This window comes from Gracilinanus agilis, chromosome 1, assembly GCF_016433145.1.
Source record: "Gracilinanus agilis isolate LMUSP501 chromosome 1, AgileGrace, whole genome shotgun sequence".
NCBI classification, from domain to species: Eukaryota; Metazoa; Chordata; class Mammalia; order Didelphimorphia; family Didelphidae; genus Gracilinanus; species Gracilinanus agilis.
In genome coordinates, this window is record NC_058130.1 from 557,062,120 (window position 1) to 557,120,680 (window position 58,561).

Consider the following 58,561-nt stretch of genomic DNA (forward strand, 5'->3'; position numbering starts at 1 on the left):
ACTTATTTATAGAAATAATGATTCATTTAAAACTGATTCCAAAACTCAGTGGCCTCCAAAATAATTCATCTGGCAGGATTTCAAATAAATTCAGTTTCATGCAAGGCCCTGTACTAGGTGCTGGGGATACACAAATTTTAATAAAACAGTGCTTACTTCCTGAAGCTTTCAGTGTCATAGGAACTGGCTTATAATATAAAGAAACCCCCGATCTCTATAGAAGACTAAACTGGAATGCCATTATGTCTTCTTAAAATTCAGACTAGGGGGCAACAGATGCTCATCAAAAGATAAATTAAGGTATTTTGATGCTATTTATAAAAAGGCATAAAATGTAAAATCACTCTTTCCTTTCCTCTTGCTAACTCTTGTATCAATAACCTGAACAGGCAGTGTTAGGCATCGACACTTCTTAGTTTGTGAGGTTGTTCAAGGTGAAAGAAAAAAAAATGAGTGAGAGTTAAAATAACTAACTAAAGTGAAACCTACCTGGCCCAGTGCAGATTTCCCCCCCCCCCAGATGATGGAAAAATATTTACATTATGAAATGAGCTGAAATCCAATGGGAACCCCTTGTTATTATTAGATTTCCTCTTGAGAAGCATTTGCAAATTAAAACATTACTTGCTATTTTCGTATTTTGCTTTTTTTAAAGAAGAAAAAAAGCCCTTCCTGAAAATAGTTTTATAGAAAAACAGATCCATCTCATACACTAGTTCATTTTCTTGTTTGCCAAGCTAAAACAATCTCTTTTTATCTCTGTATTTGTTTGTTTGCGGAGGGTAGTTTTTCTCCCCCGAAGACAGAGGAAGCTTTTCATAAACTAAGCAGGGAAGTGCAGCATCAAATACATCTTATGTGCCTATTGAGCCTCTTTCTTTTTCCTGCTCAGACTGTGCTCAGAGCTCCTCACAGTGGTGAGATCTGGGAAGCCAGCCAGAGAGGAAAAGTTCACCTGAGGAGTTTGGGGATATACAGGTGAGCTGTTAGGGAGGGCACTTTCCCTGGGACTGAAGCAGGCACCCTAGTGGGTTTCTGTTGATAGAAATCATGTACTTTTTTCTTTTAAAATTTTTATTTTTATTGGTTTCTCTTGTTTTTATATACTTTTATTTCCAAATATGTCCTCTCCACTCTCTACCTGACAAACCATCCTTGTAACAAGGGAAAATCAGCAAAACCAATTATCTCATCACCTATGTCTGATGGTATAGGCAATGTTCTGTACCCAGAGTCCTCTACTTTTGTTAAAAGGAGAGGGAGGAGCATTTTTTCCACTCTATTCAGGGCCAATACTTGGCCACTAGAATTGTACAGTGCTCATTTTCATTTATTATTCTTTCTCATTAGGCTGTTAGCTATGTTGTTTTACTTTTTTTGTGTGTGTGCTTTCTTTTTCCAGAACTGTTGGAATATATTTCCCACACTTTTCTTATTTATATTTGTCTGTTTGTTTGGTTTTTTTAAACCCTTACTTTATGTCTTAGAATCAATACTGTATTTTGGTTCCAAGACAGAAGCGGTTAAAGACTAGGCAATAGTGGTTAAGTGATTTGCCCAGGGTCTCACACCTAGGAATTGTCTGAGGTCAAATATAAACCCAGGACCTCCTGTCCTCTAGACCTGGCTCTCAATTTACTAAGCCAAGTAGGTTCCCCATATATGTTATTTCCTGTGGCAAATGTGATATTCCATTCATTTAGCACAGATTGTTTAGCCATTCCTCAGTTAACAGAAATCTGCTTTGCTTCCAGTTCTTTATAACCACTACTTACTTATTTTATGAGTCACACGAGCAGCACCAGAACAGCAATGGTCTAAGGGAGTTACCCCAATTCCAAAAAAGGCTCTAAATCTCCCATTTTTTTGTGCCCCACACTGTTGTCAGGTTAATGTATCCTTTCTTTTCTTTATGACTGGTTCTAGAAAATTTTTATTGAGTATTTAGAAGATCAGACAAGACTTTCAGAGTTTACCATGCCCTTTAGAGATATATTTCCAGATTTTAGGCAAAAGAAAGTCATTGCAGACGCCAGTGGTCTGGTCTATTAGTGTAATAAAGAAGAAATCTTAGAGGTTGGGTATCATAATCATTTTATAAATTGAGGAAATATAGGCCCAGAGAGGGGACAAGATTAGGGGACTAGGTAGATCATGTTAGAGGTCAGATTGGAACCCAGGTCCTCTAACTTTAAACCCTACATCCCATTACCCTATAATGCCTCCTTTCAGAATTTCGTTATTGTTGTTTAGTCCTGTCCAACTCTTCATGAATCCATTTGCAGTTTTCTTAGCAAAGATACTGGAGTAGTTCGTTATTTCCTTCTGCAGCACATTCTACAAATGAGGAAACTGAGGCAAACAGGGTCACACAGCTGGTAAGTGTTTGAGATCAGATTTGAACTCAAGTCTTCCTGATTCCAGGTACGCAGAAGCTCCATTCACAGAGCCACCTGGCTGCCCTTAGAGAGATATATTCTTCAGCCTTTCTTTAAAGAGAACAATCTTCTTAACATAAAATATATCATTTTTGAAAAACGGTTGCATTTGTGAAAACAATGGAGATAGGTCCTCTCTGAATAATTCACTTTTCTTGATGGATCTGAGTTAGGCCTTTCAACTTACCTCAATACTGATCTTATAGATGGAAGAAGAAAAATGAAAGGCAGAACTTTTGTATGGAAAATGTTATAATTGCAAAACTATGCCATAGCCTGAGCAGTAATGTACAGAAAAAAGATAGAGCAATAATTATAGAGTAGTACTTGGAAGGCTTTAGTATGGCAAATGTGTGCACATGGCTCCCTCTTGTGCTATCTTTTTTGTACTACAAGCCTCCAATAAAGAGTAAAAATTTAGATTTGCAGGGCTAAATTATGTTTGGAAAATGTTTTAGCTGATATTGCAATGGAAGCAGTTTTTTAAAATATAAATTTTACTATGTTCATTACATTTTAGAGAGTCTTTATTTATGAACCATTATTCACGTATATTAATACATAGTTATTTAGGTAATTCACAACTTCAGTAACTCAGTGACAAAGGGGTAAGAAAAAATAGAGTAATATGGCCAGAATCATAATTAAATATTCAGTGATTCTTCACTTACTAGATCAACAACAATAGGAACACCATTGTTTTATTGCATATAATTAGGATATGGTGAAATCTCAGTTGCTATTTCCAGAGGTCAAAAGAATCTTTTCACAAATGGGGAAATTGAGGTCAGGAGATATCAGCCAGAGAGTTAATGTGTGAATTAGATTTCAAATCTGAGACCCACCCACCCTCCCAGTACCACTATATTTTTTCCAACTCGGGACATCAGATAGAGGATAAACTAGTTTTTCAATGCACTTCTAAATCAACAGAGTGGCTTATTATTTACATTGGCAACAATTTATGAGTCTTTAAAGGATCCCCAAACTGTTTTTGTCCATCAATTGTTGAGAGAGGGGGTGAGGTGGCTAAAAACTAATTTCAGAATAAGTTGAATTAATGAACTTGGCATATGATTAATTGAATTTTGTAGTTCTACATGAGGTTCTGTAACTTTTGTGAAAACAAAAAAAGTTAAAGTTAAAAAAAAGTTAAAATAAAGAAAAAAGTTAAAGAGAGATCAATACAAAAGGAGCCTAGGATGGGCAAAATAGGAAGACAGAATGAGGTGACTTCCAAGATCTGACGACTAAATTATAAGACATATAGCTTACTAGAGGTTGTAACTTCTTAGAAAAGGAGTAAGATTATACTTTCCCTGGAAAACTTAGTTCTTAATATTTCTTTTATTTTATTTTTCCTTTTCTCTTTCTAAAATGTCCTCTGTGCTGCCTTTGGTACTGTATTACTCAGGGGTATTTATTCTATGTTATAAATAAAAATTAATCTGGAGGCTTATTACTAGATTTATAAGCATTTATTAGTAAAGAGAGAGAAATACACACACACACACGCACAGAGTGATAGGTCTCATCCTTTTTAACTTTAGGGATAGAGCTGATTCTTCATTTAGTTGGCTCAGGCTTGCCAAAGATTACCAGATAAAATAAGAGCAGAGAGCCAGTGAAGAGAGCCAGTATTAGAGTGGAAGTAAAAAAAGGCTACTTTCCTTCTTGATTTCAATTTTTAAATACTCTAGCTCCTCCCTCCATGGTGACATTGCAGTGGCTCTGGCACATTGAAGCTGGGGATGCCCATGTTGACGGAGGTGGGGGAGACCCAGGTATCACCCTTAGGACACAACATATGACTGTGACTTCTATGTCCCATCACTAGGGTGCTTTGGATCCAAGTCTCCTAAATAATTTACTTCACACAATCCTCCCCTCTGATTCTTTGGGAGAGCAGCATGTTAAGTTTCCCCACTCTTGGTTCTCCAGGGGATTAACATATAGGTCTCCCCAGTGAATCATTCCACATATGGAGTTTATACATTTAGGATTTTCTCACCAGGGGGTATAAAAGCAAAAAAAGATATTGTATATTTCATGGAGGGAGTTATAATTTTAGGAATGAAAGAGAGAGGAGAGACAGAAAAATGATCGATAGGCACACTGACAAAGAGCCACTTAAGGGGCATTCCTCTTTGGCATAAGTGTTTATAATCAGGATAAATGGAGGACTCAACCCCACTTCAGTTCAGTTCATTATATCCAAAAGTTCACTCTGAATCTCCTGATGTAGTGTTTGATTTCTGCAAGCATTCTTACACTATCTTCTCCAGAAGATCTGCTTTCTTGGTCCAGGTTATTTGGCGATTATTCTCTTCCTAAAATTATTTTCCAGGACTACAGAAAATTGTTAAACTAAAGCAGAAAGAAGGGACAAAAGTCTGAGGAAAAGGGAAATATGATTCCCTGGTCTAATTTTTACTTCCATCGTAGGGATAGTAAGCCAAAGTTAAAGCCAAACAGAGATACATTTTAATCTCAAATTAAGGCAGAAAACTGGGAAGTCCAATCCCAGGACTTCCTAAATAGTCACTTCCCTGAATCCTCTGAGACAGATCCTCTACCTTAGCATTGATATTCATCAACCCCATAGGAAATTATGGCCTCCTTGATCCTGTGCTCCTTTGCATTAGTAGTCCTGTTTTCTGAAATCAGACACAAATATCAGTTAAAGTTCCATAAAATCTATTCATTCATTCATTCATTCATTCATTCATTTGTTTATTTATTTGTTTGTTTATTTGTTTGTTTGTTTATTAGAACCCTTACCTTCCATCTTGGAGTCAATACTGTGACATTTGTAACAATTTCATCATATATATTTACATAGAAACAAGATTGGGCACCCATATCTCCCAATGTGGCTGTAAGCATATCAAGAACTAGTGGATTTTGTATAATTGTCTTTGTTAAGGAGTAGATCTCATCCTATAGGAAAGAGATAGTCTTGGAAATTTGGGAGTTGACTTGAACTGTATCTTGAGGCAATCTTGCAACTTTAGTGGAGGCATTCCTAACAGAAACTATTACTGTCATCATCCCCAAAATTGGGCAGAATAGTTCATAAAAAACCTCTATATTGCTGATGAGGAGGCTACTGAATTAGGCCTTTGCTTTTTGATTCTTGAATGCCACCAACTACCTAGATTCCTAGCTGTGGACTTGTCTACCCGACCAATAAAATGATCATGCACCCATACTGGTGGGATAATGTAGGCCAATCCACAAGTACCATATCATTCTTGGGGAAAGGCAGAGTAAGCCAAAGAGTTACAGATATAGAATTGTCCAGGGGTCACCAAGCCTCATGGGAAATCTACCTTCAGCTGGGATAATACAGTAACAGTTGTACTTGTAAAATTGTTTTTTCAGCTCCTTAATGGTTTTTTTTTTAATTTTTTATTTTAAACCCTTAACTTCTGTGTATTGACTTATAGGTGGAAGAGTGGTAAGGGTAGGCAATGGGGGTCAAGTGACTTGCCCAGGGTCACACAGCTGGGAAGTGTCTGAGGCTGGATTTGAACCTAGGACCTCCCGTCTCTAGGCCTGGCTCTCAATCCACTGAGCTACCCAGCTGCCCCCTCCTTAATGTTTTTTATTTTAGAAAAAGAAAAAAAATTTATATCCTTCCTCCCCCCTCCATGGCAAAATTTATTTATGTGTCCCATCCTTTGTGTTTTCTAGCTTTGCTTTAGTACAAATAAATGTTGTGGTAGGGAAAAGAATTGTGAGATTGCATTTACTTCACACATCTATTAACTCACACTGCCAGGTGCATAGTAAGTACTATATAAATGTTAGCTATCCTCACTATTATTTATTTTTAATTTTATTTATATACAATTAGACCATCAGTTCTCTGTTCCAAGAGACTATGCCTTTCTTAACACAATTCAAAATAACATTAGCTTTTTTTGATACCACATCATAGTATTTATGAATATTGAGCTACTAAATTCTCAGATTTTTATAGAACAATTTCTGTCTCACCATGCTTCCTCCATCTTGTAGTTGTGACACTAACTACATTTAACTCTATCGAATTTCATCTTATTAGATTTAACTCAATTTTCCAGGCTATAAAGCTTCTTTTATATCCTGACTGTGTCTTCTGATGTGTTAGCTGTCCCTCCTAGATTGGTGTCATCTACAGATTTGACAGGCCTCCAAACTAAGCCCATTAAAATCATTAATAAAAATAAACAATAGCACAGGGTCAAGCACAAATCCCTTAGACAGTCCATTGCAGACCCCCTGCCATGCTGACTTATAACAACAACTACTGGCCATTCAACAAATTATTACTTTATCTAATTTTATTATTGTCTAATCCACATTGCTCTATCTTCTTGAGATAATAAATCAATCAACTCACTCATGGAAACCAACCCCAAAAAGATACCTCATAGAAAATAAGTGTTTGACATGGGAATAGGAAACTCCCATATCTCTTGGGCATCTAAGTACACAGTGGAGACACTAGCAGCATTTACAGGATTCCAGCCAAATTTAAGACAAAAATGCTGTAGCAATATGCTCAGGGAAAACTGAAGGACAAGGGATTGGAAACAACTATCCAAGTACAAAACCAGATGACTTCTGGCCTTAAATCTTTTGCTGGTATCTCTAATGAGCCACTAATGAGAAGTGAAGTAGGTATTGATGAAAACATTTTCCTTTTGCCCCAATGACTTTGAAAATGGATCACAAGAGTGATTAGAAGGTAATTACAATAGATCAGGTGAGAATGAAGGTTATGTTGATAAGAGTGGGAATAGAAAGAATGGAACTCCAGGAAGAATCCAAAGAATTGGATAACGAATTGGAATGAGTATAAGGAGATATGAATGGGGTGATGTATGAAGAAGTAACTGTGAAAACCAGTATTGAGTATTTCAGCCTGGTCTTTGGGAAAATGGAAATAATAGTAATAAGGAAAAGTAAGCTATAAGGTAGGGTAAATTTTGGGATTTTGAGGAAAGATAAGTTCAATGTGGGGTACATTGATTTAGAGATGCCAGCAGGATTTTTGTCAGCAAAACTGCTCCATATTATGGCACGTTTACCAAACTTTAGGCCAGTGATAGGGAACTTTTTAGAGCTCTCATGCTGGGCCCCGCTCCCTCCTTACCAATGACAGGGGAGGGAGGAGGATCTCCCATTGGGCCTGAGTGCTCAGACCACTCCCCTCCAGCTCTGTTGCCTGTGACCCACTCACCTTACCCCAGGCAGGGGAGGGAGGAAGTACTTCCATTGGGCTTCTGGGCGGAGGAGCAGGTGAAGTGAAAAAATAACTTCAGGTAGCATGAAGAGGAAGGCAATAGCTCCACTGAGTCCCTCTGTCTTTCTAGAAACAAACTCTGACAGGTGACAGCGTGCATGCCCAGAGAGAGGGCTCTGCATGCCCTCTGTGGCATGTATGCTATAGGTCTGACACCACTGGTTCTAGGCTAACCACTGCTATTTCCCTAGCATTCTCTTTCCATCAGGAAAATCAGATAACTGGTTTAAGGCCAAACTGGAATTGCAGCTTTTTATCCTGTTGTCTTCTCTTGGCATAATTGTGTATTGTGTTTTAAAATCAAATTTAATTTCTAGAAAGGGGGATCATATTTACCATCCTGTACATATTCAATCTTTACAAATTTCTATCATACAAATATATCGATATAATTACACATTAGTTACTGGTTAGTTTTGTGTTTACTAGCTAGTTTCCTATTTTACTTGATATAGATCTTCCCCTTTTGCCATCTCTTCTTTGGCTGCCAATCATCTCTTATTTTTTCTTTGAAATTCCATCATATCCATCCTGACAATGTAACCCAAACTGCTGCTTAGGGATCATTGATTTTTATATATTGTGAGACTATGCTCAGAGGATAATAAACTGATTTTTTCCATATCCCTGTGTTGTTGATTGTATAAATTTGGTGTAAAACCAACCAATGATTCCTCAGTTTTCATCTCTCTGCTCATATCACATAGCTATAAACTGACGAATCCTGTTGTTTCTTTCTAGAGGAAGCCTGCCCCAATCCCTCTTAATTCTAGTGCTTTCCTTTTCTTATTTCCTGTTTATTCTGAACATATCTTTTTTTGTACACATTCTTGCTTGTTGTCTCCCATATTAAATTGTAAACTCCTTGAATGCAGAGGTTGTCTTTTGCCTCTTTTTGCATCCTTAGTGCTTTCACATAGTAGGTACTTAATAAATGCTTATTGACTGACTTTACAATCTTTCCCATTCATTTCCTCTTCTTCACTTACCCTCCACCCTAATTTGGTCTTTCTTTTCCTCTTGCTCAGATTATTGGAATAGTTTGTGTGGTGGAAGCAATGTTTGTCATGTAGGTAAACGCTAGTTTTTTTCTTCCCTAAAAGTCAACCCCAACCCTAAGACTTGATTAGGACAGTGGACCAAGTGGTTTCCTGGTTGCCTTGGGCATAAAAGGTTACCTCTTGAATGAGTTAGTGCCCTATGTCACGCTAGTCACCACATTTCCACACACCCTTAAAGACAAGATAACTTTAAGTAGATTAGGGTGGGGGCTGAGGGGACTATGTCTATCTGAACCAATGCAGCAGCCTCACTATGTATCCTTTTCATGCTAATGGCTAAATAAATCTCCTTTTGTTAACTTGTCTATAAGTGTTTTATTTCATTCCATTTACAGCTTGAACTAGTTCCAACTTATAACAAGTTGCGAAAATGATTTTCTAATCATATCATGTACTATTCCCACAATAGTACATTAAACTCCAGTGGCTCCCTATTACAGCTAGAGTCAAATATAAATTTTGTTTCTTCATAGTTTGGCCCTTTCTCATGTTTCTTGTCTCCTCATACATTATTCCCATCTGAGAGTATTCTGATGCAGTCATATTGGCTTACTAACTACTCTATCCCCACAATGCTGGATTTCCTATCTCTGTCACCAGCTGCCCGTCATACCTGGAATGTACTCCCTCCTCATCTTCCTTTGTTTTTTTTCTTTAAAATTTAGCACAAACTACTATATGAAGCTTTTTTCTTTATTGCTAGAGCTGCTAAAGGACTAACTCACTTATAAAAGTTTGTATTTATTTTTGTATGAGAGTTGGTGGAGTACAGTGGAATACCTCAAAATCAGGAATACCCCTTAGCCCTATCTGACATATAACTTTGTGATCCTGGGCAAATCACTCAAGCTCTCAGTGTTTAAAGCATATCTCTAAATTGCAGAAAAAGATGCCATCTGCTCTGGTAAAAGAAATTTCCTCATTCTGGAGTTCTCAACACCAATAAAATCACAGGTCCAGTCCTTATCCAGCCAGTCAATCAATAAACATTTATTAAGTGACTACCATGTGCCAGGTATTATACTAAGTACTGAGGATGCAAAGAAAGGCAAAGGACAGTCCTTGCTCTTAGGGAACTCACAATCTAAGGGCAGGGGTGGGGGTGGGGTTGTGGTAGGATCAATGTTTTAATAACCATGGGCAGAAAAAATATGTACATATAGGAAAAAATGGACATAATCAGCAGAGGGAGGGAACTAGAATTCAGGGAGATTGGGAAAGGCTTCTTGTAAAAGTTGAGATTTTAACAGGGTTTTGTAGGAAGCTATGAAAGTCAGAAGGGGAGATGAGGAAGGAGAGGAATTCCAGGTACAGAGGGACAGCCTTTGAAAATGTCTGGAGTCAGGAAATAGAGTATGTTGTTTCAGAAAAACTGAGAGGCCAGGATCCATGGATAGCAAAAAAGAGGAGGAGTGGTATAAGGTATAAGGAGACTAGAAAGGTAGGAAGGGGCCAGGTTATGATTTTGAATAATATCTCTATAATTTATATTTATAATCTTTCATTATATATGCATCATTCATTGCCTTTTCTGTTATAATATAAGCTCCTTCAGGGCAGGCTGTCTCCCTAGTACTTAGCACAATGCCTTGATATACACAATAATAAAAACTTAATAAATACTTGCTTATTGACAGAAAAACAACAGATAAAACATTTATTTAACCAATATTATGTGCCAAACACTGTGCTGGGAATACAAAAATGAACACTGAAAACAAACCCTATCCTCAAGGAGCCTAGGGCAAGGCAATACATAAAAGGGTACTGGAAAGACAGGAGAGGGAAGAGAGAAAAATCCCTTTATCTCTGAACTTCTCTACTTTTTGTGGTAGGTAAGTTCCTCTATGGTAGGTATGACTTAAATTAAATCTAAATTGAAAGTGTTCTCATACTTATGAATAGTGTTCCACAAAATTCAAATGCTTAAGGGCTTACCTAGTGTATGGTAAGGTGCTAGCCATTGGATGAGAAAACAAAAATAACCTCTGCCCTCAAGGGGCACATTCTGCCAAAATGAATAACAGTAATAGCTCATAGCTACCATTAAAGGGCTAGTTAGCTCTTAATGGTTTGCAAAGCCTTTACAATGTTATTGCACTTAGTTACATATTTAAGTGTATCAAGAAGACAGATAAATGTTGTGTAGCAATGTAAGGGGGAGCTGCTGGATGGTACAATGGATAGAAGGCTGGACCTGACTCATATTCTAAAATTCAACCCTGGCCTCAAATACTTAAACCTGGGCAAGTCATTTAAATTTTGCCTCAGTTTCCTCATTTGTAAAATGAACTAGAGAAAGAAATGGCAGCAGTCAAATGATGTTATGAAGTCAGAAAAGATGTAGCAACAAAGTAAGTGTTTAATAAATGTTTTTCATTCATCCTAAATATTGTACAAATTACATATACAAAGTAATTTCAAAAGGAAAAAGGCACTAACAACTTGAGGTGGAAGAAGGGAGGCAGAAGTTAGTGCTTTTAAAGAAGCTTGGGATTCTAAGAGTAGTAGAAAGATGAGGATGCAACGTCTTTTATTTTCTGTTTCCCAAGTGCCTGTAAGGCGCTCTGCACATAGAAGTAAGCAAATGGAATCTTTCAAATAAAAAAGGTTGAGCAAACTATGTACTTAAATGTTGAATGATGGTTTCTAAGGTCCCTTTGCAGTTCTAAATCCACTAATTCAAGAGGATGAAAGGCTTCTGGATCCCAGTAGTGGCCCTCTTGTGTGTAAAGTATATATAGCTAAGTTTTCTATTGGAGACTTAATCCATACAGGGTTGGAAGTGTCCACACTTATAAATGATGCTCCATGAATCTTAGGTTTTAAGCTATGAAAATGGTATGTAAGCATTGACTTTTGGGATGCATTGACACCAAGAATTTTCAAAGGAACAATGACTTATTTAACTTTTTTCACCGAAGTGCGTTGGCTGCAGTGGTCCCACGGGGTCATTATCCTATACAAAGCTCCAAGTCAAACAGAGAAGCCCAGGGTTCTCTCCACTCCTGGAGACCAAACAAGCTCAAGACTTTCCGCCTTCCCCAAGCTGGAAGCACTGCGCAGCTGCCAGCAGATCCAGCAGAGAAAATAGGCATACTGCGCCTGCGCTGGCCACCTCACAGAGCGCTCTGACAACTCTACTAACGCCGCCATCATCGCCGGGTTTGAACCCTCCATCCTGCCGTAGCCAGATTGCTGGCCTGCCATTCGGTCTTTCCTTTTTTCTTTCTTCTGAATCTCCTAGTCCTCGGCTTTAAGATGGAATCCTTTGCAGCAGCAGCAGCGGCGGCAGGAAGAGGGAGTCCCCTTCGAGGGGTCCGAGCCGAGACTGCAGAAATGGCAGCGCAGAAGATTAACGAAGGGCTGGAGCATATAGCCAAAGCAGAGAAATAGTGAGTGAGCCGGCTCCGGAGCTGGGGCATGGGTCGTTCGTTTCCTTGAACCAAGGAGTTGCCCTGAACATGCCATTCCGCCGAGTCGGCGGCAGCCCGTCCGGGGACCCCGAGGCCCCGGACAGCCCCGCGAGCCCTGGCTGAAGGGAAGATTGGGTGTCCGGGAGGGGTTTGTGGTGCACCCTGGGAGTTGTAGTTTCCTTCGTCCATTTCCGCGTTTTCCAGTAGTAGCTACGGAGGTTATCCATAATACTGCAGTGCTTGCTGCTTGTTGGGGGAGGGTGTGGTTTCTGTGTTTGCATTCCCTGTTGCAACTAAACAAACACCCAAATGGGTGCTTACGCAAATAATAAATTCCACTAAGGGTTGTCTAATCTGTCATTTTCCCCATCACATTACAGCAACAACAATAATTAGAATGTATTTACATACTTTTTCATTTTATGTATGATTTCAGGTTTCTATATAGAATGAGCTTTCTGTAATTGCTCAGTGAGAGTTAGCCTCGTATTTAACATCCTCCTACCCTTCCCTGTCCAAATTGCTTTAGAATCTAAGTTTAGATTATCCTAGTCATCTGTCTTTCCTCGATGCCAGTGGTATTGACAACTGTCGTATGAAGGAAAGGAAGTCTTGATGACCGGAATTAAACATGACAGTTATACTTGGCAGAACTTATTATGTGATATTTTGTTAGGAACTCACAGCACAGCTGTTCCTTCCTTCAAAAGCTCTAGAAATCATACCTATTTCATCCATTTCCTCCCTAAAAACTTTTTGTCTATCTAAAGCGGTGGAGGTATTTTCAGACTCACTATTCTCATCTCTCTGTTCATTCTCTTCATTAAAGAAAAATAATTTCGCTATTTCTTGAACACTTGTAAACACATATATTTAAAGTTTTGATAGTTTATATTTTGTTGTCTTCATGATTATACATTTTTAGAAGGCAGGCATCATACCAGTTTAATTTTGTATGGGCTTGATATACTTGGTTATATCAAATGGCAATTCCACTGCCTGATAAAGAAGATAAAAGAGAAGATGGTATACAGAGAACTGAAATTTTCTATTGGATAACCAGGTTATATATCCCATCTAGATAGTAAGTACAGTTTTACTTTCTTGTAGTAGTTAGGGTTGCATGTTTCTGTTTCCAGTAATTTAAGAAGTAATACCTTATCAGTGAAAGATCTTTTTATTTCATTAATTCGATTATGTTTATGATAGGATTCAATGTGACACTTTTCTCATTCCTATCCCCAACTTCCAGGGTGAGTTGGAATGTTTAGCATAACTTGTTACTTAATTTCACTATTACTCTGGATTGTTATTATTATTATTGTTGTTGTTGTTATTTTAACCCTGGCCCTTCTATCTTAGAATCAATAGCTTGTATTGGTTCCAAGACAGAAGAGCAGTAAGGGTAACATTGGGGGTTAAGTGACTTGACCCCTACAGCTAGGAAGTGTCTGAGGTCAGATTTTTAACCCAGTACCTTCCATTTTTAGTTTGGCTCTCAATGCACTGAACCAACCAGCTGCCCCCACTGGATAATTTTTCGACCATCATCTCTTAAGGACATCATTATTTTTGAAGTCCATATTATCCATTTATAGTGCCCCTTTTCTTTGTCATTGCATCTACTAACCTTTAGGATATTCCCTCCTTTTTTTATTCCTTTAGTTCACCATCCCACTCCCTGCTTCTTGTCATCATGACTTCAATGTCTACTTTGATGACTTCATAGTTCTTGAGAAGACCAGTGACTTCATTCATCTTCACATCAGACACACCCACAAATGTATGGCCACACTTTAAATTTCATCATTACATTGAATTATTCTGCTTCTAAGATTTTGAATTTTAATATTTCCTTCTGGAACTTATCCTGGGGTTAAATCCAGGGTCACTAGCTAAGAAGTATGCGAGGCCAAATTTGAACTCAGGTTCTCCCAACTCCAGGCCTGGTGCTTTATCCACTGAGCTACCTAACTGTTCCTCTTCCTGTTCCTATTCCTTTAACACAAAAAAGTGAAAAATAAAAATAATAAACCAGAGGAGACTTGAACAGGTTTGAATCAGGGTGGAAGATTACCCCCTCCCAACCCCCACCCTCCATCCTTAATTCTGGCTCTGTGCCTGTATTTTCTCAAATTTTTAGCCCAAGGTAAAGAATGGGAATCCTAGGACTTGATAGATCTTTTTCTGTCCTCAGTCCTTGATCAGTTCTTTCTCATATGACAAATAGTTGGAAAGTTTTGTCCTTGTCTTTCTTGTCCAGCACTGGCAGCCCATTTTGGGCCCCTTGGATAAACTTCAGTCTCTGGTTCTGTGTGAGGAAAAGCTCATAGTTTTTCCACATTTATGTCTCTGGACAAAAAAGGCTTTTTGCTTTAGTTCATTTACAAATGCTTTTTTTTTAAATGTAGAATGAACTTTTTTCTCATTTTTTTGTGACTAATATCTTGTAGGTGTCTAGTTATTTATAGGTTGTCTCCATTAGAATATGGACTCTTTGAGGGCAGGGACTATTTTTTCCTTTATTTATATATTCACAACTCAGCACAATGATTGAAATACACTAAGTGCTTAATAAATGATTGTTGAGGGGGAAGCTGGGTGTCTCAGTGGATTAAGAACCAGGCCTAGAGATGGGAGGTTCTAGGTTCAAATTTGGCCTCAGCTACTTCCTAGCTGTGTGATCCTGGGCAAGTCACTTAACCTCCATTGCCTAGCCCTAACCGCTCTTCTGCCTTGGAACCAATACACAGTTTTGATTCTAAGATGGAAGGTAAGGGTTTAAAAAAAAAGATTGTTGACCCAACTAACTGACCCACTTACCCTTCAAATGTTGTCTTTCCTAGTGTTGCCTTTTCCTTCCTCTATTACATATATTACATATACATATATATTATAGCATATGTGTTTGCATGCATGTATATAAATACTTCTTCAATAGACAGTAAGTTCTTTCAGATAAGAGACTTTTGACTTATTCTTCTTTTTAAAAAACAGTTAATTTGCTTGTTTGTTACATTAAAATTCCCAGGCTTTCCCATCCTTCCTTCTCTCCCTGTACTAGAGAAAGCATCATTTAACAAAAAGATGTATGTATATATAAAACTATGCTTTGCTTGTTCCTATTTACCAGTTCTTCCTCTGGAGTTAGACATACACAAGCCATTCTTCAAACAATATTTCTGTTACTGAATATAATGTTCTTTTTGTTCTGTCTTTTTCATTCTTATTTTGTCCAGCACCTAGGATAGCTCCTTGAGCATTTTTACACCCTTAGTATTTATTGAAAGAACAAATATTTTGACACTGATACTAACAGAATTAAATTTAAATAATGTGACTAAATTGATCTTTTAAGACCCTTCTACCTCTAAATTTATGATTATGGCTCTTAGATTTCAAATATCTATAACAGCCCCTTATATTTTTCAGTGCAGAAGGAAAATAAACCACCTCAAGTTAGAAAAAATTACTACGTACTACATTATACTCTACCATAGTGAATTAAAATTAGTGACCTAAGTTGCTTCCTGCTTAACTATACTAGCTGGCATTACTTTTCAAAAGGATTTATAAAAGAAATATTATTTGTTAGATCCTGTGTCCCTATTTTTGGTTTGGAAAATTTGATCACTAAAATCAGCAATCTAAAAGATCTAGTAGTCTGATATTCTGCTACTTGCAGTATTTCCTCTCAACTTATCACAAGGTGATGAGTTGGAAAGAATTTTACTATTATCTAGTCCAATTCCCACATTTTACAAGGGTGGAAATTAAGGCAAAAAAAGTGAAATGGCCTATTCCAAATTATGTAGGTAGTAAATGGCAGAAATAGAGGAATTTGATCCCAGGGCCTCTAATTCTGAATTGAATGTTCTTTTTCCTACACCACTGGGAACACCAGTAAAGAAGAATTGGTTGACTAAGATTTTCTTCACATTCTTGCTTTTGGGTCCATTTTGCCTATGAGTCTTCCTCAGCTGTATTTCTAAAGTTATTGCTAATGAACTACCAACATTTAAAAAATCCATGTATATGAGTTTGTAGATCGTATAGTTATAGTTGTGTTTCTTTTAGCAGTTTTGTACTAAGTGATTCATTCTGGTCAGATGAGGTTCCTTTTCTAGGAGTAAGGAGTGGGGATAGGTAGACAGAAATAGTTAGAATGACGGATGAATTAATGGGTGCAGTCCATGACACTATATAAATTATACCAACTTTGGGGTGTATTATTATAGCTTCTTAATGATTGCCATAGTTAGAAGGTGCCTGAGATCTGAAGTCAGGAAGACTTGAGTTCAGACACTTCTTCGCTATGTGAGCTTGGGCAAATCACTTAACCTTTGATTGACTGACAAAAGGGTTCATTGGAAAAGAAACTGGCACAGCCCTCCAGTATCTTTGCCAAGAAAACCCCATTGGTAGTTGTGGTCCATTAGGTCATAACAAGTCATCTATAACTGAACAACAACCATATCTGTACTTTTGTTGATTTTAATTTTATAGTCAGCCAGGCATGTTTTGCACTAAACTATTTTATCACTTTTACAAAATCTTTGGCTTTTCTATGTATCGTTTTTCTATGTGTACTCTTTCATATATTAATTCTCCTTGAAAATGTTGAGTATTCTAATAAGCCAAGCCATGAGAAAAATGTTTTATTTCTTTAATTATGATAAATATCTCACAGCATAATTTCATATAAATCTTTTACTGTTTCTTTGAATTCTTCATATTCATATTTCATACTTCACAATAATAATCAATTGCCCATATATACTCCATTTGTTCAGCAGTGCCACTTTGTTTTCAATTCTCTTCTACTATGAGAAGTTGCCTAGACAAGTAGTGTCTTTCACAGTTGATCATCATTATAGTATTTTGCTTACAATGTACTTGTTCTGATTCTGCTCTCTTCACTTTGCATTAGTTCATATAAGTCTTCTCAGGTTTTTCTGAAACCATCCCCCTTTGTTATTTCTTATAGCACAATAGTAGTATTCCATCACAAAGTTATACCGCAACTTGTTCAGCTATTCCCTAATTTCCAATTCTTTGTGGAGCAAACTTATAAAAGTGCTTACTGCCATGGTTGTAATCACTTCTCAGGTAAGGACATATACACAAATCTTAAATGAAATGTGTGTTGAAAAAAAATTGATAACTCACTTATGATGCTTTGGTATATGCCTGATAGCAGGTTGAATATGCTTGGTAAGCTGTTATAGAACTCTAGCTCTAGGTTTCTGTTTTGTTGGACAAGCTGGATTTCCTATTGCCTTTGAGATTGATGTTGTTGTATGATCTTAGAGTTCTATGAACTGAATGAAAATTTACTTTGCAAAGGACATTGTTTAGAAAATGAAAACACATGAAGGAAAAGTTTTCTTCTTTTCTTTAAAGGAAGTTAAATTATCAACTAGTAGGTTGCTTGATAATTCAAATTTTGTACATTTGGATTGCAGTACTGTGCTGTTGTTCTATAATTGCAAATCCTTTAATAAAGGAGAAAATGAGTCCATTTATTTAATTATCATTGTTGTGGGTTAGAAAGCCCTTTTGTTTTATCTCTGCTATGGTTCAGCTTCTTAAGATTATCATTTTCAGTTAAACTTGCTAATGCATCATGATTCATCTGACTTATAAATAAATGTAGATGATCAGTTGTATTAAAGTTGTCTTCTTTTTCACTTTAGCCTGAAAACTGGTTTTTTAAAATGGAAGCCAGATTATGACAGTGCGGCAACTGAATATGGGAAAGCAGGTAGGAGACTCTAGTCTTTTTAGATCTAGTGCTAAATCTTAAAATAATCATTTGCTTTCATCTAACATGACATTAATACAAATAGATATGTTTCTATTTTTAACAGCAAGACTATTATATGCCTTTGGTATTCCTTCCACTTAAATACTGATAGCCTCCTTCATTGTTGGGAGTTGATCTACCACTTCCTTTCATCTGCATAGTGAGAGGAGTGACACTCAGAAGTAGTTTTTAATAGTTTAAATGTGTTATTCTCTTGTTCCCCCTAGTTTTGTGATAAGTATGGAGATTTAATGTATTACTTATTGTGTAACTTGGATATTATAGACCTTTTCACAGCAAAATAAAATATATCAGTTATTTATTTGATTTTCTTCTCAGATGATTCACATGTTCTCTGGAAACAGATCCAATGGTATATTTGTGAAAGTTAAGACTTTTTTCACTTTGAGCCATATGGATACTTTAGAATCATAAAATTGTAGTTACAGAAGAAACCTCAGAGGTAACATAGTCCAATCCACATCCCCTTGCATCATGCCCAATATGTGATCATCTAGTCTTTCTTTGGAGGCCTGCAGTAATGGGAGCTATGTCCTAAGGCAGGCCATTCTACTTCTATATAACTATAATTGTTAGGAATTCCTTCCTTATATTTACTTCAAATCAGTGTCTCTGTAACTTCTATTCAGTAGTTCTAATTCTGGCTTTTGAGGCCAAGCAGGTTAAATTTAATTCTTCCTCATACTAGTGTTTGGTTTCAAGTCCTGTTACCACTTGGATCACCCTCCTTTTGACACATTCCATATTATCAGGATCTTTCCTAGAACATGGTGCCCAAAATTGGGCATAAGTATTCCATCTGTGAACATTCTATTTCTCCTAATTAGTTAAGCATTTTTTGTAACGATTTCCCTCCTTTTTAAAATATGAAATGAATTTTTGGTTTGATGTGTGTCTTAGAGTTAATTTGTGGTTAAAATTTGGGTTCAGTAAGGAGGTCAATAGATTTGTATGATTTACTATAGTTTTTGGCCCATAGTTTAATTTGTCTTTATTAGGCCATACTTTGTGGTATATAAATTGTCTTTTTTAAGATGAAAAAATCTGCCTCTGAATTAATTAGCTTGTAATGTGATTATTGTTAGCTGTTAAACATCATCACCCCAGCTCAACAAAAGTATGTAGCTGGTAAAAAGTCATCTCTTTTTACTCTTCTGAGTCCTGCTAGTTCTAAGCAGTGATGACGTTCAGCAGCGGTAAGGAGCTGAGAGTATACTGGAGGGAGGTAGTTTGCTATTTAGTCGCTTGCTGAAGGTATAGCACTTCCTGCACTTAGAGTGGGTATTAAGGTTGGAGTTGGAGAAGCAGAAGGAGAAGAATGGGGGAAAGTGAGGCATTGTCTTTGTGTTCCTCTAATTGAGGAGAAGACAGAAGGGCAAGGGAAGAAGAGTATTGTGACAAATAGGGCTATTCGATGCTATTTCCTTCCTTTCTTTTTTCCTCCACCCCAACAGAATTATAGATTTCAAAAAGGTAAGACAATTCTGTCTTCTCTTTTATAATATACTTTTATGTCCTCCCCCCTAAAGCCCTCCCCACAAACTACAAGTCGTCTGTGATTGATCTCAGTAGAGTATTAACACAGAACGTAAGAGGGACTTTTTTTTTTTTTTTTTTACTGAAATAAATCTTCATTTGATGGAATAGATAGGAGGCACTTAGTCAGAGGCTGCTCTGGTATACTTTAGCCACTCTTTGAGGGCAGATTCTTCCAACGCCAGATACTTTCAACTAGTATGAATGAGAGGAAATACATGGAAAATCAGCATTGCTTAATAGCATGTGTACAGCTACAGAGAATTGTACATTCATTTCATCTTGGTTAGAAGCTGGGGAAAATGAAAGTAGAGGTGGGGAGGTTCAGGTAAAACAAACTGTTGAGTTGGCATAACAAATAATTAAACCAGAGTGGTGGTGGTAGGGGGAATAGTGAAGAGAGGAGAGGAGAGGGGAAGGATTGGAGTTATTGGGACATTTTATTTTATTTTTATAATTTAATTTAATTTGTTTATTAAACCCTTACCTTCCACCTTAGAATCAATACTGTGTATTGGTTCGAAGGCAGAAGAGCAGTAAGGGCTAGGCAATGGGGGTCAAGAGATTTGCCCAGGAAGTATCTGAGGCCATATTTGAAGCCTCAGCCTCTCATCATTAGACTTGGCTCTCAATCCACTAAGCTACCCAGCTGCCTCTATCGAAACACTTCATTCAATTATTTATTTACTTATTTTTGTTTGGGCATTTTTATTTAATTAATTGGGTTAGAATATTTTTCCATAGTTATATGATTCATGTTCTTTCCCTCCTCTCCTCCCGTCTCCTTCCTGTAGCCAATGAGCAGTTCCACTGTGTTTTACATGTGTCATTGATCAAGACCTATTTCCATATTATTAATATTTGCACTAGAGTGCTCGTTTAGAGTCTCCATCCCCAATCATATCCCTGTCAAACCATGTGATCAAGCAGTTGTTTTTCTTCTGTGTTTCTACTCCCACAGTTCTTTCTGTGGATATGGATAGCATTCTTTCTCAGAGGTCTATTGGGACATTTTAAACCCTGTGTTTTTCTTGTTTCACAGCTTTATTTTTCACCCTCTTAATATTGTATTTAGACTTGAGACTGCCATTAAAATTCTATAAATACTTGTTCTTTTTAACTACTTAAAGGCTTAATAGTATTACAGTGTGAAATTTTTTCCTGTACATCTTATTAATGCAGTACCCTTAAAAACCAAAGACAATAGGTAGAATTTTCTTTGAACCCTGTTTTAATCCAATATTTTCTTCCTTTATGAAGCATTTTTGTAGTAACATTTCTACTTCAACATTCTTATTTTCATATCAGTCCTCAGTTCTGGTGCCCATTAAGATTAATGGGTATGGGTTACTCAGCAAAGCCTGTGGTTGCTAATACTTGTTTTGATATTCAATTAACCATCCTGATTTGATTCTATCATACTAAGACTATAACTATCCAATCAGTTCTTCAAATAAAATTAAAAAGTAAATAATTAGAAAAGTTACAAGATAATTCTTTAATAGCATAAATCATCAGTATATTATATGGCCATAAAAAATGATGTAGCAGAAGCAAGGAACAAGTAATAAACAGCCTATATATGCTCTATTTGTAGCTATTAAATGTAAAAGAGAGGGAGAAAAGAGAGAGTCCTTAACATACTGAATGGACTCTCGTGGTGAATTTCAAGGAAGACATGAAAGAAAGAATCATAGGATGGTTAGGAATAGATTGTGAGCTTTATTGCTAGATTATATTAGTGGGCGGCAAATAGGTATAATAGAAAGAGGACCTGCTTAAAAGACAGTTTTAAGTCTTCCTTCTGACACTTGCTGCTCATGTGACCTTAGGCAAGAAACTTTAATCAATCAATAAACATTTATTAAGTATCTACTATGTGCCAGGCATTGTGCTAAGTGCTGACAGTGTAAAAAGAAAGAAAAGAGTTCTTGCTCTCAAGGAACTTACAATCTATTGAGAGACAATATATTAAAAAATATTAAAAAGCAGGCTACATATAGGATACAGGGGAAATAATTAGCAGAGGGAAGACATTAGAATTGAGAGGGGTTAAGGAAAACTTCCTGTAAAAGAAGGCATTTTTATTGGGACTTAAAGAAACGTATGTAGGCTTTACCTTTCTGGTTCTTAGTTTCCTCATCTGTAAAATGAGGGAGGTGGACCTGATGACCTCTAAAGGCCCTTTCTGCTCAGCATCTATTATCTTAGGAAATAAAAGAGCCATTACAGTGTTATTTTAATTCTCTTTTTCAAATTTTTTGGAAATAAGCAGTTTCAGTAATACTTTTCCTAATATAATGATTCATTTTGTTTTTTTTTCAAGTGATAAAAATGGAAACAATTTTTTTCTTTATTTCAGCTGTTGCTTTTAAAAATGCCAAACAGTTTGATCAAGCCAAAGATGCCTGTCTGAGAGAAGCTGCTGCACATGAGAATAATCGGGCGTATCTTTTCAACATCATGTAAAATGCTTTTTTAAGGAATTGAATCAATCATTTGGTGAAAATATGCCTTGGTTAACATTTATTATTGTTATTAGTTGTGAATTTGTCAATTAGGAAGGAAAGCATAGCATTGAATTTTCAAATTGTTTATTCTTAATGAGTTCTCAGGAATAAGAATCTATTTTTATTTACAGAATTAATTTGTGAAAAGAATGTCTTCCAGATATTTATTTTTTGTTGATGAGTTTGGTAATGATTGTTCTCATCTCCTTCCTCCCCCATAGAATGGGGTGAAGGAGATATTTATTAGTTAATCATTAAGTATTTTAAAGTACTTATACTATGTGCTAGGTATTTATACTATGCACTGAGAATAACAAAAGTGAGGTTGCTCTGCCCTCAAGGAGCTTACATTCTATTAGAATGGTACAGAAAAATAAATAGCAAGTAAGTAGCCAATACAACTGCCAAACAACTTTTAAAAACATATTTTAATCTAATTTTTCTTTCCTGTTTTGGTACTAAAGCTGATAAACAGGTTGAAGTGAAAAAATTGATCAGAAATACTTAAAACTTATTGAATGAAAATGATTTCTTATTCTATTTCTATTAAAAGGTGCTTTGATTATAATTATTTTTAGTTTTGGTTGATCTTGTTAAATCGATACATACCGGAAATTTTAAAAAATGTGCTAAATTTCTTTAGCACCTTTCTGAAATTTATAGTTTTTAGGAAGTATTTGTTACAGTCAAATTATTTCTCATGTATGTACCATAATTTTAGGGATTAACCTAGTTATGTCACATTTTACTTTGTTCCTGTTAACTTGTAAGGGTCTAAGACACTCATTCATTTCTTTTATTTTTATCCTTAACTCCAAGTCCTTCACATCCCCAGTCTTTTTCATGCAGCCAAGTAAGTTCTTTATACCTAGCTACTTAAAAATTTTGAATGCTTCCTAATGTTCAGGAAGCAAATTTGTATTTACTTTGTATTGACTTAAAATGTTCTTGTTTCTACTTAAAAGGATATTAATTTATAATTGGAATGCATATTTATACTTGTTGCAATATAGTATCAATGTTGTCTTTTCCTATCAAGCATAGAAAAAATTTCAGTCTATATCATTCTCAGATTGGAAAGCAGAAAAACTAAATATTATCTTCCCCTTATAGTAATTTTGAAAGTTATCCAACTGTAGAAGATTAGGAAGCTTGATCTTATATTCAGGTCTTTTAAAAAACACTTTTTACCTCTACTGTGTACCGTTCATCCATTCACTTTATATTGTCTCAGAAGTACAATATAAAAAAGTCAGCATGAACATAATAGAAAAAGGAAGTATGATTGTACCCAGCTGCTTTACTATTATTGAATGAGATAGTTGCATTTACTGAGTAGTAAAAGCCAGAATGTTTTTCCTTTTTTCTTCATTTCATTAAGATCACTTATGAAGAAAATTGTTTTCTCTTTTTTTTTACAGAGCTTATGAACAAGCTGGCATGATGTTGAAGGTCAGTATGGCATAACTGCAATATAAGTAATATGTCTTCTTTATTATAACAAAATATTAAATATCATAGTTATGTTTAGTTTGAAAAGTCACAAGCCAGGAAATGTTACGCATGCTAGAAGAAGGATTTCTTAAATAGTGCCAATTAGAATGTGAATAGAAGTAGGACATTAATATATTTTTTTAAAAATACATTTTTATTTGTTTCATTAAATATTTTCCAATTACATGTAAAAAGATTTTTAATATTTATTAATTTTTTTGACTTCCAGATTTTGCCCTTCCCTCTCCTCCTCCCCTTTCTTTGAGAAGGCAACAATTTGATATAGATTATACATATGAAGAAATGCAAAACACTTCTACATTAGCCATGTTGTAAAAAAAAAAAAAAAGAAAAATAAGATAAAAAATATGCTTCATTCTGCATTTATAGTTCATTAGTTCTCTCTCTGTAGGTGAATAGCATATTTTTTTAAACATTTATTAATATTCATTTTTAATGAATAGCATATTTCATCATGGGTTCTTTGGAATTGTTTTGGATCATTGTCTTGATCAGCGTAGATGTCTTTCACAATTTCTTATTCTTACAATATTGCTCTTACTGTGTATGATATTCTTCTGATCCTGCTTACTTTGCTTTGCATCAGTTCCTACAAGTTTTCCAAGGTTTTTCTGAAGCTGTTCTGCTTATCATTTCTTTATTTCCTTTTAATCGTTTATTTTTTCATTTACACATAGAAACAATTTTTGGCAATTGTTTTCTGACATTTAAGGATTAAAATTTTCTCCCTCACTTTCCTCTCTTCCTCCTTTTCTGAGGTAGCAAATAGTCTGATAGAGGTTATATCAGTGCTTTTATGCAGTATATATTTCTATGTTGTTCATGTGCTGATAATGGTTTAATCTTTCACAGTTGATCATTGTATAATCTTTTATTACTATATACATCGTTCTCCTGATTCTGCTTATTTCACTTTGCATCAGTTCATGTTTTGCCAGATTTTTCTGAAAGCATCCTGTTTGTAATTTCTTATGGTACGATAGTATCCCATCACAATCATATGCCACAACTTGTGAAGTCATTTCCAATTGATAAGCATCCTTTCAAATTCCAATTCATTGCCACCACAAAAAAGAGCTAATGTATATGTTTTTGTAATTATAGGTCCTTTTCTCTTTTCTTTGATTTCTTTGTGATATAGTTATTAGGAGTCTTACTGGGTCAAAGGGTCTACACAGTTTTAAAGTTTTTGGGAAGTAGTTCTAAGTTGTTCTCTAAAATTTTGGACTAGTTCACAATACTACCAACAGTGCATTAATGTGCCAATTTTTCTACTTCCTCTCAAACATTTGTCATTTTCCTCTTCTCTCATGTTTGCTAATCTGATAGGTATCTATGATGGTATCTCAAGAGTTGTTTTAATTTGCATTTCTCTAATCAGTAGTGATTTTTAGTGCATTTTTTTATGTGACTACTGATAGCTTAGATTTCTTTTAAAAATTGCTTGTTCATATCCTTTGGTCATTTATTGAGCAATTGGGAAGTGGCTCTAACTTTTATGCATTTTGCTTAGTTCCCTACATATTTGAGAAATGATACCTTTATTGGAGAAACTTGCTAAAAAATATTTACCTGTTTCCTTTTTTCCTTCTAATTTTGGCAGCATTAGTTTTGTTTGTGTAAAAGCTTTTTAATTTCATGTAATCAAAATTATCCATTTTACTTTAGGGCATTAATAATTCATATCTTAAGAAATTACATTTTAAACGTTAATTTAGGTAATCATGGAGGGGATTAATATTCTCTCAGTTTAGGAGGAAAGAAGTCACTGATTTATATTTTGTGGTAGCTGGCATTGGTGGCATCACAAATCCAGAAAAACATTTTGAAAATTTAAAGAAAAAACTAAATCCAATTATTTCGGTTTTAAATGTTTAAATGTAGGAAGGAAATTGAGACTTTTATTTTAATGTATGTTGATAAAAATATTTTTATAACAGGCTTAATTATTAATTTACTTGTAACTCAGAACACTCATTGTAAAACTTTGTTTTGGGGGGATTAAGCTATAATAAAAATCATTTCCTGGCTGAAACTTGATTTGGAATTGAATTTTGGTGATTCAGACTGATTTAGTAAGAAAATTAGCCCCTCAAGAACTAGTCTTGAAACCTAAGTTTTCCCCTTTACCCTGGACTTCCTTAGAAGTAAATACAAGAAAAACGTATAGATTTCTTTCCTGTCTTGCTATATACCTAAACAGTCTCAAATTGGGCTGTGATTGCTGATATTACAAATCAGTGTCTTGATGCTAAAGCCACCTGCACCTCCATAATCTGTTAGTTTAGTTTGTTTTCTCAGCTGGGTCTATTTTGAAATAGCTAATATGGTTGAATCTTCATCAAAGCTTTCTATTTAAACATTTTTGCTAAATTCTTTAATTTGAATGTTTGAAGGCAGAGATTAGAATGAATAAAAAAAGAAATCCGAGTGGGTTGGCTGACAGATTTAGAAAAAACATTTTGGTATGTATTTGAATTCAATAAACATGTACAATTCTAGGCAACATTATGAGTCCTGAGCTTCATGGTCCTGAATAAAACCTGGTGGCTAAACTTTCCACCCATTTATCATGCAAACCTTTAAGGCATTGCATTGTGGCTAACTTCTAGACAGAGGTATGCAATGGGCCCCATAGCTCTTGTATCCACTTCTGGTTTTAACATTTTCTAAATCTTAAGGACTATATATTATTTGCCTCAGAGGGATCATGTGATTTAAAAAGTGGCCAGATTGAAATAAGCATTTTTACTTTATGCTTCATAATTGAAACCTTTCTGCCAGCTTATTGGAAAGTCTTGAGTGGCATAGTTGTGAAGTTGGCAGCATGTCAATTTGAAAGGGAATATCAGGATTATGGTAGTGCTTCTGATGTTCATAAAGTGAAGGCAAAACATTTCTAAATCATGCTTAATCTTTGTCTGTTATTAAGACAGAGACTTGTTTGTGCAACCTATATGGTGCCTACTGTATATTGTATTGTTTGTAGATAATGTGTCTTTTTTCTTGGGTTAAATCTCTTGTTACATTCTGAGTCCCATGAGAACAGGGGTTGTATATTATATTTATTTGTATGTCCCATGAACTCCAAGGATAGGGTTTTATATATAATATATGCTCAAGAAAAGTTATTGAATGAAGTAAGAAGGAATTCTATGCAGGTGCCATTGATCTTCTAACTTTCAGAATTAAAGTCAGTGCAACAAGCTTTAAAACCATTTTTTTTCAACATTAAGTTCTTAAGATAACTGTCTTTTGGCTTCCATGAAGAAATGACAGGTATGGTTGCCCTGAGATTCATAGTGAACATTTTATTAATTTTTAAAATATATTTTCACTGAATGTTAGATAATTTTTTTCCTTGCAGCTTTCAGACAGACCTGTTTATTTAATTTGTTAGTCTCATGAGAAATGAAAAATCATATTTTAAAGCCAAGATGTGAACCTATTTTAGGACTGGGATCATGGTTATTGTTTTTACAACCCACTCGGTGACTAAGTAGATATGGCTTTTATTTGAAAACATAATTCCAGGATCATCATTCATGTTCTGCCTATGCAATCACATTAGCGCCTATGAGTTCTGTTGTCATCATCATCATGGAGATGACTTCCAAATATACACATATTCATTCTTTGTCTTTCTTCCTCATTAGCTATCTGCCAGATATCTCTGACTAGATTTCTCATAGGCAATTCAGACTCTTAAGTTTAAAATAGAACTTTTTCAAGGCCACCACTATTTTTCAGACCACCAGGCTCTCTGAGTCATCTATAACTTTTCACTTTCCTTTACTCATTATATTTAATCAGTTGTGAAATATTTTAATTTCTACCTCCACAACATCTATCTTATTATGATCCTTTCTGTCCATCCATAGTCATCACCTTATTTAAGCCTTACTATAACACCTGCTTCTCTTTTCCTCCCTCTCAAATCTATTTGCCACACAGTGACCAAATTAATATTCCTAGAGTGCAGGTCTGATTATGTCAGTCCTCTACTTGGGAAACCCCGGTTACTGCTTATATAATTATAGATGTCTGTGTTTGGTACTTAAAGCCATTTAGAATCTGACTCTAACCTTTCTTTGATGATTGATTCCACATTATTCTTGTACTTTTTCTGTTCTGGGCATTCCAGTCTACTTTCCATTTCTCATATATAATATTTTATTTTTGCCTCTACTCTGCACAGGCTCTGCCTCATTCCCAAAATGTGTTCTCTTCTACTTTAAGCCTTTTCTGATCTTCACCCTCATTTCCCAATTGGGCTTCTTCCTTCCTGACAGAGGAAGCTTTGAGTTTACTTAATATTTATGTTGTGTTACTTATATTTGTATATTTATGATGTGTTACTTATATTTGTATCCATAATGATTTCTTCCCATAAAATATAAGTAGTGGGACTATTAAGTTTTTGTTTTGTTATCTCTAGCACCAAGCACAGTGCCTGGCCCATTGCTATTACTAAGTGCTTAATGAATTGAATGTGAGGTATTATTCCTTTAAATTTCAATTAAAAAATTTAATTCTAAAGACTTCAAGAACTTTATATGTGAGAGCTTTAATGGTAATATAACATTTAATAATCACATAATAAGGTTATTCTCTTAGCTTGGGCATCCTCATATCCTCATAAACAATATTAAGAAAATAATGGCTTGATCTTTCAGATTTAATATGGCTAATTGGACAATCCCAACAAAGCTTTAATTTAGTAATTGTTTATTAAGTATCTGTATGTGTAAGTAATTGTATTGGAAATAATGCAAAGACAGAAATAATGCAAAGACTATAAGCTCTGCTTTACAGAGCTTATAGTCAAATAATGGAATATGAGATATACGTAGATAATTGTAATGCAGAAGAGCACATGAAAACATAAGAGAAATATTACAAAGTGCTATGTTAGGACCTTGAAAGGGAAAATGATTTCCTCTAAGAAGATTTCATGGGAAGAATAACATTTAAGCTAGATCTTGGTAGATTTCCACACACAGGACAAAGCAAGGCAACATAATGAGTAAAGACATGTTGATAGGAAAGTGTAGGATATGCAGAGGGAACAGAAAATAACTCATTTTTGCTAGAGGATAGAATATGTAGCAAGTAGTAGTATGAAGTAGGGTTGAAAAAAGTGGAGGGGAACCATATTGCAAAGAGCTCTGAATGCTAGACTAAGGAGTTTGGACCTTAATCAGTGAGCAATAGGGAGTTATTAAAAGGTTTTGAGTAGAGAAATGTCAGGATCACATCTGTGTATGAGGAATTTTAATTTAGCAGCCATATATTTGAGGGAATGGACTTGAGATGGAAAGCTCTTTCAGTAATATAGGCTCCTACTAGGGTCAATGAGGAGGATTATAATTGAGCAGATGGTGGTGGAAATAGAGAAGGAAAGGATGAACATGACAAGTGTTATAAAATAGTGAATTACATATGTATAGAACTTATTTTTTCTTAGTTACATGTGCAGATTTTTTTAAATAGTAATTTTTTTAGAATTTTGAGTTCCAAATTCTCTCCTTCCCTCCCTCCCCATACCCTTCCTTGAGAAGGCAAATGATTTTATATAGATTATACATGTGAAGTCCTGTAAAATGTATTTCCATATTAGCCATGTGTGGAGGAATTAATATATTTTGATTTGATTAGATGCAGCTAGGTCAGTGAATGTATATATGAGAATTCGTCTAGTCCTATATATGTGTATATGTATGCATATACAGATACCTTACACACTATTATGAAAATCACATGGAAGAAATTTGTTAAACTTGGTTTTCCTGTGTTTTAGGTATTAAGTCAATAAATTTAAGTTCCTTCCTACATTTTCTTCTGTTGTTACAATCCCTGACCAATAGTGTATCTCTTAACTAAAGGAGATGCAGAAATTACCAGAAGCTGTTCACCTGATTGAGAAAGCCAGTATGATGTATCTGGAGAATGGGACGCCTGACACAGCGGCCATGGCTTTGGAAAGGGCAGGAAAGTAAGTCTCCAAAATCTGTTTCTGGAAATAAATGAGGTGAAAGCATCATTTTTTCTTGTTTGAGTCAAATTCTTGGAAGAATGTGCTACCATTCCTAGTTGAAAGATTAACACTTGTCTTGTCCATTTTAGGCTAATAGAAAATGTGAACCCTGAAAAGGCTGTACAGTTATATCAACAGACAGCTAATGTGTTCGAAGTAAGTTTTCACTTTCTTAAATGTTTGGCATGGCTTTGAATGTATTGAAGAAGACATAGTGGGGCAAAACCACTAAATGGGTATGATATAATGTGGATTTGGGTAGTAAAGACTATCCATTACAGTTTGCAGAGCTTTGTGTTTATGCATTGGGTACATCATTCACTAACGACTTCCACTTATTCCCCAGTTAGGTGAAAATCTTTTTGTTTTTGTTAACTTAGTACTTTAGTTAACTGGTATTGATCCTGTTTATGCCATACTAGAATTGCCAGTTCAAATAATGGGAATGGAATAAAATATACTTCACACTAAACTTTGGTTTCAGTTCAAGTATATGTCCTGTTGTACAAAAATGCTATGCTAGTTGTTGTTTTGAGGAGAGGGGTGGTCATCAAGAAGAAAAAGACACAATCTCCATCTTCATGCCTCTGGCATTATACAAAAAAAATTCTGCTAATATGAATTATTTTAGTTATTTAGTTAGTTATGTAAGAATTAATTTTACATCATTCTCCTTTTGTGACTGAAGGGGAAAACCTAGAAAGAAGAGAAATACTTTTTGTTAAAGGAAAGTATCTCTTAACATAGGTCAAGAAATTAAATAACCTTCTGAAAGCTCTTCCACATTCAAATTCAAATTCCCTTCCTCTCTTTTGTGGAAGATCAATGGAATAGATTTGGAAGATGGGGTTAAAGATGCTTAGAACACATACTTTCTTTGGTACATTGGCTTAATGTTTTGTTTTTTAAAATGATATGAGAAAAGTTAAATAGAACATTTATTTTTTATTTTTTTGTCCTATTCCCAGTGTGTACCATAATTCCTTACACATAGTAGGTGCTTAATAAATACTTGTTGAATTAACTTACAGATGAAAATTGGCAACATGTCCTTTTCTTGTGTTCCCTAAGAATGAAGAACGCCTAAGACAAGCAGTTGAATTACTAGGAAAAGCCTCTCGACTTTTAGTACGAGGACGTAGGTATGTCTTCTAATGCCATATCATATTCATTTTCCTTTCTTCTACAGCCATGTTTGCTGCTATTAAATAATGTGAGTCATAATACACCATTTTCTAAGTGCAAATTCCAAATTAATTTCCACAGGCAAAACCACCATATTGAATGCTGTCTGCTAGTACTGTTTTGCTGTACGTTACCATTGTTTGTGGTATAGCATCTAACAAAGTCTAAGGAAGGAAAAATTGGTAGACTAAAGAAAATTATTGTTAGCATTTATTACTTTCAGTGCTTTATAGATTTTTTTTTTGTACAAGTAGATCCTCCCCTGACTTTTTATTTTTTTTATTTTTTTAAATTATTTTATTTAGAATGTTTTCCCATGGTTACATGATTCATGTTCTTTTCCTCTCCTCAAACCCCTCCCAGCCCCTGAACCCCTTTAGCTGACACGCAATTATACTAGGTTTTACATTTATCATTGATCAAGACCTATTTCCATATTATTGATAGTTGGACTAGAGTTATTTAGTGTCTACATCTCCAATAATATTCCCAACAGCCCATGTGTTCAAGCAATTGTTTTTCTTCTGTGTTTCTACTCTTGTAGTTCTTCCTCTGAATGTGGGTAGCATTCTTTTCCATAAATCCCTCAGAATTGTCCTGGGTCATTGCATTACTGCTAGTACAGAAGTCCATTACATTCAATTTTACCACAGTGTATCAGTCTCTGTATACAATGTTCTTCTGGCTCTGCTCCTTTTGCTCTGCATAAGTTCCTGGAAGTCATTCCAGCTCACATGGAATTCCTCCAGTTTGTTATTCCTTTGAGTGCAATAGTATTCCATCACCAACAGATACCACAATTTGTTCAGCTATTCCACAATTAAAGGGCAGACCCTCATTTTCCAGTTTTTTGCTACCACATAAAGCGTGGCTATAAATATTTTTGTACATATCTTTTTCCTTATTATCTCTTTGGGATATAAACCCAGCAGTGGTATGGCTGGATCAAAGGGTAGACAGTCTTTTAGTGCCCTTTGGGCATAGTTCCAAATTGCCATCCAGAATGGTTGGATCAATTCACAACTGCACCAACAATGCATGAATGTCCCAATTTTGCCCATATCCCCTCCAACATTCACCACTTTCCTTAGCTGTCATGTTAGCCAATCTGCTAGGTGTGAGGTGGTACCTCAGAGTTGTTTTGATTTGCATTTCTCTAATTAAAAGAGATTTAGAACACTTTCTCATGTGCTTATTGATAGTTTTGATTTCTTTATTTGAAAATTGCCTATTCATGTCCCTTGCCTATTTATCAATTGGAATGGCTTAATTTTTTGTACAATTGATTTAGCTCCTTATATATTTGAGTAATTAGACCTTTGTCAGAGTTTTTTGTTATAAAGATTTTTTCCGAAAAGTTCCATTTATTATTTCTGTTCTTTTGCATTTGTTTGCCATATTTCTATGTCCTTGTGCATGGTTAATCTTTGAGAATGTACCATGTGCTGCTGAAAAGAAAGTGTATTCTTTTTTGTCCCTCTTTATTTTTCTCCACATACCTATTAACTCTAATTTTTCTAGGATTTTATTCACTTCTCTTACCTCTTTCTTATTTATTTTTTGGCTTGATTTATCTAGATCTGATAGAGGAAGGTTTAGATTTCTCAGTAGTATAGTTTTACGATCTATTTCCTCCTCGAGCTCTGCCAGTTTCTCCTTTAGTAATTTGGATGCTATACCATTTGGCGCTTACATGTTAAGTACTGATATTTCCTCATTGTCTATACTGCCTTTTATCAGGATGTAATTACCTTCCCTGCCTCTTTTGATTAGATCTATTTTTACTTTGGCTTTATCAGTTATCAAGATTGCAACTCCTGCTTTCTTTTATTCAGTTGAAGTCCCATAGATTTTGTTCCATCCTTTCACCTTCATCCTGTGTGTGTCTCCGTGCCTCATGTGTGTTTCTTGTAGACAACATATGGTAGGCTTTTTGTTTCTAATCCACTCTGCTATTTGCTTCCGTTTTATGGGAGAGTTCATCCCATTCACATTCATAGTTATGATGTCATCTATGTGTTCCCCAACATTTTGAAGTCCTCTCCTAATTCTGCCTTTTTTTCTTTTGCTATTTCCTTTTAAACCAGTGGTTTGCTTTTAATCAGTCCCCCTAATTCCCACCCTTATTTTACTTCCCTTTCCACCCCCTCCCTTTTTGTTCCACTCTTGTTATTTATTTATTTTTTTAGGGTCAATTAGATTCCCTCGCCCCTCTCTTTCCCTCCCTTTATGTACTCCCTGCCCTACTCCCCGCCTTGGTTTTTCCCTTCTGATTTTCCCTGAAGTATAAGATAGAATTTGTTACCCCAATGGATCTAGCTACTTTTCCTCCTCATAAATGATTCCTCTGAGAGTAAGATTTAAGTATTACCTAGTAACACTCTCTTCCTCTCCTTCTTATAATAGTATTCTTCCCTTCCCCTTTCCATATGTCTCTTTGTGTGATATAGATTATCCTTTTTTTCTTATTCCTTTAAGTTTCTCTTGGTGCCATCTTATATTCCTTCACCCCTTTCCTTTAATTTTTTTTTTGTGTATCATCTTAGACCACTTAGTACCCTAACCTTTCCCTATGTATAGTTCTTCTAATTACTATAATAGTGAATACAATTTTTGAGAGTTACAAATAACATTTTTCCATATAGGAATATAAATAATTTGATCTTATTGAAGCCCTTAAAGAAGAACCTTTAAAAAAATGTTTTTTTTCTTTCCCCTCTCTTTCTTATTTACCTTTTCATGTTTCTCTTGGTTTTTTGTGGTTAGATATCTAACATTTAGTCCTGATATTTTCTTTGCAAATACTTGGACATCTTCTATTTTGTTGAGTGCCCATACTTTCCCCTGGAAGTATATAATCAATTTTGATGGGTAGGTGATCCTTGGTTACAGACCCAATTCACTTGCCTCTCTGAATATCATATTCCAAGCCTTGCAGTCTTGTAGTGTGGAGGCTGCCAGATCCAGTGTAATCCTGATTGGTATTCCTTGATATATGAATTGCCTCTTTCTGGCTTCTTGTAATATTTTCTCCTTAACTTGGAAGCTTTTGAATTTGGCTATTACATTCTTGGGGATTGTCTTTTGAGAGTTTAGTGTAGAGGGTATTCTATGGGTTCTTTCAATGTCTATTTTGCCCTCTTGTTCAAGGGCATCAGGGCAGTTTTCTTGAATAATTTCCTGTAGTATGATATCTAGGTTTCTATTTGTCTGATTTTTCTGGAAGACCAATAATTCTCAAGTTGTCTCTTCTGGACCTGTTTTCTTGATCTGTCATCTTCTCATTGATATATTTCATGTTTCCTTCTATTTTGTCAGTCTTTTGACTTAGATTTGTTAATTCTTGCTGTCTTGTGAGATCATTGGCTTCTATTTACCCAATTTTAGCCTTTAAAGACTGGTTTTCAGCTATAATCTTTTGGTTTTCCTTTTCAGTCTGGTCTATCTGGCTCTTCATGGCTTCCATCTGGTCATTTCTGGTCTTCAATTTGCTTATCATTTCATTTGATTTCTGAACCTCAATTTCCAATTGCGAAATTCTGCCTTTTAAACTATTATTTTCTTTTTTCAACTATTTCCCACTTTTCTTGCCAAATCTCTTCCACCTTTCTCATGATCTCAGATTGGAACTCTTCAAGAGCCTGTAACCAATTTTCATCTTTTTGGGAAGGTTTGGATATGTTTACTTGACTGTCCTCCTCTGCTGTCTGTTCTGTGGTCTGGATTTTTTCTATGTAAAAATTATCTAGAGTTAATGCATTTTTCTTGTTTCTTTTGTTGGTTGGTTTTTCTTGAACATTGCTAGCCAATACTTTACTGTTTCTTGCTTCCCTCACAAGTCTGGGTGAAGAGGGCAGGCTCTCTAAGTATGGAACTATGGAGCGGTTTTTGCCTGAGGCTACTTTTTGAGCCTGCTCATGGTTTCTGCTGCCACTCTACCTCACTCCCCTCTCCACACCCAAGGTGCGCAATCTTCAGCCTCCTGGGGTTTCAGGTCTAGCTGCTCTCAGGGATGCTCCTGATTCACTGCTGAGAACTTAAGGGTTGTTCCCTACTGCTTTAATTCTCAGGTGCTAGCTATGAATCCTGCCCTGTATGTAGGGTGGGGGAGGGTTGATCAGCTCACATTTTGGTGGGAGCTAATTTACCCCCTTATAGCGTGGAAATGCCCAAATCCCACATACCTTTGATGCTGTACCCTATTGTGGAGTCCCTTTGCTCATCTGAACTTGGCCTTTTTGTTCTTTTGAGGTATCCTACAGGTTGGTGGCAGGGAGGGTAAAAGTTCTACAACTACTCAGCAGCCATCTTAACTCAGAAGTCGCTATATAGATATTATCTCACTTGATCATCCTAAAAACTTTGAGGTAGATACTATGATTATCTCCATTTTACAGATGAGAAAAATGAGATTGAAGGAGGCTAAGTGTCTGGGGAAGAATTTGAATTCAGTTCTTCCTGATACCAAGTACACACAGCACTCTATCCACTGTGGCACTTAGTTGTTTGGGTCAGAGTTAACTTGCCCAAGACCACATACAGAGTAAGTAACAGTCAGGGATGAAGCCCATGTCCTTTCAGTCAAAATCCAGATCTCCTTCCACTAGTATTCCATGAAGTTTCTGTGAACTGAGTGGTTTCCAGTCTCACTATTATTTTTAAATGTTAGTTATTAAGTATAGCACAATGGAAATAAGGATGCAAGTGAGGGTTGAACATTGTAGCAATCCAAATGGTATGGCTTCAGGCACAGGCTATAGAAAATAAATAGTAAGGAGGGGGCAGTGAGGTGGCACAGTGGATAGAGCATCAGGTGCCTAGAGTTAGGAGGTCCTGGGTTCAAATGGTGGCCCCAGATGCTTTCCAGCTGTTTGACCCTGGGCAAGTCCAACCAGTGGAAGAGATCAGCTCTTCACTGTGACCATGTCATATAGACAACAATTATTAATAGTACTAGCAATTAACATAGCCAAGAGACAAAGTATTGACAGTATTGAAAATCAAGTGGGATGTACAGAAATAGGACTTCAGAAATAGCTGGTTGAAGCAGATCAAGAGAAGTATGAATTTGACAGCAATTTTAAAAGAAAGTACAGAAAATAATAGACTATGGACAGATATGAGAGGCCATACCCTGTCTCCAAACTAAGAAAGAAGTGATTTAATTGAAATGGACATCATAGTTTGATTTTACTTCTAGCCAAGAAAATTAATATAATTTCAAGCAGACATGGGATTACAGTATAGAGAGGTATGACCCAAGAAATACTAACTGAAAGCACCACTCATATATTCTTTGAAAGTGAATTGATGACATTATACATTTTTTCTTGATGATTCTTTTCCCCCTAACAATTTCCTTCTAATCAATGTCATTTCCCCCAAATACAACATTCATATTGAGGTCATAGAAACTGTTTTACTAACTCGTCAGATGTATTTCTTTTGGTTTGAGATGATTTCCACTTTATTTTGATTGGATTGGTAACTTTTCTTTAAATTAGGAGGAAATGAAAAAGCACATTTTATTTCTCCTATTGAAGAATCAGAGAAATTTCATTATATGAGTAGAATTTGGTAGTGCTAAGTCTCAAAGTTGGACTGAGAGGAGATCTAGACAAACTCATATGTGAACCAGGAACTTATGTATAGCACTGCTAACATATGCTCATCCACTGTTGGCTTGAAGATGTTGAACAGGAGGGAAACCCCTTTGCTCTTTCCACCTACTATTGTGTTGTCCATTTCATCTTTTCTTATCAAGCTATTACACCAGAGGTGCTAGTCCTTCCTGAACACCCCATACACTCATTGCTCATCTGACTGGTTTCTGCCTTTCACCCACTTTTATCCATGACTGCAATGAGTTATAGCATGTGTATCACCCATACTCTTGAAAAAATTATAGATATTATTATTACTGAGAAAAATGCAATTGACAAAATATTAGTAGCTACTGATATAGATAACCTGTTTTCAATCTCTGAAAAATCTGTGTATGAGACCATCCTTGATGAAGGTATCAAAGAAGGAAGCAAGTAGGCTTTTGCAGATGTTGTTTCACAGAAAGCCACATCCTCATAGTCACAATTTACTGAAAGGGTCAGAGAATACAAAATCATACTATACTCATTATTGGCCAAAAAAATAGCATTTGATTCAGTAGAGAAAAATGACACTACAAAGGCTTCCTTCCACTAAGGTATCTCTCATGCTCATGTTAAGATCATACAGTGTTCAAAAATAAATATAATAGCCAAGATAACTTTGTGGAACCCTATGATCATTAAAATCAAGTGAGACATGGGTTGATACAGACATGATTTGGGATGTAGACTCTAAACGACCACCCCAGTGCAACTTTCAATAATATGGAAATAGGTCTTGATTGATGACTGATGACACATGTAGAAACCAGTGGAAATGTGCAGCGGCTATGGGGGGGGTGGGGTTTCGAGGGTGTGAAGGGGAGAGTAAGAACATGAATCATGGAACCATGGAAAAATTTTCTAAAAATTTTCTAAAAAATAAAATTTCAAAAAAAATCAAGTGAGACATAAAACAGGTATATGTACACATACATCTACAAATACCCCATATATATGTACACACACATAAATATATATATATATTTCTATACTCACATATTATTTGCCTGTGTACATTACATTGTGTTCAATGTAGCAAGGCTTAGCCTTGCTGGGCCTTGTAAATGAAATCTGGACTCCTTCAAAAATCTTTAGCCCATGTAGCCATATGGGAAAAGACAAATCGATAAAGAATACTGTTGTCTAGGCAGTGACATATAATTGGATAGACAGCTGTGAGTCACTTCATATTAATATGAGACACTTCATATTAATAATGAACTGGACCCAGAATGGAGTTAGGAAGAAGAGAGCAGTTTGGATTGCATTTAGGTTTCCAGAGTGCATTTAATGACTTTATGCTTCTTTTTGAGATATAGATCTATCTATTCAATTCCAGCATCCATCCAGTGCTACAAAATGGTTATGAATCACCAAATACTACAGTTTCCAAAGAATTATAGTTATGGGTTACCCAAAGACAAGCAAGAGATATTTGATGAAAAAAAAGAAATGTTTGGTGGTCATGAATAGTTTGTAGTATATTATGTAATGTAAAGAAATGTAGAAGAAAGTTCCCAGGCTATCAGAATTTATGGATTCATGGGGAGATTTGGTTAAGAGTTGAATAGATGAGAAGCCATGGTTGATTGTGATTCCTTCTGCTGAAGATATGTACGTTGATGAGATTATAGATCCATCAAAGTATATGGTACTAGAAGTATCTAATCTAATTATTTTCTCTTACCTTCCCATTTTCTTCACCATTCCTTCTCCCTTGCTACTGTCCAGTCTGTTATGAAACACCCTTTTACCAAGGTAGGAAGAATATAGTCTGTGGCTGGAGTAGAGGGACCAGAGGATGTAGGTGGCAACAAGTAGAATCTATGGTAGTAAAGAGGAAAAGGTAGAGAAAGTGGAATTCCTAGGAATGACCGTTTACTGGACCTTGGCATTATTTGACATTTAAAGTACTTTGTCAGATTGACATCATTTAAGTTGATGATGATTATTAATTTAATTTTAAAATTTGCTCAATTCAGTGGGTACCTATGAATAGGAAAAATAAAAAATAAAAATCCTTCATTTTAAATTACTCACCTTTCAGTTCAGTGCAATTGCACATTTATTTTGTATCTTTTCTGTGCAAGACACTGTGTTAGGTGGAGTACAATGTTGAAAAAAACCCAAAACTCTTAAGGAACTTTTCCAGTAAGGGGATGAGTTGGACCCAAAAATCTATGAGACAGATTAGAAAATTATTCAGTTCATTGGAGAGTCAAATAATAACCTGAAAGACTTAAGGAGAAAGGAACCTTTTTTTAGGTAGAAAAATCAGGGAGAGGAGCTGCATAGGGGAAGTAGAACCTGAGTTGGATCTTGATGGAGGAAAAGAATGTCAGGGCATAGAGATGAGGATAGAAGAAATAAGCTGTTCCAGGAATGGTGGATGGTTTTTGTGGTAAGTCATGACGATAAGTGAAGATTGGAGAAAAGTCAGTAGTTCTGAATAGAATGTGTGAAGGGGAGTTTCATGAAATAAAGAAGATGAAATGTTAGATAGGAGACAGATTGTAAAAACCTTTGAATGCCAGTCTAAGTAGCTTTTTATTTGGTAAACAGTGAGGAACCTCTAAATGTTTTTGAAATGGTTAATGGCATGGTTAGGCCTGTACATTAGAAAGATTACTTTGGCAGTCATGTGGTAGATGAATTATAGAGAGGGGAGAAAAATAACTTAAGTGTTCTTACTTAATGCTCGTCCTTTCCAATGCATTAAGGAAGAGTTTAGGCATTTGTAAAGATGAATTTTTAGAGCTAATGGAGCCTCCTTTCTCTTTACTCTCCAAACATGAAACAAAATATATTGCAGTTATGTCTTTCTTCTCTCTCCCCATCCCTATAAATCCAGATGTGAATTTCTTGCTGTTTTCTTCATTTAGATTTGATGAGGCTGCACTTTCCATTCAGAAGGAAAAGAATATCTATAAGGAAATTGAAAATTACCCAACATGTTATAAGGTATTATTTACAATTTGTTCTGTCTGTGTTTTGGGTAATTTCTCATGTTACTATAGTTCCCTAAAAGAGAGTAGAGTATTTATTGTGTATTTGACTGTCATATGACTGCATAAAGGATTTATAATTTGGTTGATTAGGGAACACCAGGAATAGAAGATTCCTCTACTAAGGCAAATTACAGTTTGTTTATAAACTTAGTAGATAAATCCTAAGGTATTGCCTGAGGTTCACAGAAGTTAATTGACTTGCCTAGAGTCACAAAAACAGTGTCGGAAGCAGGATTTGGATCCACAGTCTCCTGAGTTTAGCATTTTAGTCACTAAATTTGGCTGCTTCTCTATTTGAATATTATCTATAATCAAACCAAAATACTTTAATACATTGAAAGTATTATTTCAATAGGTATTGTTGCTGAAAGTCTCCCAAATTTCTATTTATTTTGATTCACTTAAATGTGTAGGATACGGAAGTTTCCTCTCTTAGTGAGGGTCATCACTGTCTTGACAACTTAGAGGCCTGAGAGATTGGGTGACCCTTGCCAGGATCATACAGCAGCCAATATGTGTGGCAGTCAAAACCCGAACCTCATTTTGGTTGAACTATAAAAATTTGATCATCTCACCTTGATTTTTTTTTTTTTGGAAACTGTGTAAAATTTTTATTTATAGGCTTTTATGTGTAAACTTTCCTTTCTTCTTCCTATTTTGAAAGGAAGGAAGGAAAAGAAGGAAGGAGGGAAGGATCAAGGGGAAAATTGTCAGTTATATATCTAGAGAGCTTAAAAAGAAATAATGAAAGTGTCATTACCTTAGAAATGTCATTCCTCTACTACCCTGGAGAAGGCACTCTAAGACTTGTATATAGAGAGCAAGGGTAAGGGGAGGTGGAGAGAAGGGGGAAAAGAGAAACTAAGACCTTTCAAGTAAAATCCCAGATGTTTTTATCCTACTAGGAAGCTGGCCTTTTATTATGTTCCTATAGATTTGAACGGTGATCTATCATCTCTTCTCTTTTAGAAAACGATTGCTCAAGTCTTAGTTCATCTTCACAGAAATGACTATGTAGCTGCGGAAAGATGTGTCAGAGAGAGCTATAGGTAAGCCATTTTAATTGATTATCTTGACATCTTGATTTTTCTTTCTCTTAACAAATCTTAGAGTATCAGTGAAAACTTTTGAGATGCTCTGTAATGATTTCCCATAGCCAATAGAAACATATGGTTATTATTTCAGCTATTGAGGTAGGGTTTTTGGAAACTGCCTGTATTTATTTTTAGTTTTCTTTTCTGGGTGACATCATAAGATCTGAAATGTTGTTGTTTAATGGGTTTTTTCTTCTCCAAACAAAATTCACAAGTAATGAATAGATTTCATATATTGAATTCACATGTTCACATATGGTGAGTGGGAGGGATTAGAATAAGATTCATATGTTCTTTCATCAATCATTCTCTAAGTGTCTATGATATCCAGAGCACTGTACTAGGAGCTAGAGAAAATTAAGACCATCCCCTGAGATGTGATACATACGCAGATAAATAAGACTTCACAGTAGATATAGGGGAAGGGAGGTGAGAGGAAGAAAAACAAAACTCCCTCTAGGCATCTACCATAACTAGAATTGGTTGATGGTAGGAGGACATAAGACTATCAGTCTTATCCCCACTCTTGGGAGTGAGGAGAAAAGTGGTGACCTGCAAGTGCAAACGAGCCACATTGAAAATATGGGAATGGTGTTTCCTTTAGCATACCAGGATTCAATGGAAGTGAAGACTGCACTGCCCTGGAACAACTTTTAGAAGGGTATGACCAACAAGACCAAGATCAAGTTTCAGAGGTCTGCAATTCTCCACTTTTTAAGTACATGGACAATGATGTAAGTGGCCATTCCATTTCTCTTTCTTCTTTCCTGCTGCAAAAGAGATGTCTTAGGGAAGAACAAACAGCTTGTTATTGTCTTTTCTTCCATGGTCTTCTAGAGCTAATATTTCATTTGGCTGCTCTCCAAGGAGGCCTTCTGAACTAATAGACTTCACTAGTGATTCTAAACCATTTGGGCTGATTCCTTTACAGCAGCCATGCCGATAGTTCCTTTAAAATCTTTGGACCTGAAAACACTTATTCTCTCTCCCCAAAACTTCATTGATCCCAGCCATATGTATTAATCCCCTCCCATTTAATTCACAAGCCTCCTGCCTCTTACCTCCACTTCCCATCGTACCCAGTTAAGAGAAGGACAGATGTCTGCCACCTGTAGGAAAATACTCTCCAGGTTCCTGTAAAAATTCAAATCCTTCTCTTACTAACAGGTAGTAGGCAGAATGTATTTCTGTCAGGCTTGCTGCTTAATCAATCTTCTTTAGCCCATAGTGTTTGTGAGTCAGGGATGAATTGTTGTGATGATTTCAGATCAACTTTGAACATAGTTTTTAAAACTCATTAGTTTTGGAAGAATTCCATTTGCCCAGAAGAGTTTATATTATTCTTGCTTACATTTGATTAGCTTCATTTTTCTACCTATCTCTCCCTCTGTCCATTGGCCTTCATGACACAAAGCAGAGAAGGCAAATATTTGCCTGTCTTGAATGCAATGGGATTTACCCCTTCCCAAAATCCCAAGAAAATTAAACTTAAAAGGAACAGAAATGAAAAGCAGGAGGTTTTGCATTTTTCCTTTAAATATATTTCCCCCTTGCTTCTTTTTGGGCCTAGACACAGGGACAATTGTTAATTATTTTCTTTGTTGCACTAGTACTTAGTAATTGCAAATAATATAAGAACCTTATTTCCCTTAATTTGTTGTAAGACTGAGGCTGAATTAAAAAAAAATCCTCAATTCTAAGTATTGGTTCCAAGGGCTAGGTAATGGGGGTTAAGTGACTTGCCCAGGGTTGCACAGCTAGGAAATGTCTGAGGTCAGATTTGAACCCAAGATTTGAACCCGGTTTAAAAAACCCTAGGTCTTTTACTTCTAGGTCTGTCAGAAGAATGTATAAGTGCTTTAGTAAATAAATGAAAGTTTGTTTTTGTATTGACAAGTACAGACATTTTTTGACTTTGAATCTTTTTTTTTAAACCCTTTAAAACCTTGCTTTCTGTCTTAGAATCAATACTTAATATTGGTTCCAAAGCAGAAGAGCAGTAAGGCTAGGTAATTGACATTAAGTGACTTGCCCAGGGTCACACAGCTAGGAATTATCTGAGGACAGATTTGAACTCAGGACTTCCTGTCTTCAGATCTAGCTCTCAATCCACAGAACCACATAGCTGCCTCTTAGACTTTGATTTTTAACTAAACTAGGTATATGTTTTGTTTACATTAATTTTCTAAAAAAACAAAAAAAACCCAAACAAACTTTTTTCCTAGATACTCTTGAGACAAAGCTGAGCCCATTTATCCAAAGTTCATAAATAACGGAGTGGAATTTTTCAAGTCAAATCAACTTGCATTTATTAAGCACTTTCTATGTGCCAGGCCCTGGGCTAAGCACTGCAGATTCAAATACAAACAAAAAGAAAGACAAAAATATATTAAGGTTTTACTATATTTTGATTTTATGCTTCTCCCTTGGAAAGATGATTCTGACAAATAGCAGCCTATACTTCTAGCTATTTAATCTCTATGAAAAGACTAGGCAATGAAACCTTATGTTTCCCAATATTGTAGTAGTCTCTGAAGCCTTTTACATCAGTTTGGTCCTCTAGGTGCTGCCAGGCCTGCATCTCACATTTGTATTCTAGAGTTGTTTGCCTCTTCTTCTTTATCTATCATTTACAGTATGCCAAGTTGGGTTTGAGTTTGGTGGTCCCAGGAGGAGGAATCAAGAAGAAATCACCAGCAACACCACAGGCCAAAAGCGAGGGAGCAGAAGCCACAGCTGGTGGTGATGAAGAAGAGGATGAATATTCTGGAGGACTATGCTAGTTATTCACATATTCTTAGGGTGGGAAGTAGGGGGAAAGTCTGATGTTCGTTTTTGTGGATGTTGAGTATACCCAAATTTCTAACCCTCCTCTGTCGTCCTGAATTGGAATGCCAGTGTAGAAGCCCCATATCTTGGACTACTATACCAAAATTTTCTTCATTAGTTCCTACCTCCTGTGAATCATTAGTTTATTCTTTCCTTGGTAGAAGTTTGTCCAGAGTACCAGCTTCAATTTTTTTTAAGGTAATTCATAGAAAAATGATAACAGACTCCTTTGTGAGCTGGGTTCTTGAGTTAAGGTTATAGATTAAGAATACAGGTAGAACATTTGGGTGTCATTTTTCCACCTTTGGTTTTTTTTGTATTCCCTGGCAAATGCTTTTCTCTTTCTTTTATTAACCAGTAATTGGCACTAAAAGTGACCTGTCCAGAAAGAAAGTTAATACCTGGTTTGCTTGTTTTCTTGTGTGATGTGTGTGTGTGTGTGTGTGTGTGTGTGTATACACAAAACATTTTAAAGAATATCTCGTGCTTATCCCGTAGGAAACATTAAATGGTTCAATCCTTTCAGAAAACAAATTTGGGAGCAAGAGACGATTTGGAGCCATGGGCCTCTTTTTAGCCTATTGAAGTATGTATTTCTAGTCTTACAAGTCAATTTGCAAAATTTGATTAAAGTTATCTGGCAGATTTATGGTCCTTTCCTAGATATTAACAAGATGATTATATAAATATTCCAAAGAACGAGCACTGACTCAGGTTAATTGGAACCCATGAAAAACCCTTTTGTAATTGTGCATGCTGAGGAGGGATCTGAGAATGAAACAAGTACCCATCCAGTTCCTCTTATACAAACTACCTCCCTGCCAAAAACACAGATACTGAGCTAGTTAGTACTGGAAGAACTAGCCATCGATGAGGATAGGATCTGTACAGCAAGATTCAAGATGAAGGGAAAGAAGCATTTTTGAAAATACAATGGGTTTAAAGCACCTTGCTTCAAATATTTAAGTAGTCATTTCCTAAAATGGTTGCTATGATGCATTCCTGTGGTGCTTTCCAAGTGTTTCTTATACGCATTTTACTTTCTTGCTCGATGGTCAAAAGTTTTGTGTCATAGTTCTTTCAAGTGATCTGCTTTTTTGAAAAAGGGCTCTAGGCACAAGTAACTTGCATTCTGCAGGCAGATGCTAACTTTGTTTGCACATAGGTTTCCTATTTATTCCCTGGACATACATATAAATATGTACGTGTATACATGTGTGATATATGTATGTGTATATGTATATAGATTACAAATAATTTCCATATTTATGCCCGATCTCTGAAGTAACCAAAATGAGACTGATTTTGGCCATTTCTAGAAACCAATTTTATGACTACATTGTCCCATCTCATTTATATATACTGGTCTGCTAGACTTCCCTGAGAGCATTACGGGTCGATAAATGAAAGCATCCTTGAGACAGAGGACTGATTCTTTAGGAAACCTGGACATCTTTCTAGAGTCCTTGAGAAATAAATCCTCTGTGAGTATGTGTATATGTATTAGTGGTCTGGCAGAAATGCTTATTTTAGCGTCTTATAAAACTCTAATATGTTTAATATTATTTTACTTTTCCAAGCCTGTTACAACATACTACATATATCATCATATGTTCAACATTACAGCAAGCGTATCAGGATTAACTTTGGACTGTCACCTGCATTTGGTATTTAGTATTGCAAAATAAGAATGTTCCAGTCTTGAGGATTCTTTGTCCCACTGCTGCTATGCCACTTTGTAGGATTCATAGACCTTCCTCTGGGCAAATTGTTACCTACCCCCAAGCAAATATGACTGTACTCAAGGCTGCGTATGAGTCTATGTTGTACTATTCATATACCACATTGTCGGTTTTTATTTTTTATGTCCTTCCATTTACACAACAAACAATCCAAAATGAGTTAGTGTGTCCAATAGCAGGAACATAATTAAGCCTTGGTTTTCAAAAGAAATATTTTGGGATTAATTTTTTCATATAGCTGCCTCATTTTCTTTTCTTAGAATTCCCCTCTCTGCCTTCCTTTCCCCAGTGTTCAGAACTAAAGCACACTACCTTTGTTCAACCATGAGTGAATGTTTGACAGAGCTATTCTATCCTAGTAAGTATCAAAAAACATTTGTCCAAGCTGATCGATTTTTTTTTTTTTTGCCCTATGATGCAGTTTGCACACTTTAAAATATTTTATCATGAAAATCAAGTTAAGAGTGGAAAACAGTGAGGTGTTGCAATAGGAAAAATGTTTTCCAGAGCTCTACTTTTCCCCCTTTCATAGAAAAGCAAAAGTCTGCATGGATATGCTCAAAATTCATTAGAATTTTCCATTGTAAATGAAGTCTGTCTCTGCTATATATTTAATATATTAAATTTGTACATAGACAGAATATGGTATTCTTATAGTGTGAAATCTGTGCTTCACTTGTATTTTTCCTAATTTTGTGATGTATAAATAGAGCATTAAGTGTTACAGCAATGCAGATTATTGCCTCTCTGGAAAGAAATTCCATGTGACAATTATGAAAATAAAACTTGAAGCTTTAATTTGGCCATTTAGTTTCCTTTTGTCTGTTTCACTTGGTTCTAATTTAACATAAATTCTATGAATGATACTAGATTCCTATTATTTAAAAACTGCCATTTAGTTAACTTTTCCAATTCTGTAGTCTGCTTCTTAATGATAAATTCAGCACTTTGAGAGACTGCTTTAAGTCCAGGTTGACAGTTTGATTTTTGCTCATGCCCAGGCTCCAATCTTAGTTGCCCAATGATCTTTTCAGTTTAAAAGGAAAAAAATACCCTAATAATAACACCAACATAAAAAAGTACATTGCTGTGTACTACTGTGACCCTAGTAAGGGTCACTGAGCATCTAGATTACATATCTTGAAGGTTTCTCTTCAAAGATTCATGAGGGAGATGAGCATACCTGATCAAGATTTTCTGGGGATAGAGGTAGAGTCATGATAGTTGACAGTAGCTCTCTTTATGCCCAATGGAAGCAGACCCGAGCCAGAGCAATGCAGTGAAGAGTTAGGAGCACCCAAGCAACCTCACTTTTGTGCCCTGCAAAGAGATGCCATCTGGTGCCATGGATTGTCTTTTTTCTTTTCTAAAGTATCATGATAGGTGGATTGAAATGCACATTTGTTGGGAAAAAAAGTACACTTTTTAATGAAACTGTCATGAAAATGCCGGGAGACCTACTTCACTGCTATGGACCATGGAGACCTGGCACATGGAATATACTGAGCTTTGCTTTAAGCTGTGATGAGTCTAGGCTTCCAGTTTATCAATGATTGCAGCACTATGTTACTTGTGACCTTATTGGCTGGGAAAAAAATGTACTTTCCAAAGCTCTTGACATAACCATTTGACTTATTAAGTTACTCCCTGGGAGTAGGATAAACAAACAAAAAAATGATATGATCAGAACTGATGAGCCAGGTACTCGTATCTAAAACCCACATTTAAATGTTTACAAGTAAAATTTTAAGTGAAACAGTAGCCTTTTACAATCCTGTGGTATAGTGGAAAAAGCAATGAAAGTTCTCATCCCAATCCCACCATTTAACAGAGATGCGACTGAATTAAGTTTAACTAACAACTATTCAATGCCTATACTGTATAAGGTACTGTGGAAATACGAAGACTAAATCAAAGCCTATTCTTTCCTGGAGTCGCTTAAAATCTGGAGCAAGTTGCATTTTCTCTCTGGGCCTCAAATTCCTCATCTGTAAAAATGGAGATAATCTGCTTTTCTTCTATTCTATAGTGCAGGTTGAACTTGGACTGATGTTCTTGGTACACCCTATATAAATGCTAAGAGATTGTTTTTAAGAAACAAAAGTGGTGGCTATAAATTTGATTTCTGTTTTTTCTCAAGTGATTTGCTTACTTATATATCCATAGTTTAATTTTGTTATCTTTCATGTCATATGATACAATATTGCTATAATATAACAAGTAAGATCATGTCCCCAAAAAATTCTGTATGTTTAATCAATGATCTGGGAAAATGAATAGAAGAATATGATGAATGAATTTGGTTACATTAGACCAACACCAATAATGGCTTCTTGGGACTAGCTTTGAAGATAGCTAAGGTTTTTAAAATTTAATTTGTTGAACTGGCACTTAAGTTGTCAGGAAGAATCAATTTCACAGATATCCAGAACAATTTAGAAATGCAATAAAAGCATTAAAGGGCAAAATAAAGGTAGACATCAGAATTCTCATCTTGTGGCCTGCTTGAAATGTCTGCTACTGGGAAAGCTGATCTCAGAGCTAAAATGGACTAGGTCACCCCAGTATCCACACCAAATCCACCATCATTATAGTGAATTGTCAGGAACATGGAGTCACTAGATTTCCTAATGATCCAGATTGGAAACGGAGCAGATCAAAGCTGCTTTGCTGATCACCATGTGAATAGGCTTGCTACATAAAATAGGAGTACTCAAAAAAAAGAAGGAAAAAAAAGAGCTCTTAATGAAGAATTTAAACAAGACATGAGACAAGTGTAGAACATAATGAACACTGAAACAATGAAGTCTCTGAAAAAGAATAGTTTATGTTGCATTAATTTTGTAAAGCTTAATCTCATTGCTCAATGCTCATAAATGAACATTATCTTATTTCCTCTTCACAACAGTTCTGTGAGGTAGGTGCTATTACCTCTGTTTTACAGAAAAGACAAGTGAGATATATAGAGATAACTTACCCAGAGTCAAAAAGCCAGTACATGACTGAGATGGAATTCCATTTCAAGTGTACTTGGAAAAATTAGAAACTGAGAACAATGTACAGAATGATAGACTTCACAGAACAGGGAATAGATCGTAAATTCAGTTGACCTAATATGTCATGTACAAACTTCAGAACTTCAACATTAAACAACAAATCTTGTGAGCAGCTAGAAGGGAGGCCTTCAGCTACCAAGAAAAAACTGTCCAAATTATGTGAGACTATTCATTCACAAGGAGAGGAGAGGAAATCTGTTTGCATTCCAGAATAGTATATCGGCAAAATTAAATTAGCCATTGATGAAAAAAGGTAGCAGGGCTCTCACATAAGAGCTGAGTTTAGGTTATTCCTTCTGAAGAAGCCAGGGTATGCAAAATCATTGAAAACAAGAAACCTAGGAAAAATAAACCAGTCCCTATGTTAGGAAAGCTGTAAACAGTTAAGTGATATTTTAAAGACTAGACATAGCTATTAAAATTGTCTTGCTTGAGGGGCACTGGGAAAACAAAGCAAATGAATTAATGGACAAACTTCAAAAAGGTAAAAGAGGAAGATTTAATATTTCTTGGCCTAGAGCCACATTCTTTTCTTCATGAGTTAACTCTTGGTGTGTAGCTGCACAGATGAAGGTCTTTGAAATGAGGTGAAAAGGAAGGATCAGGAAGATTCCAAGATGTACCCTATTCTTATCCAGTAAAGAAAGGAAATGAGGCTGTTGCCTTTTCAATTTCTCAACTTACCAGAAATTCACTGGGAGAACAGGAAGAGAACATTTGGGTGTGGGTTGCTTGGTGGAAAGCAGGAATCTGGTTCCACTACTGGGAACTATGGGTAATAAATTTCCTTCACAAACCGTTCAAAACTAACTTTTTCTTTGGCGAGATATCTCACTAATCTGCAATCTCTGTAATGTGAACAAGCATCTCTTTTCTCTGGATGATTCCCCTATACAGGGGAGCAAAGAGCATCCACAACTTGGTCCTTCCTGGTTTTCCATTACTGTGATATTCTGATAAATACCTTGCTTCATTCTTGTTATGATAGTGATCCAGCATCTGTCTCCCTCTATATTACTTGAGATAAAATATAACTGTGAGTAGTGAGGTTGCTCAGCCCTAAAGATAAAGGTAAAGAAAGCAAAGTTATGGCAAATGCATTCCAGAGACTTTCCACCTCTTTCCCTGAATCTGTCAGCCACTATACAGAGTCTGTACCTTCTCATTTAGTGCCTTTAACTCCTCAGTTACCATGGCAAGATGTTTAAGATTTGAAATAGGATTATTCTGGAAAGTCCAAGATGTCTCTAAATTTTCAGTGTAAGAGATAGTGCCATTGTCATTTTAATGATTTCTTCCTCCTAGTTTTTTTTTTTTTTTAAAGGAATCTAAATGGCACCATGATTAGAATGCTGATCTCTTCTTTTTATGCTCCTTTTTTCCAGGTCACTTCCTGTCACTCCTCCTTCACAGAAACCAATGGTAGTCTTTTAATTTGCCTAGCACTGCCCAAGGGGAGGGCAGTAGCCTTTGGAGATGGGAGTTTATTCTCTTACTTAATGTTAAGTAGGGATACTTTAAGGTCTTGATTTGATTAGCTAAAAATAGACAAGGGGAGAGTTAATCCTATCTTCAAAGGCATCCTACCCTCTGGTCACCCAGTTTACATTTTAGGCTAGGCTTCTCTCTGTGCCCTCCAGCTGCATTTGGATCTCTATTCTCCCACTGTGATGTACACCTTGATATTTCCTGTTTCACCTAACACACCAGACTTTAATGTCAATTTTTACTCTTTCTGTAATTGCTAATAATGAAGCCACATTAATTTAACACCAGCAAGTTTATAAAGGACCTTACATCACTTTCCCCATTTTATATGTGGGTAATTAGAAATCTTGAATTCTTGGTCTTGATCTCCCAGAATCCTTTTCCCTTTGTCCTAAGGTATTGTAAATAAGTTTTGTGTAGCCCTGCCCTCTTGCTCTCTTTTCCCTCCTGTGGCTGGGAAAGCTGACTTTACTTAGGCTTTTACTTTTGTCTTTTTATTCCTTTTACTTCCTGTTATTATTAGTAAATCTTATTAAATGTAATACTTAGAGTTATTGTTTATTGATTTTTAAGCTTACAGGGAGGGATTTAAGGTTCTGAGGTCACAGAATTACTATCAGAGCTAGGATTCAGATACCCTTACCAGAATTGATGGCGCTCCTATGCCCCATGCCTCCTCCTAGGTTATACTCCTTTGTTGCGCTGATGATTTACTACTTATATCCATTCCATCACCACTCCTAAGACTTCCTGTCCCTAATAGCTTATCTTTGGAGGTCCACCTTCGTAGTTATTGTTCAGTCTTTTCAGTCGTGTCTGACTCTGGGATCCTTTTTGTGTTTGTAAGGATACTGGACTGGTTTTCCATTGCCTTCTCTGGCTGGTTTTAAACATCAGGAAACTGAAGCAAACAGGGTTAAGTAACTTGCTCAGGCTCACACAAGTAGTGTCTGAGACTGGATTTGAACTCAATAAGATGAGTTTTCCTGATTTCAAGCTCAACAGTCTATCCACTGCACCACCTGGCTGCCCACTGAACTTCATTATTCCTAGATTATTGGACTAATTCATTAAATCATTGATCAAGAGTTTCATTTTACAGATAAGGAAACCGAGGTATGGTAAGGTTAAGTGACTTGCCCAAAATAATACAGGTAGTAAGTGTACAATGTGGGATTTAACCTCAGGTTTTCTGAGTCTGGAGTTTCCACTTTGCCATGCCAATTCAGATGTGGTCAAATCATAGAGCCAAAGGCTGCTCCAATTCCACTGTAGATCGTTTCATTCCTAAGTGCATGACAATTATTGGCTATCAGTAACAATCTAGATTTAAATGGGAATTACTTGGACTGCTAGAAATGAGAAATTCAAAGAGGACAGGGGGAGGGTACTGAGCTGGTGGCAATATAAATCTTGCTTTGGACAAGCTCATTGAGTGTATAACCCTTTCTTTTTTTTTCCTGGTGCTTTTAGTTAGGTGAGGGACCTGGCCACAGGTTTTGTTGCCTTCATCAAAGTCTGTTGGCTTCCAGCGCTTTGGAGGTCATGGTTACCCCAACCTGAATTGATCATTATTCAGAATTTTCTCCACCCTTGTCAAGCCACAAAGGTCTCACACATTCCTACCCTTATGAAAAATGCACCTGGTTTCATAGGCTCGCTTTAGCATATTTTTATATGGTCTTCACTGCCTAAATTGTTAACCTAGAGTTGCTGAATATGCCATATGTTAGGGTCTAAGCCAAGGCATATGTGTAAGGGTGCATATGTGTGTGTGTGTGTGTGTGTGTTTACACATACACGTATATAGATGCATTCTGAAAGATGTGTAAGCACATGGAAATTCATTCACGTACCTGCCTCTGATGGCCAGTGGCTCCATTCCACCTAGCTAGGATATTTTCCCGCGATTCCTTGGGATCTGAATATTCCAAAGTTCTGAGACAGACCATAAAGTTATTTTATGACCTGTGACTGTGATGGGATTTGGCAGGGATTTCACAGGGGGAAAAGCGATCTAAAACTTAACTGGTCTGAACTGCCATGCTCAGACCCAGCATTTATCTACAGAAAGCTCTTTCCCACCCTGCTATTTAAAGTCTTGGTTAAAGCTGTTAGGGTTACAGTTCTGGGTTGCAGATCTTAAGAGGGTGAAAAGAGTAAAGATACCCAATCCAAATTCCTCCTTTTACAGGTGAAGAAACTGAGGACCAAGTGGATTAAGTGACTCACAAAAGCTCACATAGATAGCAAGGAGCAGAGCCAGGAGTTGAAACCAACTCACAGGTGTGTTGGAGTCTGCTTTAGTTGACTGGAAATCCAATTGTTGAATTTTCAGTGTAAACATTTACACTTTAGAAATTAGCAATTATCCCAATTCAGGGCTTGATTTATTGTTTTGTTGGTTGTCTAGATTTAAGAAAGTGATGGAGAAAATGTTCATGATGTAGATTGAATTTAAAAGTGTCTTGTGCAAAATTTTTATTTTTTATTTTTTGGAGAGCTGGTTGTTAAACATTTACCAACACATCACTGACCCATATTCTCCAACTCCAAATCCAGTATTTTTTCCATCACACTATACTCGCCTCCAGCTGCATAATTCTGAGACTCTATTGTAACCAGTTTTCTAGCCACAGTCATACTGACTGCCTTGTGAAAAGATTTAGATTCTGTTCATATAAATCCTAGATGTTGTCTTCATGGGTGGTAGACTACTTTGCCTATGCTTAGGTTGGGTGTGTTATGATTAACTAATGTTATACTTAGTTGTATCATAGTTAATGCAATGAATAGGCAAGAGAAAGAGAGGTAGGATTTTTGTCATGAAATAAATTTGCGGAAATTGCATCACTTGTATTTCTGTTGTGTGTGGACCACATTAGGATCTAGGGAAATAAACAGCATGCAATTCTAGTCTGGCAAGGAAAAAGGGGACTATTTTTCCAGTAGGTGCCAGTTTCCTTGAGAGTCTAGGGACCTACAGGCCACATCTAGAGCTGCTACAAGGCCAAGTCAAAGGGGCAGACAGATAGATGTATTTAGCAGAAGTGCTTAAGACTAAAGAAAGCACTACAATTTTGAATATGGTTATTCTGATGATTCTGGAGCATTTTGATTGAATGGCAAAGTGGGTGTTTTAGTCAGATCGGGAAAAGAGTTTGAATCAATTACTTCATAGAACAGAAGTATATATATATATATAAAATTAATAACAAACATTTTCTCCTTTAAGCATCCCAAACTTTTTTCTAGTCATTTTTGGGTCCACTTGAAAAAAAAAATACATGTACACTAATGCATGTAACCTATAATGTTTGACTGTAGGACACTTATGGAGCCTAGATGAAAGAGAAAAAGAAAGAAAGAAAGAAAGAAAGAAAGAAAGAAAGAAAGAAAGAAAGAAAGAAAGAAAGAAAGAAAGAAAGAGAAAGAAAAGAGAAAGGAAGGAAGAAAGGAAGAGAAATGAAAAATGAGAAAGGGAGGAGGGGAAAGAAAGAAGAAAGGAAGAAAGAAAATTAAGAATGAAAAAGGAATGAATAAAGGAAGGAAGAAAGGAAGGAAGACCTAATAAAGGATATTCTGAAATCAGTATGGGGAGTATGTTGAAGATGTCAACAGTAACTTAATTAATGTTTATTGACTATTTTTTTAATTCAAAGATATTTTATTTTCCCAATTACATGTGATAATAATTTTAAACATATGTTTTCCAAAATTATAAGATCCAAACAGTCTCTTTCTCTTCCCTTCCTCTACTCAGTAATGGTAAGCAATTTGATCTGAGACATACATATATAATCATGCAAAACACACTTCCATATTGGTCATTATTGTAAGAGCACACTCATACAAAACCAAAACCCCCAAATAAAACCATGAATAACTGATATGAAAGATACTATGTTTTGATCTGCATCCATTTGACTCCAACAGTTCTTTCTTTGGAAGTGGATAACATTTTTCATAAGTACACCATATTAGGTACTTCAAACAGACAATGCCCTGCGTCAGTCCAGAACTGCAGAGAAAAATGAAATTAGAATGTCTATAAAATTGTACAACACTTATCAAAGATCTAAATTAAGCCATACTACCCAAACCCATCTTTTAAGTTTTGTTACTACCTGGTCATGCTTTTTGGTTATAAATCACTACAAACTCAGAAAAATCAAAGCTATAAATTATCCAAAGGGAAATGGAATGACATGTAATGTATAGACATAGCCTGCAGCATATTACCAATGATGATATGAGCGGCGCAAGAAGTGTCAGAGGCATCATTAAGGACAAATATAATTAGAAAAGAAGGTAGACTTTAGTGAGTTTATTAGTAAGAATGTGACAACATATGGACAGCCTGAGTTCTACACAAAATATTAAAAGAACTGGATTCCGTGATTTATGGAATGGCATGGACAAGAAACTGAAACAAAGGCTTATCTTTTTGACTCTCAATATCCTTGTGCTGATGTTGTAAACCTGAGGAGGTTCAAGAAACCTTTGAGAACTGACTCAGTCCCCTGTGCGTCACAGTTACCAGAGATTCCTCCCTCACACTAGACACCAGATCCAAAAAGTAAACCTGAATCTCAGAGTCCTCTTCTGTCCTATTTCTAGTGTTGCCATTATCAACCTGGAATTCCCTGGAATTTCATTCTTCCCTTCATATTTCCTAGGCATCACCTTTACATGTACTTACAAGTCTCCATTCAGTAAAATGTTATTGTGTGCCTCTTACATTTATTTCTAGAAATAGAAATATTTCTAGGCCATGAGGCACATTCAATAGACCCTTAATAGGTATTTGTTGAATTGATTTGAATCAGCTTAATTTGATGGCCCATACCTGGAATCCCAGCTAGATTGGGATCTCTTGAGTTTAGGAATTTGGAGCTATGGTGGGCTAAGTTGATCAAGTATGAACACATACACTAAGTTGGGTATTAATATGGTGATTACGGTGTGAGGTTGCCTAAGGAAAGATATACTGGCTATAAAGGGGAAAATTATGGTTGGACTAAATATTGAAAGGGGTGGTCACCAAGAATTGAATAAATATCAATTCTAAAATGATCTTTTAGCAATTTATTTATAAAATATAGGAGAGAGTGAAAGTAGAGAAATGAAAAGAGGGCAGAGTAAGAGATCTAGCTTAACGAACTAAATTATATGTTCAAGTCTTGGCTTTACTCTGGCAAGGCTCAAGAGGTCCCAGCCAGAGAGCCAAAAAGCCAATTAACAAGGGTTTAGCCACAAGGCCTCCTCCCAATAAGGGGCCCCTCCAGAGGCTAGTACTTCCAGGGAAGCTAAGGGAGCCAGCCTTCACTCACCCATGTGTAGTTCTAAGGAGAAGTATAAAGCAGTCCAAGGTCTCAGCCAGAGCTCCTCCAGATCCAGTTCAAGGCCAAAGAGAAGAGGAAGTAAGTCCCACAGGAAGTTGTCACTCCCTTTTATAGGCTCTTCTTTTGCATCACTTCCTGTACATTCCTCTATGTGCACCGATCACAACAAAGGCTTTGCTTAGGACTGCCCAGGGGGCAGTCAGTTGATTCTGATTCATCATCCACTCTTGCACATGTGGGTCACAGACCTCCCCCACTCAAATGTAAGTGGGGTGTTTACATTTTTGGTAATTAAATCTAAAAATAGGCAGGGTAGGATTAATCCCATCATCACTTGGCTCTGGACCTTGAGAGAGCAAGTCAAAGCTTTTGTAATGAGCAATGAAGGGATTAACTCCATGAGTAGTTCCTGTACTTCCATTGTGGGTGAAATAGGGAGATGTGGTCTTTAAAAAAAAATTAATTCACTTGAATGGAGTGGTCATTCATATTCCTATAGTATTTTTAAGGTTTTTTTTTTTCACAATAGCCTCTTGAAGTAGGTAGTAAAAGTATTGATATAAGCATTAATTTCTTTATTTTATAAACAAAGGAACTCAAATAGTCAATCTGTTAACAAGCATTTATCAAGTACTCACTATATGCCAGACACTGTGCTAAGCAATGGGGATACAAACAAATAAAAATATGTCTGCTACCCTCAAGGAGCTCATAGTCTAATTGTGGTGGCATTAAAATAATTGATCTGTGTGTGTTTGTGGGTATGGATGTATATACATATATAGATTAGCTAAATGGTGCAGTGCCAAGACTGGAGTTAGGAAGACCTGAATTCAAATCTGGCCTTAGCCACTTACTAGCTATGTGGCCCTGGGAAAGTCACGTAACTTCTATTTGCCTTCATTTTCTCATCTGCAAAATGAGCTGGATGAGGAAATGGCAAACTACTCTAGTATCTTTGACAAGAAAACACCAAATAGGATTACTTAGAATCAGACATGACTAAAAACAACTGAACAAGAAAACCTGGAACCAAATAACATAGAAGTTCATTTGTAAAAAAATCTGATAAATGTTAGACTTTCAATAATACAGACTAACACCACACATGGTTATTTTTTTAGCCAAAGGGGAATCTAAGCAACCCCAAAGGAAATTTTAGCAAAAAGAGAATTTAACATTCCCTTTAGACATTCACAAGACTTGTTTCAAAGTCTCAATTCAAAAAGCACTTTGGTAGAATAAGTAAACAAGTATAGGGAGTATAGGGGTGACTATCTAAAGAGTAAATTTAATATATGAATAAAACCAGAGAAAACACAGCTTTACTGTAAGATCAACTATAATTTCTAAGAGAAATGAAACAAGAGTTTTAAAAGGGTTTAAAATAATATAAATGAAATGAGAGCTATATAGGAAAGAATTGGAAAAGACATAAGAGATCCAAAGGAAATCTTTGAAAGCAAAACTAAAAATTTAGCCCTCAAGGTACATGAAATCTTACCCAAGTAAAAAAAAAAAATTGGATGTTCCAAATGGAAGTTATTCTATGAAATAGTGAGAAATATTTTTAAAAATCAAAGATGAAAAAAACCAAAGAATATACAATATATCTTATATCAATAACAAAAAGCCTAGAAAACAAATTAATGAAAGATAATTTAAGAATCTCTGAACTACTTCACAAACATGACCAAAAATGACCCTGGATATCATATTTCCAGAAGTTGTTAAGGGAAATAATTCTATCAGAGACAAAGGACAAAGTAAAAATAGAAATCATCCATTTATCGTTTCCAGAAAGAAACTACACAGAGGAAAATGCCCAGGAATATTACAGTCAAAATCCAGAGTATCCGGGTCAAAGAAAAATTTTGCAAATGACCAAAAGAAAGAGTTCAAGTACAGAGGAGATATAGTTATAATTACATAAGACTTTGCAGCTATCACTAAAAAAGAATTGGGAATTCTTAGTACACTATTCCAGAAGAAAAATAATATATTTATCATCAAGCATAACTTATCATCAAAACTGAATGTCCTTCTACAGGGTAAAAAAAGAAGAATCTTTAATGAAATAGAGAACATCCAAGCATTCCATTTGAAAAGACCAGAATTGTGTAGAAACTTTGAAGCGCAAAGAATCCTAAAAACAAAAATCCAAACATAAAAAGTTAAATACAAATGTGCAAGGAGGCAGAGCTAAGATGGTGAAGTGGAGGCATGGATAGCTTGAAGCTCTCTGAGAAGCCCCTCCAACCAAGCTTAAAAAATGCTCTAAAAGGAATATTGGAATGATCAAACCAACAAGGGGACAGAGTGAAATAAAATTCCTGCATAAAACAACTTTGAAGAGAGGCAAAGAGGGTCTGTTTCACTGGGGTCTGAGGGCTAAAGCAAGTCTCCCCCCAACTTGCAGCAAGGCCATACAAAGGATTACCTGCTTGAGCCAACAGTAAACCTTCCTAAACTCCCCTACTTTTCCTCACTGTCCTTAATGTGAACCCAAGTCAACTTCAAGACTGAAAGCTGTGCCAAAGCAATAGCAGAGCACCCCCTTGAAGCTCCAAGCCCAAGAGCAAGCCTGCAATGAGGTAGTCTATGGTGTGCCTGACTTGTGCAAACCTTAGAGGAGGCCCAGAGTCTTTGCCCAAATCTGTAGTAGGGACCCAAATTCCTGAACAAGGCAGTCCATGATACATATGGCCATTTTAAGCCCATTGGGAGGCTTAGAGCATCTGCTCAAGCCTGAGGTAAGGTCATGAGTGCAACCACAAGGTAGATCACAGTGCTCTGAGCCCTTCAAGTCATCAGCAGCCTCTGGAGCAGTGGGACATGATTTTCAGAGCTCCCAACCCACAGGCCATCATATCACCTTGGACGCGCTAAAACTTGAAGAAACCCAAAACTATATATGAGGGTAGTAGCAAGAAGAACCTGAATTTTAAGAGAGTGCTGCCTCTACCCTAAGAACAGTGCCTACCTTTAAGATAAAAATAATAGTCAAGGAAAAAGCTAGGAAAATGAGTGAAAAATCTTTAAAAAACCCAAAGAAACCCTACTTGTAGAAACTTATTATGGAGACAAAGAAGAGCAAGGCACAAACTCAGAAAGGAGATGGTAAGATTAAAGCAACTTTGTGCAAAACTTCAAAGAAAATCAGGAATTGAGATCAGGAAAAGGAAGAGATCAAAAGTCAAATAAGAGAGGCAGAGGAAAAATAGGAAAAAAAAAAATCAAAGTGATCCAAGAAGAAAACAACACTTTAATAAGTAGAATTGACCAAATGGAAAAAGAGGTTCAAAAATTCAATGAAGAAAATATTTTTTAAAAATTAGAATTGGGCAAGTCAAAGCTAATGACTTCATGAGACAAAAACCAATAAAGAAAATCAAAAGAATGGAAAAAAATAGAATTATGTAATATCTCATCAGAAAAACAAATAACCTCAAAAATAGGTCCAAGAGAAACAGTTTAAGAATTATTGAACTACCTGAAAGCCATCATTAAAAAATACATCATAGAGAAAGGGT

General features: G+C 36.0%; 1 protein-coding gene across 1 annotated transcript; it reads left to right on the plus strand.

The window, feature by feature from the left end:
* The first annotated feature begins 11,737 nt into the window (after positions 1-11,737).
* Positions 11,738-43,777, plus strand: NAPG (NSF attachment protein gamma). Its single transcript, XM_044658070.1, has 12 exons — positions 11,738-12,187; positions 17,905-17,972; positions 21,934-22,018; positions 22,917-22,934; positions 23,503-23,533; positions 29,482-29,591; positions 29,723-29,789; positions 30,705-30,775; positions 39,349-39,427; positions 40,444-40,523; positions 41,173-41,302; positions 43,205-43,777. Exons 1-12 carry the CDS (start codon positions 12,054-12,056, stop codon positions 43,349-43,351), a joined length of 1,020 nt encoding a protein of 339 aa, XP_044514005.1. The 5' UTR covers positions 11,738-12,053; the 3' UTR covers positions 43,352-43,777.
* Positions 43,778-58,561: the final 14,784 nt, after the last annotated feature.

Bases quoted from the DNA above. Each gene is read 5' to 3' on its own strand.
- NAPG (XM_044658070.1), top strand. From the start codon at position 12,054: ATGGAATCCTTTGCAGCAGCAGCAGCGGCGGCAGGAAGAGGGAGTCCC. The intron at 17,973-21,933 runs GTAGGAGACTCT...TCTTTATTTCAG, and splicing joins AACTGAATATGGGAAAGCAG to CTGTTGCTTTTAAAAATGCC. The intron at 41,303-43,204 runs GTAAGTGGCCAT...TATCATTTACAG, and splicing joins TTAAGTACATGGACAATGAT to TATGCCAAGTTGGGTTTGAG.